Here is a 72,089-nt window from a genome sequence, read left to right as displayed (position 1 = left end):
ATTTCTTCCTTGTTTTTCTGTCCTTCCCTCTTCCTCCTCTCGACTTTCATCTCCGTTGAGGAGGTTAATGCATACCCCCCCGCCCCCATCCTTTCCACAGCCTCACTTTTGCCTATTTAGTCCATGTTAAATTGATGGATTAAGTTATCCCTGGCTCAAAATCAATCGCGGCTTGCTTTCCCTTATTCTTTTGCGCCGGACCACAATGCCAGAGGAAGGGAGAGAGAATGCGCTGAGACGCTGATAAGGTTCAGTCCCATTATATGTCATCTTAAACAAAGAAGCAAAGCAGCCTGTGGAGACTCCCTATCAGCTATTAAACAGAGACGTAGCATGCAGCCTGAGATTGATGATTAGCATTTTCTCCTGGTAGAGTAAAGATGCTGGTCTGGACCAGCGATAACAAGAAAAAGTAAAAAGAAATGCTTCCCACCCCACCCCCTTTTTCTTTGATATTTTTTCCCTCTGCATTCTTCACCTCAGAAATACCCATATCCAAAAGCTATAATTCCTTATAGTTATTATGTATTTCTTTTTTTTTTGTCTTCTTTTCCCCACTTCTAACCCTACTCCCCTGTTTTCTCATCTCTGGCTTCACAGTCAAATACATTCAGAGGCTTTGTCTGGCATCCCTGTGTAATCTGTTAAGAGTGGACAACATGGAATCCCTCATGTCACAGTCAGAGTCTTGGAAGTCTTATAAGTCAAAACGGCACAAAATGAAAGCAGGTTAAACTGAGATTCAAGTAGGAGCCTGATAGGAGCAAGCCGGGGGTCATTGTTTTCGTTGCCGTGACACCAGTGTCAACCATTGTGGTGAAACAATTTTAACATCATGTAAGGGCTTGATTGTAGATGTGCTGAGGGGATGCATTTGCTTAACAAGCCCCCTGATGCCAAGCACTGCTGGATACCACCACATAGGACAGTTGTAGATTATTTCTCTCTTGCAAGCATTATTTTTTTAACACTGTAATAACCCAACCGAAAAAGAAAAAAAAATCAAGGAAATAAATCATTTTCCATTGCTTATTGCCTTGGGTGAATATTCCATACAATCAATGTATTTAAAATATGTTTTCAAATGGACTCTCCCATTTGGTTGAACAGGTTGGTAAAGGTTTTAATTATTTTATTTAGGAAATTTGTCAAATGAGTTATTTTCTTTATTTATTAATTTACTTAGTTGGGTTTAGGCATCCTTAAGGAAACCCAATCTTTGGAGAAATATCAAAACAATCAGTTGATGCTGTCCCTTCATCTGAAATAAATGATAATACCCACATTTAAACTTTTTAAAGATTCATTTTTGTTCCTTGATTCAAGAATTTGACCTGACATTTCTTTCCTAAATATTTAATGTATTGCATTTTCTGCTAACTAAATGACATAATAACTTGAAAATCTTAGTTGGACGATTGTGTTCCTGAAAAAAGAAAAACAGATTTCCTTTGAATAAGCAAAAACATCTGCCGATGGGGTTGGAAAAATTATGCTACAAAAGTTTCTTAGAAAATAAAATAATCTATAAACTCTAGATCTTGTTTGAATCAAATGTAAAAGAAAAAAGGAGAGGAAGGTTTTGACAAAGGCACATTGCAAACACTTGAAATCAAAAAGGTCAAAAGACCCTTGTTTCAAGAAAAAAAACACGTTTTTTTCTGTCTTGCCTGAAAAAATAATCTTGAAAAAGGTTCTTCAATAGCAAAAACATGTTTAATTTTTTCCTTAAAATAAGAATTCTTGGTGGGACAAACTTTCTCACCACATTGGCAGATTGTATTCCACATTTAAAGATGTTTTTTTTTCTTTTTCTTTTGTTAACTGTAAGAGCGTTTGCCTCATTTTTATAGGGAGCCTGTTGTTGCAGTTCAGCCCTCCTTCTCATAGGCCAATATTTAGATGGACACACTCTTGGTACAGATTCAGACAAATATGCAAAAAAGAGGGGGAAAAAAGCACTCTCAACCACACACACAAAAACGCACAAGGAGCATGCACACATATTCAGGCAGGTGTTAGGTTCACAGATGAGGGTATGATTCCCCCAAAGGTCCTGCCAACAACTCAAGAACATCACTAGAGCTCCTCCTTTTGCTCACAGCTAGTACTGCAACATCAGGAGAACTAGATATTTACTGAGTAACATGATTTACTTTGTAGAATCTACATATGTGTGTGTTAGTGTGTGTTTTACACTTTTTTAAATGTGTATGTTTTGTTTAGTCCATTCATTTAAGGAGAGTTGTAAGAAAGAAAAGAAAAAAAGCAACTGCAATGCATGAAACTGGCTTTCCTTAAAGCAGAGACTTTCACTTTCACAAAGAAAAATGATTGAAAGTGACAAAAGAAATCCAAACCCTGATGTTGTGATGTCCTTGTTGAACCAATGTTCCCTTTTTTGCTGAATGTAGGAAAGAATGCGGAGAGACACTCAGAGAAAACTCCAGATAAAAACAGAAGCAGGCAGACACAGCAATTACATTTATTAAATACATAATTAAAAATGAATATTTTTCAAATGAAAATGTTCTCATCTTTAACATTTTTGGAGATGGTTCTACTGCTGATATGGATGTGTTCATCTGACACGCTACGCGTTAGCATGTTCACAACACCTGTAGCTCCCAACCTTGTTTGCAAGACGTAAAAAACCAGACCGATACCAATAAAATCAACATTACTGTGACAACGCTAACTTCAAACCTTCTTAGTACCACATGGAAAAAACAATAAAAATAGTCTTACACCGCTGCACTTTAGCCACTTTGGAAGCGTTACCGTGATCACATTACCTGTAACTCCTAACTTTGTTTGCATAACATAAAAAAACAGACTGATACCACTCAAACAAACATCACTGTGATTTCGCTGACTTTAAAAAAAAACCTGTATGACACCACTACATGTTTGCTGTTATTTTTCAAAAAGAGGAGGGACTTTGAAAATTGATAAGAAAACTTTCAGTGGGATCTATTGTGTTGTATAAAATGACAGAGGATGACATCTGGAAGGAATAACAGGACACAATGTCAGGCCCTGCCTCCAAAAAAATCAGTTATGAAAAAACTTTACAAACTGGAAAGGTAGTATGGCTGAATACACATAATGCAAAGAATGAAAAACAAAAGCTTTACTTGTTGCAACTTTACATTTTTTGAAGCATCGCAGACCCTCATATCCCTGTGTCTTCAATCCGCCAGGGTTTTCTGTCAACTATCACTCCACTCTGATGATGGCAAAACAAGGTAATGCTTATTTTGAGTGTCTCTGTGTGCAACGTCATTTAAAGGTTTATCTATTTTAACTTCCTGTTCGACACCAGCTGGATTCCAAAGCCATGACTTCCCTCCCAGCACCCAAATGTATGTTTCTTTTATCTAATATTAGCTCAAAATTCAGCCTGTTTCTTAAACCTTTTTTCAATTTACTTAAAAACCCACTCCGATAATCTTTTAACCTTTTTTTAAAAGTGTTCCCACTGGTCTTGTAATTATAAGTATGCGGATTTTAGCCAATATTAAAAAAAGTCTGTCATTTTATGGGACATAGTTTCTCCAAAGCAGCAGAAGTTCATTAGAAATCCGCTTATGACTGGTGGGCAAGACCATAAGCGTGGAGTTAGCCTGCCCCCATTTCCCTTCATCCCTTTGTTTACACTTTCGCCCACTAGATTACAGCCACTAACACCCCCAACCTTACATTAGCAGTGCCGCAGAAATGGCGAGTAGATGCATAAGATGCATGAAAGGATGGAGAGATAGAATGAGATGCATAAGTAGATGCATAAGAATGGAGCGAACCAGGGAGCTTGTGGCTTGCTGTTGTAGGACCAAAGCTACGTCTACAAGTTTTTTCCAACTGCACGATTTTCCTCTGCTCCTAATTTACAGCGATTTGAATAAAGAACTACTCAGAAATGTGATTTAATTATCTTTATATACATCCTCAATCATCAGGAAAATGCTACAAGAACATGTAAAAACACCACTTTAATCCCAGTGCGTCTTTAAGATAGTTCTTTTTATCCTTTCCTTTCCAAAAGTTATCTATAAAGCAAAAAAGTTTTTTTTTTTACTATAATTTAATTTATAATTGAATATCATAATAAAGCAGATTTTTGAGGATCAAAGACTCCTGACTCTTCAGAGAGCACCCACTCATCAGCACCACTTAACAATCCTTGACAAAGAAAACCCACACACATGTCCATTTAATCCCTGTTTCCCTTTTTTGTTTTTGCCTGTGTAATATTACAGCTTTACAGGTGTCCCGCCAGCAAAACCACACTGAAAGACAGGCATGCCAGAGGACAGCCAAGCACTTGTGTTCACCACAAAGATCTTCCTTGTCTTACAACTGGCTGTCCTGCCCGACATGTGGCTTTGGTTTCAAAAGCCACTTTTCTTGCAGGAGCCCCCCCAACCCCACCCCATCACCACCACCACCTCATCATCGCTGCAAAGAACAGAGAGGACGATCGAAGGTGCTTTCCGAGATGAGCAGCAAAAAGTGGCTTCCGTTTCAAAGAGCCGTGGATGTACGGGCTCATGGGTTCCTGTGTTCGCTGGGAGATAGTTCGGCACCTGGACGGGGCAGACAGGAAGAGAGAACAAGAGACGACAGAAGGGAGATGACAAAGGCAAAAAAAAAAAAAAAAAATTGAGGAGAAGCTGCTTAGATGCCATGCCAGACATTGGACTCACGGCTCTCTCCGATTTCATATGTCCGTTCTGTGAAAATACGATTTCAAACGTTTCCAATCTCTGTGCTTTCCCACCCTTCATCCTGCAGCCATCATCAGCATGTCATGAAGTCTGCAGATAAGTGCTTTCGCAGAATCAATAGCACAAAGGCGACTGTTGTGAATTAGTCTGCAGAATTTTGTGAAAAAAACCTTTGAAGTTTTGTACGGTTTCCACCTTCCAAAAAAAAATCTCTATGTTTTCATCTCACAATGACACGTGTACTTGGAGCTCGGACAGGGGCAAAACAAAGGGCCTTCTGGTGACTGACATGTCCGAAGAGCCTCCTGTCAATCTCAAGCACAATCCATTTCCTGAAGCCAAAATGTTCTTTCTGTGTGTTCAAAATGGTTTAAAACACAGCGGCCATTCCCTGACACGGACGTGAAGGCTGGTAAAACATTTCTGTGGCGTGAAAGCCAACAACGGCGCGTCTGCCACGCCGGCTCAGATGTTTGACCTGAGGGGAGGCTCTGATATGATTCGGCTGTGGAAGCCTGGACCTTCTCCCTCATCACTTTTGCACTTTCTGCTTTCAAATGATTCCTGTTATTATTATTTTCATTCAAATACTGGTACGTTTCTGGCTTTTACTTCTGCTTGCCAGATTTTCAGAAGAACACATCATAACATGGACGCAGTGACCAAATGCTTTGCATTGTTTCAACTTGGAGATCTGCATCCATAATTCTCACAATCGTGTACTTTTCTCTAAATCAGGATTTTACAAAACAGCAAACTCATTTACATAAAATCATGCTGTAACGCTACGTTGAAACCAAGCATGTGATGCGCGTTCTTCAGCGTAAATGTGTGTTGCATGCTTAGCATGTTCACATAAGACGAGCAGGGAGGGGCTTCTTCTTTTTCTACTGTTTACTAGAGTATGTCAGCCACCTACAGTTAGAAGAGACTTGATGCAAAATGTCAAAGTGGTGCAAATCTAGCGAGTCTTGCTCCAGGCGTTTTCTTTCTCAGCTGTATTCCGATATATGAAAAAACTTGGTGACATAAAATTTTGGCTGGGCACAAACTGCGATTAATTATTTCTACTTCACTAACAATTTTCAAACGGTTGGAATTAAAGGGGACGGCACCAAAACTTCACTACCAAATTGGTAGTTGGTAAATGTTCAACCTGGTTTAACTTACAACACGTTCAAAGACCGAAAACGGTTGTAGAAATTTGTGTAGCAAAGCGTGAGCTTGGAAGTTTCAAGAAAAAAGCCTGAAACACACATTTATGCGCGTTTATATGGACTTTTCAATACAAGATTTTTTTATCATAATTCAAAGTAGTATGCAATTCTCAATTGACAATTCAATTTGCAATTTGATCATGTAATTTAAAAATGCAATTTGCAATTAACAATTCAATACGCAATTCAGGCTTGGAATAGGAAAATACGTTTTGCAGTTTAGAATTCAATAATAAAATTTACAATTCAATGAGACAATTAAAAAAAAGTTATTACATAAAAGCAAAACCAATTGCATTTTAAATTGTCATTTTTTTTTTTGTCATATTTCTATTAACAATGCATTTTGCAATTTACAATTTACCGGAAATATACAATTTGATCATTCATTTTGAAAAGGCATTCTGCAATTTAAAATGTAAAATTCTATATTAAAAAATGAAATTTCAACACATGGTTTTCTTTAAATTAATTTAAAATTAACTTAAAATCGATTGCATTGTAAAATGCCATGCTTTTTTGTGTCAAAATTCAAATGAAATTGCAAATCAGCCCCTTCCTGAGTGTAATGCATGTCTATTTGCAAAACAACGTTATATATGAGTCAAAATACTCAATTAATACAGATTTCTAAATTGCGAAATGTATTGTTATATTCTAAGCTTGAATTGCATATTGAATTGTCAATTGCAAAATCCTTTTTTTTACATTGCATATTGAATTGTCAATTGAGAGTTGCATATTACTTTAAATTGTGACTCAAAAAAACGTTTACTTTTAATTGAAAGTGGTCGCTTGAACACGCATTGCTTAGGACGGTGTGAACATAGTTTAATAGTAGCACATACACCTGTATGCAATGACAACAACCATCTCACAATCTTTTTTATATTTTGCTTCAGCCCTCAATTGTCTTGCAACTCACCTGTGAGTTTGCCAATCACATCGGCTGTTGACAGTGACACAGTAAGGAAAGTGACACCCCCATTAGCCTTGGTGTCCTTCAAAATTTAACGTCAAAGTTTGAAAAAGTTGCTGCTTTAAAATTCTAGGTTTAAAACAAACAGAAAAGTTATGATAGATAATTGTGTTACCGCTTGGAATAAATCCTTGAAGTTTTGAAGTTAAGGGAGCTTCACCTGACTTTTTTTAGAGAATTCATTTGACCTTTGCTTTGTTTGTGGATTATACTTTTTTCTTTTGTCTCTACATGCTTGATCTTCTGCTATAAAGCATAAAAACTTTTGGATCTCAATATTTGTGATTGTATAATATGACAAAATTTACCACTCTGAATTGACTTATTTGGACAGTTTGTGGGGTCTTATGAAATTTTTGTGCCAAATATTAAAAAAATAGTTGTAAAAAAAAGAAGCTGAGGTTGTCAAGCATTGCCATGAAAAAAACTTTTATGTATAAATTACCATATCTTTTGGAAAACATGTCGTTTTGGATAATAAATTGTAGCAGCAAAAAAATAAAAAAAACATAATAAAGAAGAAAACATCGTTTATAAGTCACACTTTTCTGAGAAGTTTATTATACAAAATACAGGACCAAGAGCAGACATTTCAAGGAAAACCATAATAACGGAAGAGATTACAAATATAGACTAATAATATGTATTCACAATTCACTATCATAACACACTAATGCTTATTTAGCTTGATGGGACATCTGAGAAATCTACTATATTTGCGCAACATATGAGCAAACATTCAGAAAGCTATAGAATTAAAAAACATGCTAACAAATCAAATAAACTCTTTAAATCACTTCAAATGACCAAATCTGGTTAATTCTTTATTGTCTGTATCCCTTTGGAACTATACAACTTAACAACTTGTAAAGCTACATTCACACCGGACTCGGAAACACGCGTTCCAGCCACTTACAATGAAAAGTCCATATAAACATCTGCGTTCAAGCTTCCATGTTCAAAAGTCTCATTTTCACGCATCACTACGCAACTATTTAAGTCCGTTTATAGACTCAACGAAGAAAACGCGCAGTCATTGAACACGCGTTGAAAGTGAATCTATTTGAATTTTGACCTATCAGGGACTCTGATTTATTAGTGACGTTTGGGCATAGCGTGCTTTTCGAAACACGGAAATGCTAACCTTTTTTAAAAATTGATCTGGGAGGAGAAATGAATAATTTTGCGGTTTATGCCCGCAATTATTAACCGCTTCGACATTTCGCACCAAACTTCTTCCAGCTGTGAGTCCGTGTGCTAGTATCGGGTGGCGACAGACCCGTGTGAGCACCACGCTAAAAGTGCCACGTTCAGCGGGTTCTTGAACGTGGCACGCATTTGTAGCTTCTTCTTCTGAAAATACTACAAACACCTGCAGTGCCCTCTAGCAATTGTTACATTTGCATCTGTTTTTACTGTTTTTCTCAGTCGCTTTATAATTCTCAGATCAGAATTGAAGTTTGCAAATACGTGTGTGCATTTCTCAAAACACTTTGTACAAACAGCAAAACACTATGGATTTCTTGCAAAAGCCTGTAACTTGCTCAAAATCTTTAGTTCATCTCTCAAAACTAAGTCTTTATGTCATTGAACATGTCAGTGCCATCAGAATGTCAAGTCCTTGTGTCATTGTCTACGAACAAGACAGTCAAATGACTTAGTCATGTTGTCAATATAACTGTGTACTTTAGAGGGAGGTTCTGATGTAAACTATGGCTAAAGTTTTGTTGACAATTATTGTAAAATGTAAGTTACACCTTTTTTTGTTTGATTGCAAGAGAGTGGACAAGATTCACATTTAAACTTTTATTGTTCATATTGTAATTTGTTGACAGACCATGTCATACCAAGATAGAAAAAACCCACTGCAAACAGTTACACAAAGGGAAAAAAAAGATAGGACAATATTCTGTCCAACAGTACAGGCAGTGCAGTAGGAATTGGTGTGGTCTTCCTACACCTCTTGTCGTTCCTGTGTTAGGCCACAAATTCACATCCATATCACAGCGAATATCCTCTCTTGCAATGCAGCGAAATATGTTTGTCACATTATGACAACTTGGTCAACCATTTTGCAGTTAATGACTTTTACGATGAACTAATGACTAGGTGTTTTGAGGAGTAAGACTATTGTACAGTGAACTAGATAATACATTTTGATCAACATGACATAAACAATTGATAATGTAGCAAAGAGCAGAGAATTGTACATAATCGTTTGCATGGATGTACCAAAGCAATTGCAACTTGTTCAAAGAAGTGAGAAACTGCTTATATGATGTGCATAAGTGACATCATGATGTAAAGATTGAACAAATAGTTTTGGGAATTTCATTCTGATCTGAGAATTGTAGTAAAGCGACTGAGAAAAACTGTAAGAAAATCGCACAGAAGTCGCGCCTGAGACTAAGTTGCACCTCTGGCCAGACTATGCAAAAAATAAATAAGTAAATCACAACTTACATACAGTAATTAGGCAAATTGTAAAGGTGAAAAAAAAACAGCTTAAAACGTCCCCGGACTGGTGTGGGTTGACTGACTATTCTATTTTACAGTAATACTTGTCTAGGATAAGAAAGTTTTCTTGCAAACAGTTGCAAGGCATGGCTCTGGCATTCAGTGTGAGTCAGCACCTTGCACCTATGCATTTTCATACAAGAACAACAACAAAAAAGGAATTTAGTATGTATAAAATGTCCCGGTGGTTATGTATTTCAAAAATGTCATAAAGGATTGATTCAACATCAGCATTACAATTTTAATCAGTGGTGTAGAACCAGGTGTTAAAACGCATGCGGCAGCCCTCCAGGCCATAAGAAATTGGACAAGGCACCAGGAAATTGTCTCTCCCCCAGAAACAAGTGTTTTGTGATTGTTTACCCCATGTCTTTAAATTGCATTTCTTCCTTTTTAATTTAAGCATCTCGGCTATATGGGATTGAGGGAAGGGGCGGAGGGCGGATTGTGTGAAAGAAATGGGGGAACCTTTTCCGTGAGTTTTTTTTCTTCTCATTCTATCTCTCCATCCTTTCAAGTATTAACCCTGTCTGATGTGATTCCTGTCAAATGCAAATGTCACGACCTGATACGGTCAGCCTGCAGGGCACTTTGACTACATGCTTGCTCACATACCATAAAAAATAAAAAAATTAATAGTGTCCGTGCTCGCAAAAGTTATCTACAAGTGTGTGTTTTTGTGCATGTGTATATGTCTGACTGGTTGTCCTTGACATTCTTAAAACTGAAGAAAACGACAAAAAAGAAAAAAACATCAGAAACAGATTGTTATGAGAACAAGGGAAAATCCAGTGTAAGAAAAATGAAGAACTGAATTCTTCAGAGCCGCAGTTCTCCTTCTGTGGAAGGATATAGTGTTGTCAATATGATTTCAAGGAACTTTTTTAAACTGATGCACGTTCAAAGTGAATTAGCAGTACAGCTCAGCATGATGGTATTAGCTTTTATTGCACACTATTACAACAAAGCATGCAATAATATAAATATATATATATACACACAGACAGACAGACAGTTAGTTAGTTAGTTAGTTAGTTAGTTGGTTAGATAGATAGATAGATAGATAGATAGATAGATAGATAGATAGATAGATAGATAGATAGATAGATAGATAGATAGATAGATAGATAGATAGATAGATAGATAGATAGATAGATAGATAGATAGATAGATAGATAGATAGATAGATAGATAGATAGATAGATAGATAGATAGATAGATAGATAGATAGATAGATAGATAGATAGATAGATAGATAGATAGATAGATAGATAGATAGATAGATAGATAGATAGATAGATAGATAGATAGATAGATAGATAGATAGATAGATAGAGTACAGACCAAAGGTTTGGACAAACCTTCTCATTCAAATGGATCAGAAGGTGTGATCAATAAATAATTAAATTGAATGATTAAAACGATCTGTAAACTCAACAAAAATATATATATGCACATGAGTGTGTGCATGTGTGTCTGTAAAGTGTACCATAAAAGCATGGCTGTCTTTAGATTTCAACTGGTTCATATAAATATATACTGAGGACCATGGTACCGTTACCTTTCAAACATGTGTGCGATCAAGAGTGAAAATGTACTATTACACCACTTGACCTGCACAGATGTGGGTTTTACTGCCTTTAGTTGTGTTTTGCGTCTGTCACCACTAGAGGGAGTCATACAATTGTTTTTTTTTTTAAACGTAGCTGGACTCTAACAAAAAAATAAAACCCTTTGATTCGATTTTTATTAGCAATCTTCAAGAAATAATAATTGTATTAATTAATTTCTTGTAGTTTGAATACTAAAATTAAAGTATCTATAGTAGATCATATATATACTCGCACGAATAATGCAGTAGGTTTAGGATTTGAGGTGTTAAAATTCTGTTTCCCAACTTCCGCTTATATAAAATAATTTGAAATGTAAAGTATGGCGACTAAAAGAGGTCACCCTGATACCTGCTACTAAAGCAATATACACTGTAATTTCACTATTGGAGAAATTAAATTATATACAGGTTGTGTCTATTAATTCACCCCCCCCCCCCCCCTTCGTAATTAGCAAACTACACTTTTTATGTTTTATTTTGAGAGGAAACACGGGCAGCAGCTTGTTTATATAATTCATTTTACCTGCACTGCCAGCGTTTAACTGGAATAGCTCTTTACATTTGTTTGCTATTAGTCTTTTCCTTGTTTGTTATTGCCGAGATAGTTTGTGATAGCTTCTAAGAGTAGTTCAGGGTATTTTACGTTGTGGTGGGTTCATTTATTTAACTTTTAAGGCAGTTGTCAAATGATATCCATACATTTAGTAAATAATATTTAAATTATTATATCATTTCGGATCATTTGTTGGAGCGACCCCTTAAAGGGAGCAACCGAAAGACAACGAAGAAGACCCCCGTGTCTCTTGAAGTACAGAATTTCGGACAGCATTGAAGGCAACAAGTTCGTGCTCGGGACAGAAGAAGCGAGTGACTCGTGCGCATGCGTCTCACTATAGGAGAGGAGTCGTGTGGTCCGTTCAGTTAGCATTTACAGCTAGCGCATTGATCTGGTTGGGGAATACCGTGGAGGACGGCGTCCTGCGCACTTCAGGAAGAAAGCTATCGGAGACTTTGGATATCCCCAGCTAATCCTGAGCTAACCATTATCCCCCATGCTGTCCAAGAAGGGAAGATAACGTTAATAGCCCTTCACTGCCACCTCATTTAGCAACCGCCAAAGCTAGATTGAGGAACCAGCGTTTTTCACATCATTAGAGGCTTGCTTTTAAGCACTCTTTTATAGCAAATACTAAGACTACAGCAGACGCATTGACTGACCTTTCTTTAAAAAAAAAGAAGAAAAAAAGCCATGAAGCTTCCGAGTAACAGACATTGTACGATTGAAGGAGATGGAAAGAAAATGGATCAAGCTCCCCCAATCAGAAACCCATTTGTGCACGTCCTGAAATTCACCACCCTTGAAAAAACAAAGGTATGTTTTTGCAGACATTCGTTTCTGTGAATCGGTGTGGTTAAACTATCGGACATTTTCAGTTGCTCTCGGTACATCAGTAGTTAGTGCGACACAGTAGATGGGCGGTCACCACCGTGTAACCAGGCAGTTTTTTCCTGGTTGCATGTTGTCAGTTCTACTATTGTGCAAGCTAGTTAGCCCGTATTACTAGCTGCACTCGTGCGGGTTTATTTCATTTACAAATAGACGCACTTTTAATTTTCTTGCCTGTGTTTTGGAGTCCGAGAAATGGGTGTGGGTGGCAATATGTTTTTTTTTAAACAAATGTAACGCAAAAGCAACTTATGACTCATGAAGCGAAACAGTTATTTGAGCGTGGCCGCCTGGCTGGGAGGGCCTAGCTTGTTGCTATTACTTTTTGCGAGGTTTATTAGCTTTGATTTGAACTTTTTTTGTGATAAATGTTGCTAAACATGTACAGTGGGATTTTAAAACTTGTAAATAATCATTACTGCCAATATCATTGCCCTGTGCCTAACACGTGCTGAAAGGAAATTAAGGGTGGACGGACACTGCTACTTTTATTTAATTTCTCTCAGAACAACAAGCGCGTGCGCTTCGTTTTTAGCTAATAGCTTAAGTATTTTCTCATAGTCGTTTAACTCTGGATAAACAGCCATAATTGCCATAGTTTTGTAGCAACAGGCTAAACGGGCATCCCAGCTCTCCGTCACTGTTGGTGGTAATGAGATTTAAAGCTTTCAGCCTCTTCGGAAAAACCTTATACCAACTGAAAGCTTCAAGCCGCTGGCCCTTTACTACAACATAAACAATAAACACTGGAATACTATTAACTGTTTGTGCATTAGGCCGGGCACTGCTAATCCAGTGTGTAATCTGAGAAAGGATGCAAACACTGTATGTCTGTGTTTAATTCAGATGGACATTTGTATCCTTTGTCACGTTTGAATTTGTATTTTTTTTTTAAATCATATGTTTTTGTCTCATCATATCATGTGATCTAACATATGAAGAAGTAAATGCCTGCACATACAGCAAGGCACAGTTATTACCTCTGTATGCTAACAAGGAAACACAGCTCAAATGAATAGCTAGATTTAACTGTCTGACATGATTAGTCAAATAAAATAGTCTGTTAGAATTGCTTAATCCTTAGAACTCCTGGGCCCTTTTGAACGTTTTTTTTAATAAGTACAATTAGCTTGAATAATTTACCTTTAAAATCCAACTTCAATCATCTGTTGATCTATTTTAAAAGTCTTCCCAGTGGTCTTTTAATTATGATTATGATGTCTTTAGGCAAAATGAGAGAAACCTGTCATTTTCTTGGACATAGTTTCCGCAACGAATCAAGAATTTGTACCAGAATCTCGCCTCTGAGTTGTGGGCGGGACTGGAGGCACAGAGTGACCCTGCCTTAATTTCCCATCATCCCCTCACGCTCTCTCCTGCAAGCTTACAGCCCCTTACATCCCCAACCTAACATTAGAAGTGCAACAAAAATGGTGTGCAATGTCAGAGCTATTCAGCTGTACAGTTTTGAGCCAGATTCCAGCTCAGATGAGGAAAATGATGACTTTAATGGATCTGTTTGTCTGCAAGTGGATGCTCAGAATGGAGCAAAACGCGAAGTTTGTCGGTTGTAGAATTTACGTAAGAACTACAAGCTTCCAACCGCAATTTCTTTTCTTGGTTTTCCCCCTGATTGACAATGATTTGAATAAATAAATACTCAGATGTTTTAATCTTAATTTCCTTTATATATGTCCTCTATAATGGGGAAAAAAACATAAGAGCATCTTATAAACACCCAAAAACAATGTTCATTGGAGTGGGTCTTTAAAGCAGTTTTTTGTGGCAATGGTTCATATCCTTTTTTTTGTACAACCCCAGCTTCTTTTTTTTCCAGATATGATTTTATTATTACACTATAATACCAAAATTAAACAATCTTAACCCTTACAAAAAGCACTATTCTAAGTTGTAAATTTTGCAATTTTTGTTAGCTGCAAAAATCCCATCAATTGAGAACAACTGTTTTTATGTTCTATAAGATCAAAAATGTACAAGTCCCCCAAAGTAGCAAGAAAAAGGTCAAAACGATGCCAAAAAAAAAGCATTACAAAATACCTTGGTGTATTCAGCTGCACCTCCTCTGGCGTCTCCTCTGGTGTTTCTTCTTCAACTTGGCAAGAAGGATCATCTACCTCATCATCCGTTTCAAGATCCAAATAGAAAATAATCTTATTTGTCAAAAGGCTTCAGTAGGTCCGTCACATTTATAGTTGTTGTGTAACTCCACGTTCTGCTGGCACTCGCAGAAGCGCACAAAAAACGTTGAAAAATTACTTGTTGCTCACTTGCTTCCTATAGCTCGAATCCTTGTAAATTTAAATGGCATGGACCTTGTCAATTATGTGTCATGACTTTTATGTTTATTTTGAATCAAACGATTTTAAGCCAGAAACCTTTTTGAAACCTTCATGTTGTATTTTGTATGAAAACGATACTAATGGCAGGTCGGCGCCATTCCTACATCATTGAGCAAACGCTCTGGTGCGTTCAGAGACTTCTAAGGGTCAATATTTTTATTTTGTCTGTTTATGTAAATGATCATTTAAAAAAAAGGCATATTCATGCTATTTAGGAGCTGCTGGTTTTTACATTTGTTTTATTTCATGTTTTTGTTGCAAAGTATATTATTTTGCCATTTAGACTTCAAAGTCACTATTAAGTCAAAAAAACTTTAAATATTCATTTAGTCTAAGTTTTTTAGCTTAGTTATAAAGCCATGTATATGGATTTACCTGGTCTGTAAAGGCATCAGTCAGAAAAGTCTGTAGTTTACTTACTTGTACTCTGGTTTTCAATGTTAATTATTCAGAGGAAGGCCTTGTTGTGGCACAAGAAATGTGATGCCTTGCCATTTCAGGTAAAATCAACATAAAGCTGAGCTCTGCTAATATTATGATTTCCATAATTTAGCTATTGAACTCCTAGGTACTTGCAGGTTATCTACTATTTTAATTTTAATTTTTTTTATTTAACCTTTATTAACCCAGGAATTGTCCCATTGAGATTAAGAATCTCTTTTCAAGGGAGTCCTGGCTAGGGGGAAACAATAAATTACATTTACAATAAAATGTCAACATTTAAAACAATAAATAAATAAAAATGAGAGCTTATGTAAAACTGTACTCTTATCTGGTGTCAGCTGCCAATGTGTGTTTGCTTTCCCTGCAGGATCTGGGCTTTGTAATGTATGTATGTAACAAGAACTAAAAACTTTTCATCGCTTCTGCACTCTGTGAGAAATGGGGACTTAACTTCCTTCATGATAGTGACTCTGACAGTGTGTGTAGTTACACACATAGTGTGTGTCTATGTCGGTGGGGGGAGTGGGGGTGGATGTAAAACAGTTGCCGAGGTTGAAACTATTGCAAGAAGTCAAAAGCAAATCTTTCGGTTTCCTATTTTATTTTTTATTGCAATTTTTGATCGCATTTATTTGCAAGATTTTTCTGATATTAAATCCAATAGTGCCTACAAACAGAAATGATGTATTCTAGTGTATTTGGCTGTAAAATTTGCATTTAAAAGGTAGTTTGGTTGTAAAAAAAGAGAATGATATTGTTTACTTCATTATCCAGACCACAATCAGAACACAACAGGGAATGTCTGAGCAACACGAGGTTGATGGTTATTCTTGTTGTTTTTTTTTTAAACAACTAGAGCCCATATATGTTTTTCTTGTATCAATATAAATGTCACGTTCAGTGAGAAGTGTCCCTGTAGTAAGAGGGTAATAGATATACTGAAAATAAATAAAATAAAATCACAGGCAGAATTTCTTTTACATGGAACCTTGTAGCCTATCCATGTTTTATTTTTCTGGGTTCTTTTTCTCTTTCTTTTTTTTCCGATTGGCAATTTACCATTTATAACAACAATGAAGGCAATCTGTTTCTATTTTATGCTAAATAATATAAATGATAAAAAAAGTTTGATTACTGGTAATCTATTATTAGTAGTCCTCTTTAGAGTTTTGGAAGTGAAGCATCATACTGGAATCTCTTCTTTTTTTTTTAAACAGGAGCTGTGACAGTAAAATTTCTTTTCTTTATAAAAACAATGGTTGTCTAACTATGTTCAACTCCATAAAGTTATTGCTAATAAGTTATTTAGGCTGGCCTAATGATTTAGAACTATTCATATTATTTGTGTTATATTATTTGTACTTTCACGGTATTTACATTTTCTATATTGCGTTTCTTATCCCAAACAAATATCTATCGTTAATGTGATATGGCTAAACTACCCAGAATGCCTAGAGGGGTCAAGAGGAATAGCATTGGTCAGAGGGGGTCGATGGGAAGCTCTGTTTTTTAAGCAACTCTATGGGTTATTTTGAGTGCGTTTGTCAAAACAAATAACTGTGCAATGCAATAGAGCTACTGTCTGTCACTGTTTAATCCTGAATGTTTGAATAAATCGTTTTGTTATCTAAATTTTCCAAAAGCATGACCCTAATTGACTTCATCACTTTATTAATAAAAACTCTGCTAATATTTCACAATAACGTTTGATATCTTTAAATAAAAGACACCACTTCCTTTTTCACAATCATGAGGTTGTGATGATGTTGACTCAAGATCACTTTTCATTGGTTCACAAGCTGCAAACAATCCTGTTAGACATGAATGATGAAGCCTCAGCTGATGCAGAGTAAACATCCGGTCCACCTATAGGTGCTCAACACTTTTAACTCAAGTGAATGGAAGACTTTATATTCACTCCAATGATTAAAGAAAACATTCCAACAATAAAAGTGCCATTCAGTTATCCATTAATATATTTTGTTTCCACACAAATTATTGTTAGTCTGTGTTTCTATCAAAATATTAGAACTGCTGATCAATCTTAAACAATTGTTTAAAAAAGTCATTATTGGTGAATGTATTTTGTTTAGGTTCCAATTTTCATTCAAAATGTTAGTTCAAAGCAAAAGCACTATTGAGTACCTTAAACCTTAAAACAACTACTTCCCCAGACGTTGTGTCCTTTCTCAATTTTGTTCCTCCCTAACCCACCAGAAGTGGACTTGCTGGTGTTTTTAAGTCACAAACAGGAATAGGACATCCTTTTTCAGGATATTTTGGTTGATGGCTAAATTCTGCAGCTGTAGACTACAAAACTGTCACCACCATGTTTGACTCTTGGGTAGGATGTTCTTTTTCTGAAACACTGCTAACCTTGACAGAACCTGGGATGGGACACGCTTTTAAATGTGAAACATTTGTCACGTCAGTCGGGAGAATATTCCTTCAGAAAGGCATGAAGTCACAAACGTTTAGCTGATAAACGTATGGGCTGTAGTTCTTGGGGTGTCGTGGGGACTTGCGTGATCTTTGGGTGAGTTCTTGCTGCACTCTTGATTCATTTTGGTCAGCTGACCACTTCAGGCAGGGTTCGTGGTTGTTCCATATTTTCTGCATCTGTAGATAATGGCTTTCACTGTGAATTACAACCCTTTTCAAACCGGTAGATCTTATCAGACATTAACATCAGTTTCCACATTTCCTTAGCATGCTGCACCATGTCAGTTGTTGGGAATTCTTTTTGTGTCTTTCACGCAATCTGGCTCTTTTGACTGAAGTCATTTGTTGACTAGGGGCAAGTAATGCTGAAGAATATTTCAAAGATACGATAAGCCACTGTTAACATTTTAAATTGGAAAAGACAGATCACTTTTTTCATGGGCTCATGTGGGTTAAGATTTTTTTATGCCTCAATTTACAGCAAAGTTTCGTACAGTGTAAGTATTGTCTAACGTCTAAAACTGTTTATTAACTAGAACATTTAAGTGTGACAAACATCAGCTACACATACCAGCAATGAAGTAACAAGTTGTGGAAAGCTTTATAAAGACTCATCTGATCGTATTTTGATCTGTTTTTAAAGCGTTCCCAGTCGTTTCTTTATTATGATGATGCCGTTTTTAGCCAAAATCTAAAAATCTGTGTTGTTTGTAGATCATAGTTTCTGCAGAGCGCCAGTAGTTTATAAGAAATTTGCTTTTGAGTTGTTGTTGGCACTTAACGGCCACCATTCTCCTCCAGCTGCGGGGCAGGGAGCCTGTGGCCCACCCAGCCTATTTTCCACATCACAAAACCAGTCTTTTTCGAAAGGTATTTTTCTTTCTGCTCCTGATTCACAACGAGTTGAATATGGAAATCCTCAGAAATGCAATTTCAGGTTAATTTTCTTTAGATAGATTGATAGATGGATAAATGACTTTATTAATCCCACAATGGGGAAATTTCATTTATCTGTGGCAGCAAAAACGACATTCAGAAATAATTTATCTAATATGACATCAAAAATGACATTCATATCAAATTATTAAAAAGTATTATTAAAATGATTAATACAATTATGAAAATTATTATCAAAAATGAGATTCGTATTAAATAAATATTAAATAAATAAATAAATAAATACAGCTGCAAAAGTATAAAAAACATGGGGTCAACTGTAAAAAAAACATCTAAAAACATTTTTTTGTTTGTTTGTTTTTCTCACACCAAAGTTCACACCAAAACAAACAACTGTTCAGGAACAAAAACAATTGAAAATTGAAAAACTGCAACAAATAAGTAAATAAATAAATGAGTGAATGAAAAACCCCCCTGGGACCGTGGAGTGTCACTTTAACAGAGTGTTGTACAGTCTGATGGCTGTAAGGGGGGGAATGACCTGCGGTAGCGCTCCTTCTTGCTCTGTGGGTGTAACAGTGTGGTGCTGAAGGAGCTGGTCAGTGCCTCTACAGTTTGGTGCAGGGGGTGGGAGGTGTTATCCATGATGGATGTTAGCTTAGCCAAAATCCTCCTGTCCCCCACCTCCTCGATGGACTCAAGTGTGCAGCCCAGGACAGAGCCGGCTTTCTTAACCAGTTTGTTAAGTCTCCTCATGTCTCTGCCTGTACTGCCACCCGCCCAGCACACAACTCCATAAAGGACCACTGAGGCCACAACAGTGTCGTAAAAGGTCCTCAGCAGCTGTCTGCACACGCCGAATGACCTCAGTCTCCTCAGCAGGTGAAGGCGACTCTGACCCTTCCTGTACACGTCCTCCACCATCAGAAAATGCTACACGTGGTTCCTTACGGCTGTTTGCTAAAGTAAAAAAAAGTTTATTGACATCCTTCAATCTTAATTGACTATATTGTCCCATAACTTCTCTCCTGATAAGATAAACTCGATGCTGCACAGTGGCAGCTGCTATCATGTCAATTATTGACACAAGATAAGAGTTTGTTTTAAAGCGGTCATTAAACCCACAATGGAAAGCACTGGATACTATTCAAAGTGAAACACAAAGTTTGGCAGAGTGCTTGCCAGAAATGTGTATCGTATGGAACATTTATAGACTTTTGTTTTAGGGTTTAGAAAATCTGGCAGGCACTGGTAATGAATAATATGACCTGCTGTCATTCAGAAATGGGTAGAACTAATTGTGTTTGTAGTGTTTTTATTTTTTGTCTTAAAGACTTTAATTATTTAATTGCTCAATTATTATTCTATTGCTGGCTTATACAATCACAGGAAAATTACAATTAATTTTAAAATGTTCTTAGTGCTACATTTAACACTCTTTAATATGAAGAACTCTACAAAAATGGAAAAAAAAGTTTTTTGTCTATTAGAAGGTGGGAAAAAATAGTTGTTTTTTTTGTCCTACTCTATAATGTTTTCTATACAGTCAGTAGAAACTGTATATTTCTATATTTTATATTTAAATATATATTAGAATATTATCCAAGTCAAATTACCATGGTGACTTAGGGCTGGTTTTCACTGCCAAAATACTGAATTAATTCAATTTACAATCAGAATTTTAATTCCATTAACAAGACTTGATTGAATATGCATTAATTTCCTTATAGTTCCACTTAAAACAAATTTACTTTGTGTACTAACAACACTTTTTACACCTGTTTGTTTAAGAACTAAAGAAAGGTGCTAAATCAGAGAAGAAAAAAGGGTTCTCTCTAATGAAAATGGAATAACGTACTTTATAGGAAAATCGATGAATAGCTTTAATAAATATAACATGTTTTTTCTAGATATAGATCAATTCAGTAACAACTGATTTGTCAAATCTATCACAGTGGGTAGGGCTGCACAATATGAGGAAAACTTGCGATATGCGATATTAGAGATTAATATTGCGATAACAATATAATTTGCGGTATATAAAAAAATAGAAAAATGCCAAAAACATCATTCCCATTTCATTAGAAACAATTTAAAATTATACTCCAAATGACCTTCATCGACATAGGTGACAAACATCTAACATAATAGGCCTCCATCTGATTGGTAAACAATGGGAAGGCGTCCATCTGATTGGTCAAAGCATAAAGGGATTTATTTGATTCGTTAAAAGCGTCAAGCTGCCATAATATTGTTTTAACACATTTTGGATTTACGATTAATTGCGATATTCGCCGTCTTTTGCGATATGCCTATTGCAGAGCTGGATATTGCGATAACGATAAATTTGCGGTATATTGTGCAGGCCTAACAGTGGGTCTTAATACAATTGTTTTAGCGCAAACATGAACAGTCATGGAGCTGAACTGTTTCCCAGCTGGAATACGTGCACTTCATTATTCCACGCTGCTGCTGAAAATACAGTATTGGACCATTACACATGAATCAAACGTCTGTGCCAAACACTGAACAATCTAAACACAATGGATGGAGCGCCTTTTATTCCAAATGTGACATTTCAGCACTTCCATTGAAGTTCATCTTTGTATCTGTGACATCGAGAGCTACCGAAATCCTTTCTTTTTTTTTTTTTTTAATGGTTTCCTTGACAATGTGATACAGTCAGCATTCTTTAGATTAGCTTTTGATTTATTAGTGCAGAAATGTTTGGGATTGTAGAATAATATGTGTATTAGTTTAACAAAAAGTGATTGGTCATTGCATTTAAGCTTTTTTTCATTTTTAGGAGCCTATGAAGTGATTGTGGGGAGCTTTTCAGATTCATCAGTGATTAAGTTAAAAGGAAAAAGAAGTTGGAGGAAAAAGAAATCCTCTTTCGCCTCTTGTTACATTTGGAGCAAAAAGTGTTTTCTTCAGCTCACCGTCACTTAAATCACTGTTAGTGATGATGCAACTCATTTCCCTGACCCCCAAACATGCACTTCAAGGTGGTGAAGGATGAACCTGACATTTGGCTATGATCCAAAAATGACATTTTTAACTGTAGAGCATAACAGGTTTCAACAGGTAGCAGGAAGTACAATTTGTTATTGCATTTCTGCAGCACACCAGGTGTGTAAATCTTGTCTGTGGTGACAAACCAGTGTAGTATTATTGTTGTAAAGCATAAATGTCAAACTCGAGGCCTGTTCTATTGGAGCTGGCCCGCATGCGCTACAAATCGCACAATACACTGCCAGTGTGTTTGCTTGTTGAAAGCTTGGAAAAGCACATGAGGATAAACAAATCTTCATGGAAGAGTCGACTTACTGACGAACGCCTTCATTCAGTCCTGAGGATTTCTTCAGCTCAACGGCGAACGCCTCACATTGATGAAGTGTTCTCCGTGATGAGACGTTAAGTATTTCAGACCAGTGAGAATCCAGCAGAACAGTGAACTGGGCTTTAATGCACCCTTCCTTTTAATTGCTGCTACATGAAAGTTAGATTTTTCTTATAAGATTTTGGCTGTACTTAGCCCGTAGAAAAATTAATTCAGACAAACTCTAGCTTTCACAAGGAAATTCAGCTGACGTTTTTTATTTTTTTAAAGTTTTTTTTACTAAATTTTTTAATATACAATGTTCTTTTTTTTAGGTTCAGTTCTTTAAAAGCTTTGCCAGTTTCAGTTTCAAGTATAAACTACTGTCCATCACAAAACTGAGCTTTAAAGACCCACTTCATTGCCAATTTTGTTTTGGGTGTTTTTGTAGACTTTTTCTTATGACAGTTGACATATAAAAAAAATGTAAGATGAAAACTGCATTTGTAAGTATTTGATTATTTTTAAATTCTAGTGAATCAGGAGCAGATGAAAAGAAAAGCAGTTTTTTTTACATACAAACTCGTAGGAAGCCACAAGCTCCCTGCTCCGCTCGATATTGATGCATTCACTTGTAGATGACTAGATCCATGTTTTTTTTGTTTGTTTTCCTCGTCTGAGCTGTCATTCAACTAAAAGCTCTCCAGTTGGACAGCTCCCACTATTGCTCACCATTTTTGTTGCACTGCTATTGGAAGCAGGAGAGAGTGCAAACAAATGAATGTTGGGAGTAAATGTTTTGTTTTGCAGGCTTTGTGCGTTTCAGGTTAAATTCATACTAGAAAGCCATTTGCAAGTTCTCTAACACTGAACATTCAACTTGTACACTTTTTTTACTGAGTTTTGTCCAACTGTGGATCTCAGTTTGACACTCCTGGGGGGTATTCCAGAAAGCAGGTTATGTTAGCTCCCACGGTAAATTGAGGCTAAGGAAGTTGATAACCTCAGCTTTCGGTTCCAGAAATGGAGATATGTTTCAGGCCATGTCAAGTTGCCATGGCAACTCATGCTCTGAACATAACCTGGTCTGGAGCAGGTTTAGTTGAAGGTTAGTTTGTTTCAGTGAGGTGAAGAAGCATGGCAAGTCCATTTGAAGAGGATTTAGTGGATGAAGAAGCTCAGATAATACTTTTTCCACCGTGAGAGGGTGATAAGACCACATATGAATGTTGGAAAAATAAGCTTTTTTACTTTGATCTAACTTAATTATTTGCTTCAGTTAAGATAAATTTTTTTTTTGTTAAGTCAGCTTAAAAATAACACGTCGTTTTCAGACATTTATTTTTACTTTCATTCAAATGAATTCAATTAAATAGGTGTAACTTTGGTGCTGCTGTTAGCTCGGCACCGCAAAGGATTGTGGGGTACCATTCCCTTTGCCTGTCTGGACGGATCTGGGTTTAAGTGTGGGTTTTTGACCAAATGTGTTAAGTTGTTTAGCTGTTTTACTGTGTTTTGCCGAGTTATTTTGTCCTACTATGCTTAAGTCTCTGCACCATGAGTGAGAGGGAGGGAGAAGATGATGAGTTTAAATTGCACCCCTACCATGTGTGATTATTGTGACTTCTTCTTTCTCTTTTGGCTTTTCCCATCAGGGGTCGCCACAGCGAATCATCGTTTTCCACCTCACTCTATCATGGACATCTTCTACCCTAACATTAGCCAACTTCATGTCCTCTGTTAAGACATCCATATATCTCCTCTTTGGCCGTCCTCTTGCCCTCCTGCCAGGCAGCTCCATCTCCAACATCCTTCTACCAATATATCCACTATCCCTCCTCTGAACATGTCCAAACCATCTCAGTCTGGCTTCTCTGACTTTGTCCCTAACACAGGCAACATGAGCCGTCCCTCTGATGTATTCGTTCCTTATCCTGTCTAACCTGGTCACTCCTAAGGAGAACCTCAACATCTTCATCTCCGCTACCTCCATATCAACCTCTTGTCTCTGTCTCACTGCTACCGTCTCTAACCCATAGAGCAGAGCTGGTCTCACCACTGTCTTGTACACCTTTCCTTTGAGTCTTGCTGGCACTCTTCTGTCACACAACACTCCTGACACTTTCCTCCACCCGCTCCAACCTGCCTGCACTCGCCTCTTCACCTCTTTTCCACACTCCCCATCACACTGAACTGTTGACCCCAAGTACTTAAACTCCTGCACCTTCTTCACCTCAGCCCCCTGTAACCTAACGCTTCTACCTTGATCCCTCTCGTTCAGACACATGTTCTGTCTTACTACGACTGACCTTCATGCCTCTTCTTTCCAGAGCAAACCTCCACCTCTCTAGCTGTTCCTCCACCTGCTCTCTACTCTCACTGCAAATTACAATGTCATCTGCAAACATCATTGTCCAGGAATATTCCTGTCTTACCTCGTCTGTCAACCTGTCCATCAGCATAGCAAACAAAAAGGGACTCAAAGCTGATCCTTGGTGTAGTCCCACCTCCACCTTGAACTCCTCTGTCTGACGTACAGCACATCTCACCACCGTCATACTTCTCTCATACATGTCCTGAACTACTCTGACATACTTCTCTGCCACTCCAGACGACCTCATACAGTACCACAGCTCCTCCCTCGGCACCCTGTCATACGCCTTCTCTAAATCTACGAACACACAATGCAGCTCCTTCTGACCATCTCTGTACTTTTCCATCAACATTCTCAAAGCAAAAATGGCATCAGTGGTGCTCTTACGGGGCATGAAACCATACTGCTGCTCACAAATCTCCACCTTCTTCCTAAGCCTGGCTTCCACTACTCTTTCCCACAGCTTCATTGTGTGGCTCATCAACTTTATTCCTCTATAGTTGCTGCAGTTCTGCGTGTCACCCTTGTTCTTAAAGATCGGAACCAGAACGCTTCTCCTCCATTCCTCAGGCATCTTCTCACTCTCTAAAATCCTATTGAACAACCTCGTTAGAAATTCCACTGCTGTCTCTCCTAAGCACTTCCATACCTCCACAGGTACGTCATCAGGACCAACGGCCTTTCCGCTGACTACTTTGAGCGCGACTTAGCGTGATATGACTGCCACTGGCATCGCCAAAAAGAAATTCACATGCGTTGTGTGTCATCTCACTTTTTTCCTATCTTTGCTAAGTTAAGTTTCGGTTTGATGTGACAAGCTGCCATCAAACAGCTGCTGATTGGTCCAGATTCTAACCAATCAAGTGTCTCTGTCTCATATTGACGGTACTCCGAGGCAGACATTGACTTTGGACTTTGTCGGTTCTGTTCATACGGGGTTCTGCCGTTTTCAACCACTCTGGCCCGTTTGTCTCAGAGTAAAACCCAGAAATAGCAGCAAAGCAGCTAAAATAAAACAGAGTTTAGTATTTATTCATGTCTGTGTAGAGACCAACGTGTTTAAAACGTCTGCAGCAAAAAAACAAAAAAACAAAAAAAAAAGTCCGAGCTCCGACTCCATCCAGCCGGAAGCAGTTAAACTTTTTAAGATTTGTATCTGAACTATTGTTTTATTTTAATAAATAATTGTTGAAATATTAAGAGAAAATAGCATTTTTGATGACCAATATTTTTAAACTTTGGACAAACGCTCTTCTAGTTCTAGTTCTAGTGTCTCAAGTTCTAAAACATGAGACACTGGTGAAAATTTACATAAAAGTTAAAAATGCTTCTGATAAATGCATTGAGTCTCCTGTGGTGAGCCATCATTCTTTTGCCTATTACTGCTGTTCATCTGATCCCAAACACGTGTGCAGCATAAAATAATATGTGCTTTAAATTTTTTATTGTTTTGTTTTAACAAACAGACCTTAACCCTTGTGCTATCCTAGGCACTTTAACATTGGGAGATGGGTCATCTAGACCCACTAGACAGTGCTCTGAACTTTTTTTTGTCAATGATTTGTGATCTTCACTGGTGTCCATGGATTACATGAAATATTTCCACCTTTATCCACCTTTGTCATGTTAGGGAGAACACGTCAATGTAAGGGTGGGGTCATCTGAGATAGCACAAGGGGTTAAAGAAAATCACACTTTTCACTAATATTTTGCTCTGCAGGATTCACAGATCAAACAGACCTGTTGATGTAATGTCAGCAGATAAACTTTAGTTTCAGGAGATCCTCAGCCATAAATTCACAAATCTGACTTCATAAAAATGAACGAATGCTAAAAAAAAAAAGTATGAATTATTATGAATTATTTAAAAAATGAAAACGTCTTCATCTAAAAATGAGCGTAAAAAGAGCTGGTTCAGCCTCTGAGCCTCGGCAGCAGACACCATGTTAGATTCATATGGCGATTTGATTGGTTAGAATATGGACCAATCAGCAGCTGTTTGATGGCAGCTTGGTCACGTCAAACCGAAACTTAACTTAGCAAAGATAGGAAAAAAGTGAGATGACACACAACGCATGCAAATTTCTTTTTGGCGATGCCAGTGGCAGTCATATCACGCTAAATTGCGCTCTAAGTAGTCAGCAAAATCAAAGATAAGGCAAAAACGAGATTTGACACAGCGCACGTAAAAAAATGTGTTTTGCAAACGCAAAAAACGTTTTTGAAAGCAAAAAAAAAAAAATTTTGAGCAAAAAAAAATTTTTGAGCAAAAAACGTAGAAAGTTTTGTGTTCAACTTAGAAAGTTTTGTATGACGGAGTTTTAGGGCCACGGTGAGGAAAAAAAATTCTGGCCAACATGACAAGATTAAAGTCGTCATGTCGACTTTAATCTCTTCATGACGAGAAAAAACTCGACACAAAGTTTCGAGAAAAAACTCGTCGTTTCGAGATAAAAGTCGAAATAAAGTTTCGAGATTAAAGTCGTAATGTTGCGCGAGAGCAGTGAAGCTGAGTCTTTCAGGAGTATTCAGTGTTATGGCTTATGTTAGTGAGCCAGTGGCTTTGTACTTCAGAGTTTACGACAGAGTTTTATGGCCACTAAAAACTCGTAAATTTACGGGAAAAAATTCATAGATTAACAAGGAGAAAACCCCGAAGTTGTCTGTTTATCGGAGCCTAGTTTGAAGATGAAATATGTGGAGCCTTTTGTGAAGCTTTATTTCCGGATTATAGGTTTAAAACAGAGATTCTGAGTCTTTTGGCGACTCAAAATCAGATTATTTTCCGTGTAGCAGTTTTTCCGGGGTTCGGTGTCAGTAAAGCGGAGTTTCATATATAAAATAAGGAGCTCAGAGACACGTTTGGGTGTAGTGGACCGCTGCAGCCTTTATTCTCCTTTTCATTCACATAACCTGAAGTTCATCTGTCACATTACGTCATGAATCTGTCATCCGATCACCAATGCGGAAGTAAACAGTGTTACATACGCCCCCTCCTGCAGATGAAGCGACCCGTTTGATCATTAAAAAAACAAAGATGAATGAAAATAGTCTGTTATATTAGCATTACAACGTTGAAAAAAGCAAAAAGTGCTTCTCCTCCTCAGACGGAAGCATCACACAAACATAGAGATCTCGTCTTTGGTGGAGGAAGAAAGGATTCAAGCAAACAGCTGCAGGGACACCCGATGGTTATCGGGCTGCAGAGATCCTGCAAACCAACCATCAATAAATAAAACTTTAATGAATCGTAAATCAATCAAATGAGCCTCCAGACATTTGGAACGTTATCAATTAACATTCAGCTCACCTGTTCAACAAAGTTTAGTCGGTCTGCTCTGCTGCTGCACGGCGTTCACCTGCTGCTCTGCATGCTCACTTCCACGACAATAATCTCGTAAATTTACGAGTTTTTTTCTCTCGCGCGCAACATTGCGACTTTAATCTCGAAACTTTATTTCGACTTTTATCTCGACAAGACGAGTTTTTTCTCGTCATGACGAGATTAAAGTCGACATGACGACTTTAATCTCGCCACGTTGGCCAGAATTTTTTTCCTCACCGTGGCCCTAAAACTCCGTCGTAGTTTTGTGTGCAACATGGTGGCAGAAATATCACTCCATAGAAATTGTCTAAAGTGTGGGATCATTATCACACACTTAATAAAGAAGAGAACAAGGTGCAGTGTCTCTACTGCAAAATAGAACTGGCATACCACGACAGCACATCTTCCATGATTCAGCATCTGCGGTCAGTCATGTTTATTTGCACTCCTTTCGTCCTTTACTGTCTGCATGCGAGATAAACAAACACGTCACGTACGACACCCCGTGGTCACTTCATATGTGTAGCGTTCAGTTTTGAGTGATGAAACAGCAGAACATGTGGCGACTTTTAACAGGATTCAGTCAGAAGTGGAAGATAAAGCTGCTTCACTTACAGCAGCAACAGACAGATGAATAAAATGTGGTGATTTGGCGACAGCGTTGTTGTTAGACGCTAATGCTAATGATGCTATGCTAACGAGCTGTCCCGTCTGTCACCTAAATGTTTGTTTGTAAATTTTTATTTCAAACAATACATGGATAACTATTAAAAAAACAAAAGAAAACAACAAAGGACAATTGTATATAGATTATAAATTAAAATAAATTACATCAATATATAGTTCGAAATGGAGCAGGAAGAAGTTAAAACTTTTTTAATCCTATCCCTAACAATATACCGTAAGTTTATACAGTGTAATTTACATCAGCACCGGTATAACATACCTTTCAGCCTAATCTTATGATATTTTTCTGATTTTCATGGAGACAATAATAGATCGATAATTGTTGCTTTTATTTTTACCCCTATTGAATGCTCACAGAGATACGGAAGTAGTGGCAGAAAGTGGCTTTTGCAGCAAGATGGACGGAGAGCGTACCAGGATCAGGTGGATGAACGTGATCACCGATGCTTTTGTGCTTTTTAAAATAAATAAAACTGATCTCTAAACATCCTCCGTGTCTTCAATGCAATGTAATGAGACACACACAGACAGAAATGTGAAGGTATCTGCTGTAAATCTATGAAGTGAATAACAGCATAAATGATCGGCTAGTTAGCATGTAGCCAACTCTAACGACTGCTAGAGTATGTTAATAAAAGACAAGTCCTAAATATTATTATTCCTATTCGACCCTAAACTACAATATCAGCTGGCTGTCTGTCTACCGGCCAGCCAGCTGCCCGAATGCCGGCATGACAAGCAAAAGAGCTCCGCGGCGGAGCTAGGAGCTATGTCTGGTGAATCGTATGGCAGAGCACCAAGCCTAGGTATCCTAAATCTTATGATATATGAGACAGTAATAAATTGATCATTCTTGTTTTTCTTTTTCCTTTCTTGAACGAATGTGGGTCACAGAGACACGGAAGTTACCGCTGAAAGCGTCTTTTTTGTCAGAGAGCGATATCTTGTTTATGAATGACTCATGACGTGAATAATTATTCCGTTTGAACGAATTCATTATTTTGTTCGCACAAGTTAATCATTTTGAGGGAACGAAATAGTCTTTCGAGGGAACGCAATTTTATCTTGTGGTAACGGAATAGTATTTCGTGCGAACAAGATATTAATTTGTGGGAACAAGATATTAATCTGTGGGAAGGAGAATATATTTTTTTTTTATGTAAGGACATGGGCTCCATATTTTTACATTATTGTTGCCAAAAAACTTAATTTTAGTTTTATCCAGATTAACTTATAATTTATTTTGGTTAGTTTATATATCCTTCTGGTTACTTTGGTCAGGAGTTCCTGGATACTTTTGTGAGAAAACAGAATGTTTGTATAATCAGTAAATGATATAAATTTCATTTCATGAGATGTTTTGACAATATCATTAATGTAAAGATGAAATAAAACTGGCCCAAGTACTGAACCCTGAGGTACAATACACACAATATCTACAACTGTTGCTGTCTCTCTCAAATAGCTTTTCACCCATTCTAAAGCTGGTCCGCTCACTCCAAATTTATCAGTTTTATCAATTGGAATATCCTGATTTATTGTATCAAATGCTTTTTTTTTAATCTACGAAAACTCCTACATAATTTCTTCCATGACATTAGTTATTTTACCCGTTAGTTAGTATTCATCTGCTCACTCTAAAGCCATACTGGCTGTCTGCAAGTATATTATATTTATCACTGAATTTCCAAGTCTCGTTTTAGAACGTTTTTTTTGGGATCTTAGAAAACTGAGGGAGTAAGGAGACAGGCCTGTCATTTGTGAACTGATGTTTATCTCCAGATTTGTACAATGGGATTTATTTTATTTTTTTTGCAGTTTTCCTTTTCAGAGGAAATGTACCATTCTGGAATGATAAATTCCTGATATGAGCCATGCGTTTTGAAATGTCTTCAATTACCTTCTTGACTAACATATCAGTATCGTAGATTTGTTGTTCTTTCACTGCTTAGGGACTTCAATGACCTCTTTTTCCCCCCACTTCTTCATGAAACATAGTATTGATGTCACTTTCTATGAATTGAAGACCTTTGCTTATTGTTGGAATATCCTTAGCTAGACTTGGTTCAATATTATCATAGAAGTTGGTGCTATATCTTTCTGATTTTTATGAGTGTTTTCCCTATCCAGAAAATTAAATTCCGGCCCTTGTGGGGAGGTATTTCCGTTATTTAAAACTGTCAAAAAGCAGTAACGTGCACAGACCTTGCAAAACAGGAAATACCACTAACCTGTCTATCACCTGAAGCAGAACCAAGCAATGTCAGACTGAAATACACGATGATTCTCCAGCAATATTAGGGCGTCAGGGGCTCAGGCGGTTGAGCAGGTCGGCGGTGCGATCCCCGCTTCCCCCAGCCAACTGTCATCGTGTCTTTGGGAAAGACACTTCACACTCCGGCCTCCAGTGCGGCTCCACTGTTGTGTGAATGTGTATGAATGATTCAGGTGATGGTTAGAGGGGCCATAGGCGCAAACGGCAGCCACGCCTCTGTTAGTCTGCCCCAGGGCAGCTGGAGCTACATCAGTAGCCACATCACCAAGTACGAATGAGGAGGGAATGAATAATGGACGTACATTGTAAGCGCTTTTGAGCGTCTGGAAAAGTGCAGATAAATCCAATCCATTATTCTTACTATTAAAAACGACAAATGTTAGATCTGCACAGCAGAATCTAAACTGCAAGAAGAAATTCTGAGAATTTGGTTTTAGTTCCTAGCTCATTCACAGGTTGTTGACAAAATTGTCAGTTTTACGTTTGTTCTGTAAAACTTGAAAACAGTAGAATTTATTTATGAATTAATGTTTTGTTTTTAAATGGAACTGATCAAGCATTTTAGCGGTCTGCTTTATTTATGTTCTCTTTTAAAGCTTAAAAGCTTTTGCTTTCATTTTCAGCTTAGTTTGTAATAAAAATGCCTTTTCTTATCTGAAATGAAACAATTGCATCATGTTCCTTCAGTGCATCTGTTATGTTTAAAGTATGATAAACACATATTTGCATCTGAACAACCTTCTGATGATTACACATTTCTCTTATGAACCTCAGTGTTCAAATTTGACAAGTTATTTGGATTATATTGTAATATGTATTCCATTACACCATAGCGAAAATTTCTACTGAGTGAATATAGTAATTATAACTTTGTGTTTTTCTCATTCCTTTTTCTCAGATCGCTCTGATGACAGTCACACTATTCCCAATCCGCCTTTTCATGGCTGCGTTCATGATGTTACTGGCTTGGCCTTTTGCCTTTCTCGCCACAATAGGTCGCTCAGAGACCACTGTTGAGCCACAGTGCCTCTGGAGAAGGTGAGTGCTGTGGTGAACGTCTGTGCATCTTAAGGATTTTTTTGTTATTTTTTTTTACTGGGGAAAAAAAAGCATAGCATTTCTTGACATGTGAGAGCAAGTCAGCAAATGTTTCCAACTTCAGATATGAATAAAGCTTTGTACGATCACATTACAATCAAACTCCTTTCACCACCAGTTAATAACAAATGTTGATTTATTAAATATTATTTGTCTTTGAAAACCTTGTTTGTAATCCTGCAACTAACAGAAAACTCTTGAACTGAAAGCATCAAATACTTCAGTATTTATACTTACACTTTATTATAATACTAGAAAAGCTCAAATCTAAATATTTGACATGTAGTCATTAAAACAAAGGGCAGGGAGAGTCTGTATGAATGATGTTTGAAACATTGTTTTTTTGTTTTAGTTTTACTGCTTCATTTTTTATAGTTTGTCCTGTATTTTAAATCTTACCATTTAATATGAATTGTACTATCCTTTTTCCTTTAAAAAAGAAAATTTGCATTTTTGTAAACTAGAAATGCTTTTCACCACAGACTACTTTAACCAGTTTTTTATTTTATTTCCTAAATGTAATTATTTATTTATTTTAAAGAAACCACAATGTAAATTAGAAATGTTCCTCAATCTTCCACAACTTTCTTTTCAGACTGGTGGACGTCATTCTGAAACTCATCATGCGGGCCATGTGGTTTGCAGGAGGTTTCCATTGGATGACCATCAAAGGGCAAAGGGCATTGCCTACAGAAGCACCCATCCTTACCCTGGCGCCCCATTCATCCTATTTTGATGCCATCCCAGTCACAATGACGATGTCCTCTATCGTCATGAAGGCAGAAAGCAAGGACATACCTCTCTGGGGCAGTAAGTAGAAAACCACAACTGATTTGTTTTCTAGTTTCTTTGCTTTTTTTCATATACTGACGTAGCTGTGATTAAAAATGAAACCTTTTGGACAAGGATTGCCCAAAGAAGAGAGTAGGTGCTGTTTTTGCCAAGACACTTCACTTTGTTTAAGAACCTCCTTGTAGTCAAACAAACGTAGTTACTGAATCAGAAAGTAAAAGAACTTACTAGATGAGGAGAAGCTTTTTTTCTGTGCAAAAGTTCTTAAGCCTTTAAAAAAAGATTTGTTTTTCTGTTTCGTTCAGTTCTTTTTTTGACTGTCGGTTCTTTTGTGCAACTAAAAATTTAAGTATTTATCACGTTTGTCTCTGTAATAGTCACCATTCATCTGAAATTCAAAGAAAAGGTTTTCCACCATTTCTCATGCAAGCAGATCTTCGCAGGAGATCAGACGTGCTCTCATGATTTATGGCACTCAACCTCTTGTGCAAGGGCTTGCTTGATTACTGTAATGCACTTCCTATAGAGCTACCAGACTGCACACTCAAACCTCTGCAAAGGATTCAGCTGCACGCCTCATTTTTGTCTAACCAAAAAGAACTCAAGTCTTTGCACCGACTTCCAGTATGTGCCCACATCACATTCAAAGCCCTGATGTTTGTTTATCAATGTATTGATGTTTGTCTATCGAGTTCGAATATCGAATATTCCCCCACACTAGGCTTTGCAAATTAAAGAGTTTTAGTCCCATTAGTTGTCAAACACCTTGGTGTGTGAAGTTTGTTCTCCACATGTGATCCATCTTCTGGCGGACTGATGAGCTCCAGACACAGGCGCACATAAGAACCATTGGTATGGTTTAACCCTTTGATCCAACCCCCTAATGCCGAGTGTCAAGCAGGGAGACTTTGGGTTGACTCGGTTGACCTTCCAGTCTCAGGGCAGACACTCTAACACAAGGCCACTGAGTTGTGGGTGAGTGATGTCTGGTAGTCGTTGCACGACATCCCAAAAGAGCACAATCTAAACTTCTCAACTCTTTCATCCCACAGCGGTGAAATGGCCTATCTCGGCACACACAGCCTCCTCATTTGCAATCTTCATAAAAACGGAATTATTTTGCAATTTCCTCGGCACATAAAAAAAAGAAGCTCTTTGTGTCTTGGCTAAGACGCTTTTCTTACAGCACTTTTTTACAACATGTGACCCATACCTGTTGTTTTGTCACTTTTGTTCTTCATTTGGAAAAACGCATCTGGAAAATAACCACATCTAAATCCAATATTTGATTCATTAAAACCACGTTCCTTTTGAAATTAAAGCTCTGCACAGCTACTTCAAGATCTATTGTATGTGAACGGTAACTAGACCTTTAAAACATGAAAATGTCCCACAAGATGGTAATTCAGGACCCAGCCTAGGAGCCATGGCGACTACTTATAAGAAAGGTCATGTTACCACCATGGAAACAGATTTTGCTCTCTTTATTCAAATGTGTTTGCATCTGAAGTTCAGACTGAAACAGATGCCACTCATCTCTATTTAGCCATTTTTCTGCAGACTCACATCAGACTTGTTTTTTCTGCTAAATACAGTTTTATTTTATTTAAATGTTAAAAGCTCTTTTTTCAGTTTTTTCACTGACTTTTTTCTGTGAAAAGAAACTTTCCAAATACTTTTATTTTTTGTTGACTTTTCTAGCTTGTGGGTTTCAATTTGGTGATCAACACCAGCCGCTAAAGGTGTGTCAAGAATCAGTAAGAAGTGTTTGAGTATCCAGTAGTTTTCCTAAATAAAACTTCCTTCAGAATGAGATTGTAAATAAAAAGGGGAAAAAATGAAGTTTTATTTATTTATTTTTCTCTCCTGGGGTTTGGGTACCACTGGTCTACAGAGTGCAACTTCATTATCTGTTCACTTTTGACCATTATTCTAAGCATTGGCTCATTTTATTATTACCATGTAACCAGGAAGGCAAAAATCAACAGTAAAGATGTTTATTTTCTAACTTTTACCTAAAAGGGGGATAAAAATGGGCTTTTAAATTGCACATAGTTTTTGTCTCTGTACACTTAAACGTCCCTTTGCAAAGGGCAGATAGGCCCAGCCTGGGTGCAGACAGTACACACGAGTCTGTCAACATATCCTATTAACTAGCTCGCACGTGCAATCACTCCTGCAGTTGCAAGTGAGGCCACTGGCTTATGTCTCTGCCAGCAGGATGCACAAGAAAGATCTATGAGTGTTATTTTAGTCTGCCTTTCTCCTCCTGCCTTTGTGCTGGGTCAGCAGTTTGCCACATTATTACCCTTCAGGCTGAGTGAAACGTGGCAAAGTTCAAACAGCAACACTTGTTCATACTGCAGAATGTACCCACATTGTTTCTGAAAGCCACTAATGCATGTCTGCAAAGATTGTGCTTTTCTAAAATAGGACCAGGCTTTACACATTCCCCCTGTCTGCTGCCTCTGGAACCGGCCGTCCTCTGAGCGGTTGTGGTCCGCCAGCATCGGACTCGTACAAAGATCCTTTGCATGCCGAGCATGTGGAGTCTGTAATAAGCATTAGACATGATCAGCTGGCCTCACGTGTACAGGGTGTCTTTTGTCTGCACTTCACTTCAACAACAACCCGGATCTTTTTGTTGGATCTGTAGTCCACGGATGAGCTCAAATTGCGTCCTCTTGAAACTGAATCCTGTAATTTTCCCAATATGTTAATGACTCCAGGCGTGCAGATAGGCAAAGTTGTACATGCATGTTAATGTATTTTTAAAAAAATATTCAAGAAGTGTGGTTTGTGTCGATATTGACTTTATATACTCAGACTGAAAAGTTTTAAGAAATAAACATTTTTAAATATGAATAAACTTAAAGACCTTATTTTTTTCCCAATATTACCTTTTTTTATTTTTTATAATTTACATGAAAGCTCACAAAGCTTCCTATCTTTTCCCTCTGTGTCCAGCTCTGATTAAATACATCCGGCCGGTGTTCGTGTCTCGATCGGACCAGAACTCGAGAAAGAAAACCGTGGAGGAGATCAAACGCAGAGCTCACTCTCGAGGAGAATGGCCTCAAGTAAGCACATTGTTTTCATGTTTTATGCGAGAACACCTGAGAATTAAACCGGAATGCACAGGAACCTGCTTTAGTTTTGTTCAGTAAATGCTGATATGCTGGTCCTTTCAAAGTCTTTCTTTTAGTTCCCCTTAGATACTATGTTACTAATTCAGCAGTTTCCAAATAAAATAACGTAAAATAATATCAAATTTCAGTCCATAACATGATGGATTTCTCAAATGTTTTAATTTTTTAACTTTTACCCACAGATCATGATTTTTCCAGAGGGGACCTGTACTAACAGATCCTGCCTCATAACCTTTAAGCCAGGTATTTTCACTGCTTTGTTTGTTCATTACATGTATCGGCTGTCTTACCGTTTCATTGCTTCGTTTTACCAACCAGTTAATAGTTTGTGCGTTTTAGCTTTTTGGCCTCTCTTGTCCTTTAGTCAGTCAGGTTTAAGCATGCAGACTGTCGCCTCTTTTTCCTGTTTTCACTCTCCAGTTGAGTGTCCAGCTGGATTCCACTGTGCTGTTAGGATTTCCTGGATTTCTGTCCTGTTAGGATTTCTTTCTTTCACACCTGATCCCTCTCCTAATCACAAAAGGCAAAAGCAACAGAAAGATTTAACGTAAATGGAGTATGACGGCGTACTGCGACGGTTCTTTTCACACAGCGCTAAAAAAATGCAGATACGGGAAAACGATGTAGTTTAAAGGAAAAAAAACGACAAATCTTGACTATTTTAGTGCTTAAAAAAAATGTACTCAAAGGTTTAAAGAAAACCTGAGGAAATGCCAAGCAACATTATAATGAAAAGGTTATTATGAAGCATCTTGTAAAATATTTGTTTCCATATTGTTGCTCATATCTTATCTTTGGAGATGACAAAAATTGATTGCAATTTTTTTTTTCTCTAGGAGCCTTCATTCCTGCTGTTCCAGTGCAACCAGTTGTAATCCGTTACCCCAACAAACTAGTAAGATTAGTAGCTGATATATTAGCAATCAAAGTGCTTTAAACTACTAATATTGTAAAAATGTACATATATATTTTAGTGCTTTAAAATGATTTTTTTTAAGTTGACAAAAGAATGACCAAAAGTCTACTTTTCTTTTTTGTTTCCATTTTACGACTTGATCGCAAAACTGATCAGTCAACACTCATCACCTCATTACACCCAAAGTGTCAGATCATTTAGAGTTTATTTCAGAGCTGCACTGTTTTGTCTTTCTAACCTTTGACATATTTGCTAAACAGAGATTCTGATGATGAAAAGGTTCTGTTCTTTACTGATGATCAGTTGTTTTACCTGAGAGTCTTCCAGTTGAAAGGCAGAGAAAGTTGCAGCTGATTCAGCTAAAAAGCCCAAATCCTTTAAACATACAACCCTGTTTTTGAGGGAAAAGACTTCTTACTTCAGCTGCATTTCATTCAGGACTGTTTCACCAGAAGAAAACGAGCATCTTTAGAGTGATAAACATAAAAAAAAAATTATTCTTCATTATTTTATTTTTCTTTTCAGGACTCAATTACATGGACGTGGCAAGGACCAGGGGCGTAAGTACACACACAACGTATTTAACACACCCCGTGTTTGTGGAATCAAAGTATTAAAAAAAAAATGTGAACAAGCTTTGATCTTTTAAGCACATTCGCCTTTTTATGTCTGCAAGCTAAATGCTTCACAATTTCATAGCCTCTTAAAAGAAACAGCATTATCTCATTGATTACCCAACACTTTGTTTCAAAGTCATTTACCACAAACTTTGATTACCTACATTAGTCTCTGCCAAACAGTGACTTTGAGGAACAAATAGGGCTGCGGTTTAAACAAAGGCCAAAGATTGTTGCTTAATTTAAAAGATGAAATAAATGTTATAAATCCAAAATGTAAACTGAAACCTTCTGCTGAACTTAAAAAAAACTTCCACAATTTTTTTTTTCATTTTTTTCATCCCATTTAAAAAATATATTTTTCTGTCTTTTTAAATAAAGGTTTGCAATCTTGTGGCTGACACTCTGCCAGTTACACAACGAGTTTGTGATTGAAGTGAGTATGCAAGTATTTTCCCGTTTGAGGAACTGTTATCCTAAAACGGTTTTAAAACTGCTGTTGGGAAAAAATGTCCAGCAGGTGTGAGGTGGAGAACACTCATGCCCCGCCTCTTGCTCCCTCTTCCAGTTCCTCCCCATATACACTCCCTCAGAGGAGGAGAAAAAGAACCCCGCTCTCTTCGCTGTCAATGTCAGACGAGTCATGGCGCAGTAAGTCCAGAGTGTTGATGGAGTTTGGAGATTTATTACAAGTATTGATGTTTGATTCATTAGGATCTAACGTTATTATCCACGGTCAGCAGATATACAGCAAATGTTTTCAAAAATATGAAGAAAATGCTCTATTTTATCCACAAATTTATCCACAAAAAATTAAATAAATAAGCTTAGATTCCCACTGCAAAGCAGGTGAATTCTAGCAAGGGTTTGTCACTGTTTCTATTGTCTTAGTTTTTATTTGTTTTGCACAGGTTAGTTTGTAGTTTTACAGTTGTGGTCAACTCAGATCCAAAACTGAAGAAAAAAACACGCACTCCTGATGTTTTGGTGTTTTTTTAGACATTTTATTTCTTTCAGATTTCAAAAAGGGCTCGTTTTTTTTCTCTGGTCCGTTACCTCCATTATCTTTAGCTTAAATCATTGGAACTTAAGGCCTGCTTTGTATCGATTTGCTCACTCGAATCTCCCCCTATGTTTCCTTTAGAGCCCTCGGGGTTCCCATCACCGATTATTCATTTGAGGACTGCCAGCTGGCCATGGCAGAGGGGCAGCTGAAACTGCCGGTGGAAACCTGTCTGCTGGAGTTCGCACGACTTGTCAGAAGACTGGGGTGAGTCGCTCAAACCTTTGTAAAGCAGTGGACCATCAAGGTAAATAAAATGTTCAGTAGAGATGCCTTGCTGGAGTTTTGTAGAACCAGTATGGGTGGAAGTTTCAATGTTTTCTAGGAAGGATCTTTGCTCAGGTGTATCCGAGCGGTTGGTTTATTTAGTGTGGGTGTTTGAGCTGGTGTGAGCTGACATGTAAAAACAAGCAGCTGTTTTACACTATTCAGCTACCTGTTGGCCAATGGAAGATATGCAATTCAATAAGAAAATCATGAAAAGTTTGCAAATGTATTCCCCAAAACGCTGCAAAACGTGATCACCTTTAAATTTAGAAAAGTGTTTTTACAGATATGATTAAGCAGGGTTGAGATGTCTTAGTTTAGACGTCAAACTATGCAGTAAGCAGTTTTCTGCCCCGTCACAGGCTTAAGCCCGCCAACAGTGAGAAGGTCCTGCAGGACTACGGGAACAGAGCCAGGAAGCTGGAGGGACAGAAGCTGGACCTCCAGGGTTTTGCTCACTTCCTCGATGTTCCAGTGTCCGACATGCTTCGAGATATGTTTGCTCTTTTTGATGAGGTAAAAGCTGCTGCAGCCTTTTCTCAATCCTCACTTTTGTTACATCCACGCACATATAAACATGCAGCAACTGTACTTAGGGCAGAATGTGTTTTATTTAAAGACCCACTCTGGTGAAAATTGTGTTCTTTACCATTTTCTTGTAGTTTTTTTCTCATTTAGCTTCCTGACTACCAAAGGAAAAAAATGTTATCCAGTCAAAAATAGTTTAAATCTATAAAAACTACAATTCCCAGAGTCCCACCATGTCACGTTTGGTATCATTAGAAAGCCCCAAATGTCCTCGGTATATCCTAATAGGAGTTCATTCAGGGGTGTGCAGTGGCTGGGAGATATCCAGGTTTAGAAATGTCTTCACGTTTGCATTGCTGGTATCCATGCTGTATGTAAAGACAATTCACTTTTTCTTTATTCAAATGGTTTTGAATCAGGCGCAGACGGTAAAATGCTGTTTGGGGGGGAAAAAAGTGCATTTGTGATGAAAACAGAATGAATTAATTTTTTTATTTTGGCTAAAAATGGCACAATTATAATGAAGACCACTGGGAACACTTGTAAAATAGATTAACATCAGAGTGGGATTTCAATGTGTCTGTTCATAAAATGGACAGCCTGTTTTTTTGTTTTTTTTGTTTTGTTATTTACGATTGTTGTCCATTTTTATAGTTGTTTCATTTATTTAGATTAGAAATTTGAATTTGCATTGAAGTGAGTGTGATTTGAATCAGGAATGGAGTCTGATCATCATAATCTGAATAATCGTTTATTATTGATGCTTAAATAATTCCCTAAAAATGTTTTTTTTTTTGTTTTTGTATTAGTAGGCTTAGTCTCTTGATTTTAAAAAGTGGGGATGCTTTCCGTTATCTCTTCAACAGGATGAAGATAACAGCATGGACATTAGAGAATATGTGATCGCCTTATCTGTAGTTTGCAGACCCACCAAAACTCTGGAAACGATGAAATTGGCCTTCAAGGTAGGTTTCGTTCCAGCCTTTGTTCTTTCAAATAAACAATTCAGCATGACTTTGACTCAATAACATAAATTGAGCTACAGCTAGCAAGACTTTTTAGTAAAATGAGACATTTGAATGTACAACTTCTACTCCGGGGAAAGCATTTTGTGTTATACAGCAAAATATCAATGCAGAATAAAGAAGGTCAGATAGTGTTGTTGCATAGTATGTTTTTGCTCTGCAGATGTTTGAGGCAGAGGAGGACAGTGCCATCACAGAGGCAGAACTGGCAGTCATGCTAAAGACGGCTTTAGGAGTGACTCATCTGGATGTGTCACATCTCTTCACTGCCATCGATATTGCTGACACGGGGAAGATGACTTTTGGTAAGAGATTTGAAAAGATTCCACCGCTCTTTCTTTACGAGGAGCAAAAAAATTAATTTGTTGCCTTGGAAGCGTTGAAGTTGGTGTTTAGATTTTCAATGGTCTTTGGCTCCCCCTTGTGGTTCTTTCCAGACAAGTTCAGATGCTTTGTGGAGGAGAACCCAGACTTTTCGGAGGACTATTTATATGCAGACAATGCAGACCTTCAGAGTCGACAAAAACAACCCAGCCCGTCCACCCTGGACGTACACGCCACTGCCACCAGCAAAACCGCCAACGGCATCTGTCCCGACTTCAGCCCCAGAGACCACGACGGCACGAAAGACGCACTCCTGAAGAAACACAACTAAGAGGTTTAGACATGTAGGAGCGAACGCGCCCCTCTCCCGGTGAGAGGAGGCTTTTCTGAGGGAGCACAAATCAATCACATTAGTATTTTTGCTTAAAAGCAAAGGAAACATACTTTTAATGGATCACAGCTACAAAAAAGAGAAAAGGTTTACCGTTTTGTGGCTGTTAAATCTTTCCGATTTTCAGTTTATCTCCCCCTCTTATAAGAAGAGACATTAGAATGTCAATCGATAAATTATTATTATTATTAATTTTTTATTTTAATTTTTAGATTTATACTTGAAGGGCCGACCCTTTTTAGGATCCACTGGCGTTTTTTGTTTGGTTTCCTCGTCACATATTAGAAACTGTGCATGTTTTCTCACACAAGGGAAGCAACGATGGAACAATCTTTGTTCTGTACGCGGGACGAAACTTTAAAAGGAAACTCCTTTGACTCTCTTTTTAAACTTTCGTCTGTTTTTCCTCTTCTTTCGTGGTAGCTGCCTTTTCAATCGGAGGGTGCAGAGTGACTCTGCTTATTGTCTAAAGGGTTGAGGACCTGGGGGTACCAGTGACGGTTCTGATGCGTGTCGCTTCAGTCATAACTTTGAGGTTAACTCAGGTCTCTGCGAGTTCAACTGAGACTGACATGAGCCGGTGTGTGTGTGTGTGTCTGTGTGTATGCGTCTGTGTGTGTGTGTGTGTGTGGGATGGGTTTGTATTTGAACAGTAATTTTTGATTTAGCTCAGGGTATAAAGACAAAATGTAAATATTTACTCCTATAATAATATGATGTCATTATTTGCATGTAAACCCCTTTTTTCTTTTGTTTTTTACAAGCCCCCGTGTGCATCTCTGTCATTCGCTTTGTTTGGTATTACTGTTGTTTCAAGTCAATTTTTCTTTTTCTTAAACTGCAGTTAAACAAAGTGGACCAAAAATACATGGGGTCATTCAGTTTTTTTTCCTACATTTAAAGGCGTCCTTTTGTATGTTCGCCATGTAAAGAAGGGTACCGTGTGCACACTGAAAGCACATTCATTAAGAACTGCAAAACATTCTTTCAGCGTTCCTCCTCGCCTGTCCACACAGGCATTTTTATCCTGGAATTTTTGAGCATTCCTGGTCATGTTTAGGAGTTCTGCTTTACTCAGAATCATGTCTAGAATCCACAGAAGAAAGTTCTGAAAAGCTACGTTCACACCGGGCGCCCTAAAAGCGTGTTCTTGAACTCCCGTTTAGCCCACGGCGTTCACACTGAACAAGTAAAGAGGGGCTGCTGCTTCTTTTTTCTACGATTTATGAGCGCATGTCCGCCACCTACAGTTCGCAGAGGCTCGTTGTGGAATGTAGTAGTGGTGCAAGTCTCGCAAATCTTGCTCCAGGCTTTTTCTTTCACTGCTCTGTTCTGATCCATGAAAGACTTGGTGTCATAGAAATTCAGACAAACCACAATTATTGATTTCTCCTCCATGATCAATTTCAAACGATTGGCACGTCCCTGAATACAAATAGACGCCATTCATACATCTCTAACAAATCCCAGCCCCCGATTGGTCAAAGTTTGACCTATTTTAACCTTAAACGCACATTCAATGGCTGCATTTTTTTCTTCTATATCGAGTCCAAAAACGGTCTTAAAATTATGCAAGGGTTAACGGCCGACGAAGTGTGCGTTATTACTTTTTAACACACGCCGTGGAAGCCTGAACCGTCTGCGTCGGACAGTTCAGGCTCCCACGGCGTGTGTTTAAAAAGTAATAACGCACACTTCGTCGGCCGTTAACCCTTACTTAAGCTTGACCAAAATGCTCTTGACCAAAACGCTTTCATTGGAGGTGGGGGCTTGAACAAATGCGGCCAAAGGCGGTGTGAACGCAGCTTAACAGATGCTGGTTATGAATGTAAATGGAAAGTAAAACACCGTCATGTTTTTGTTTGAGATGATAGAAATGACGGGTTTTATCATAGCTGCCGCTGTTTAAAAAAAAAAAAAAAAAAAAAAGGTTGGCCAATTTTTTTAAAGTAAGGTGAAGGGTTAAAATCATTCAATGAAGAATTGAAACTAGACAGGACCATTCTTCTCAGTTGGGATACATTTTGATATCATAGAATGCATTTTCCCATTCCTAACATGTTTTTTTATTTATAAAGTCTGACTTGTTTATATGAAATTAGGAAATGTGGTTGTTTTTTGACCTTCTTTGTCCCTTTTTTGTTCCAGTTTTTAACATCTTACAGGGCTTTTACAGCATTGCGGTTTCTAAAGGACGTGTTAGTTGAGGGCTTCCCCTCCCCCGAGCAGACGTAGTGCCAACTGTCCCAATCTGAATCGAAGTGTATCTCGGTACATGCGACAAATTCCAAACGTAGTTCTCAGCGATTGTTCATACTCTTTGTATTCTCACTTTTTATTCGAGAGAAGTAACCCTTTTCAAAAGTGATTCTTTTGTATTTGGAATATTCCAGGACACTTAGAATAGATTATCTTTTTATTTGATATATTTATATAAAAGCATGATTTTTTTTTTTTTGTTTCCACTGCCATGACAAAGATCTGCGATCTTCTCTGCTTTGCAGATTCTATCGATGGAGCCTCGTCTTTTCCCTTTATTTTATTTTTTTATTTCTTTTTTGTATTGATGCCCTTCGTGCTGTATTTGTCCAGTGTAAATGTTACCGTTTGTAATCTTACTATGGCTGATTTGACTGCTTATAAGCGAAATGCAGATTTCATATGGAAACCAATAGCCTTGACAGCATCTATTCATTTTTATTACGATAAAAGAGAATGTACAGACAATCTTGTCACGATCAGAAGCTCCTCAGCGCTCTGATGTCCAGTGAACCTCTTCCTAAGAATTCATAGTTTTCAAAAGTTTGCTTTTGACCTCTTTTAAGCTCGTTTGTCGTTCAGCGTGAGGCGTGCAGGTTGAACTAAGTAAAGCGCGAGTGTGGCGGTGCGTCCGAGCCTGAGGTGAAGTTCCACCACATGACGGCGTCGGGCACACGGACGAGCACTCCAGACTGCACGCACACGCGCAGACTAACACGGACATGGTACATGACAATCTTTTTAGTATTGCTCCCTTTTTACGTTTTCCGGTTGAAATTGTATGGATGGAATTGTGCTCGCACTTTAGGTTTGTTTTTTTTTATTTGAAGAATTTAATACGTTTGTAGGTTACAGTATTGTAACAATTGCTTTTCTTATGATGAAACGTGTTTGTGGAGACATGAAGAAAATTAGAAATATTTTCCGTTTTTTTTTATTGATTCCTTGGGTTCAAAGAAAACCCCACCAGGATGTTTGTGTTAGTTTTTTGATTTTTTTTCACTCTGGAATGTTTGATAAAGAAAAGGAAAGCTAGCATCATTGCTGTTAGCCTAAAGACGTTTGCACCCTAGTGTGTGTGATCGTACAATCGTACAATCCACTGCAAAGACTAAAGCTTGAAACATTTAGAATGGAAAGCATATTGTCGTAAAACAAAAATAAAGTATTACACTGTAAAACAAAAGTTACCCAAAAATGAGCAACAATACCGCTAGAAATCTTTTTTTTTAACCGTTCTGAACTATTTGGGGGTTGAGGGGATTTTGTCTATAAAAATGCATTGCTTTTCACTTTGAATCTCCTATTTTCCAGATTGGTATGCATCTGAGAATATTTAAAACCTGCAAGCAAAACGTGTATTTATGCTATTGCTGCCTGTTTATCAGAGTTTGTTCAGTGGAAAGCCTAAGACGAAAGAAATATTGTCTTTCCGATGGCTTGATGTATGTGAACCAAGACCTTATTTTTCTGTATACGTCTCCTCTTTTCTATATTGAACAGGCTTTATTTTATTAATGCATTTTGAGGGTGAAGAGTCATGATGGCAAGCTACTCTGACTTTGTTTAGGACTGCTATGATGTTTAGTAACTTGTTGATGTGACTCTGGGATGAAATTAAAGAAACATTAACTCAACACTTGTCTGTTTCAGTTTCACTGTGGGAATTGGCTTGCGTGTTTTCAGTTGCAAGATAGTTTGATAAAACTGGTGTCGCCTGTTAGGTTAGAACCAAGAGGATGTCCATGAGGACCGGCTCCAAGACACCAACGTAGACTTGAAAAAACAGAGTTTACTTGGACATTATAATGGTCAAAATAACAGTTCTTGCTAATTCAATTCTTTTTTTCACAAAGTTATTTGAAATTATAAACTGGCCAATCGGATGCCCCAATAAAAGGAGAATCTGTCAAAACATTTGTCCGATTCTCCTGAGTTTACGTTCAGCTTATTCTGAATGGTGAAAGTGGTTGCCATAGAAACTGATTAAGACCACACTGACTGAATTGACTTCATTGCATAAGGAAGTAAGTCATTTTTTCACTCGGACCAGTTCTCAGAGATGCAGTAACTGGCTGAATTTGGATTTGCCAGATGACTACTGTTTTTTTTGTTGTTTTTTTTCCAGCTATTTTAAAAATTATAGCATTTGGTCTTAAAGTTTCTGTAAAAATGCTCAGAATTTTTGGCCCTAAATTTAGTGCTTAAGCCAAGGACAGACCAATTTTAGTCTTCCTCCTTAATAATTTGAAAATATAACTTGGAGCCAATTCACCACATAACTGATCATTCAATTTCACAAAGTAATGTCCATTCTGTCAAATGATAGAAATATGTTAGCAATGTGAATTCAACACCTTTATTCCTCGCATATCCGTGAAATTTAAAATAATTTGGGGTAAAATTTTAAAACCATTTTATTTAACATTTTTGAAGTGATACTAAAATGGGTGTGGCCTTTTCTTTTACAAGAGACCACTTGTCAGCTTTAAAACTTAACAGCTATGTTCCAGTAACTAGGTGTTTTTGTTTTGCTTGTATTTGCCCATTTTTGGTGAGGTTGATGATTTTATATCCAGCCTCGAACGAAACTCTGTACAAATACCAAACCAAAGACAAAAGAGACACGTTTTGGTCATATTCAATACAGTTAATGCATAGAAAACGCCTGAAACGAGGATAAAACAGATGTTGCTCTCTGATTGGTGCTGAAGGTTGGAGATGATTTGATCAGGTAGCTGTCAAGGGTTTGTGGTTTCTATTGCCATTTTTTTTGCGATATAGATGTCGCCATGTTGGAGCCAAACAACGTTGGTAAACAGGGGCTATGTCCGAATTCCTTCACTTCTCACTACGAAGTGCACTATATAGCGCGTTCGCCATTTTGCAGTGCTGTCCAAATCTACAATTTCAAAATCCTGTGCCCTAGACATTTCCCAGAAGTCTCTGTGAAAAACCAGTGTACTTCGATGCTCACTGGATTGGCAAATACATACCACAATGCATTGCATTTGAACAATTTTTGCAAATAAATTTGTATATAATTGTATTTTTTTTAAGTAAACAATCATCGTTTTCATCATCAGAACTGAGTGGATTCATAAATGGTCGTCGCAAAACGCTCATATCACTAAGTTTTTCTCTTCATGAATTCGGTGACGTCGTATTCGCCATTTAAAAAAAAAAAAATAGAAAAAAGGTGTAAGCACAGTGTCCGAATTGCTTTTAAAATCCAGGTCACGAAATAGTCCCGGACTATATAGTATTTTAGTTGCTTGGTATTAGGGTGGAAATTCGGAAACAGCCAGTAATTGGGTCGAGAAAGTCTGAGCCACCGTTTCTATGGCAACCAGTCCCACCAATCAGAAGTGAGCTTGTTGGAGGTCAACTACAACTAAAAGCTGTCAAGCGTGTTTGACGTCAGACCACATACGTTTCTTGAGGCATCTGTTTGGTCTGTTTATGACTTGAATAACCTGCAAAAAAAAAATGAAAGTCCAGTGGTCTTACTCTTGCACAGTCAACATCTCTCATTATTGGTTTTAAAACTAAGTACTGACATAATGGCCAAATTGAAGTTTGTCTACCAGTGCTATCAATAAGAGAATTCATTGACTTTTAAAGAGGAAAAGGGATTTGAATTAAATTCATGTTTTCTAAAGAATGTCTTGTCAGCCTGGTGTATGCTGCCTCTACGATACTGATCATAAAGGTCAATACCACCACCCTCTCACCAATATTTTAGCAGACAGAGCTCCTAAGACGTTTTTTTGAATCTCTTTTCTTTCCCTTACCCTTTTTCACCTACCTCCGCCCTTCCACCCCTTCCATCTTCAACCCCCCCCCCCCCCCTACCTATCATTACCCATCTTCTCTTCGGGTCTCAGCTGTTGCTTTTATGAAAACAAGACACTCGATTATGTCCGCCGCACCATTTGTCGAAGCTCCATACAAAACCTCATAATTCCAGCACGGCTTACATCGACCCAACAATTTCTGACATGAGGCCTGAGGCTTGAGGGATGATTGCACTTTAAAGGTGCATCGGTGACATTGTGGAGGCTGCAGATTCACGGATTAGTGGTCAATTGATCACAATGACTGGCTTCTATACAAGAGTCTGTCTGGACACAAAAGTGATCATAAATCTTTCTCTGGTGAGTGGGCTAAACATGTTATTTGATGGCGTGATCCAGTTTTTTGGCTGAGATGAGAAACCATCAGGTGTCAGGAATTATTGGATTACTCTGATTTTTATGTTTATTGTTTTTAGCATTTTTATTCGTATGTTTATTGTTCCTTTTATGTATGAATTAATGTGCATTTTTATAGTCTTGTTATTTGGACCTTAAGTCTGTAATACATGTGTTCTATTCTGTTCTGTTGTATTGTTATCGAGAAACATTTTTAAACCAATAATTTGCAAGTTTTTATTTCTTTTCTTATATCAAACTACAAAAATTTATGTACAAAAGTTGCTATTTTTGTTTTTGAAAAACTAAATTGTCAGACAATGGTTTTGAGTAACTTTTGTCCATAAATTATTAATGTCTATAACCAGATTTAACTCTTCTTCTTTAAACAATTGATTAACATTACTGATAAATCTTAACAGGATATCTGTAGCAACAATTTGCCATAATCGATCATAAAGTTTGTCTTAAAATTTAATACAATTCCCAGAAGAATAAATAATCCCTGATAATGATTAATTTTAATTGCTAAATATATTTTTTAAATTTGCTATGGGGCAAATATTAAAAGAAATGTTCAAATAAATGTCCTAACCAGCTAAAAAAAAATGCAGTTCTGGGTAAAAGAGGAGGGGTGCCGTGAGGAAGGAGGGAGGGAGGAGAGTGACGGTGATGGGGAGTGTTGATTATCCCTCATATTTCAAGAGAGGTCCCAGCGACACATCTCCATAAAGTACCTTGGGGTACTCTGGTCGTTGTGCGTCTGTCTCTGGATCCCCAAAGGGGTGGGAGGGTTTTATTCAGATCATAACAGATTGACTGCTCTTGATTTTTCTTTTTCCTTCTGTCAATTTTGCTCATCTTTTTGTCTCATCCCCTGAAAAATCCTGACTCTTTTTTTGTTTAGTTTTTTATAATATTTTCTTTTTTTTTATGCTGAGAGTATTTGCTTTTGTTTTAGTTCAAAACTGAACTTAATTTCAGCCCTGCAGAGAAAAACAACCTGCAACAGTTTGCAGCGCATTGAAAAACATAATTAGCTCTGGAATTAATTTGCCATAACCAGCGTCTGGTGGAGCATTGACCAACCACGTTTTCCTCCAGGTAAGTTTGGTCACTTTTCATATTTTACTTCAATTATAAGAATACTTTTAAGTTTTCTAAATATTTTTTTATTTGTTATTTTTGTGTTATGTACGGAAGAAAATGTGTCATACTGAATAAGTGAGTTTTAAATAAAATAAATTCTTTGTGAGGAAATTTTAAATAATTAAGTATCATAAAAATGTTACTAATCATTTAAAAATATTCAACATTTTGTGTTTTATTTTCATATTTTCAAAACAAAGTTTATTTTTTATTTTTTGTAGTATTAAAGTTTTCTTTAAAACCATCAGGCTTTAGAAAGCCTGGTTTAAACAAGGCCTTAAGCTGTTATGGATCTATCGTTTTTTGCTATGGGTGTGGGATGAAAAGGTTGCAAAGATGACAGTGAAAATCGGTGCAAAATGGCGATCAACAAGTGTGCAACAAACGTGACTGATGACCAGCTGAAGATGCTCTTCCATCACGCTCACTTACTCTGCGTGGGTCTCATCGCCTCTTGTTGTTTTTCTCCATTCTCTGCTTGTTCGTTCTATATTTTATCAAGCAACTTTAAAACTATAACTAAATTACACCCTGCCATTTATGCATATTGAAAAAAAAAATTCTTGTTTGTGTGTGTTTTCAACCAGAATTGCTGCTCTAAAGTCGGTCTTATTCACTATAATTGCAACTGTTTGTGCAACAGTTTGTTACATATATTTGTAGCTCTGACCCCATTTCACATAAAGGGAATACCTAATTTCTCTTCATATCCTTTCTGATGTGCTTTCATGAGCTGTCAGCTTCATTTACCTTTCCTTCCTCCTCATAACCAGGCGTTTCACAAACACAGTTTTTGCAGCACCCTTCAAAGGAAATCCCTGCTGAAGAGATGTCCTCAGTCATAGTCCCCGAAAAACCTTCGTCCAACACCATGGGTCCCAAAGAGGTCAGTGCAGAAAAGAGACGCATGACAGAGTCATTGCAACCAACACTTTTTGAATAATGGTGCAACTTTTTTTGTTTCACTGAGCTGTTTTATTAAAAATGTTTGTCAGAAACTGCTAACACCGCTAAAACAGCCCTCCAAGAAATAGATACAAATTTGTAAAATTTTAAATTGGGGGGAAAAAAAACCTGACAATTGGATAAGAAAAAAGGTCTTACCAAGATTTCTTATTTTAGAAAAGATTTCTAGGCAATAAGATTTTTTTTTTCTTACAAAACAGAATAAATAAATTTGTCCTTAAACAAGAATCTTAAGATTCAGTTTTTCACATGAATTTAGGATTTTTTTCCAAAATATTTCTTCCAGTTTTTCTGGTTTCCCCATCCTTAACTTGCAAAGCGGTCACATACTTTGGCCTTTAAGGAATGTTTAAAGCCTCAATTTCAAGCCACATTGAATGAGGTAAGATGTTCTCCTGTTCCGTCAGGTGGAGCTGATCCTTGTCAAAGAGCAGAACGGGGTTCAGTTTACTTCGACCACCTTAGTGACTCCAGCTGCACCGCAAACGAGCCGCAGTGGCGAGGAGGAGAGGGAGACCTGGGGGAAGAAAATCGACTTCCTCTTGTCTGTGATTGGATTTGCCGTGGACCTCGCAAACGTCTGGAGATTTCCTTACCTCTGCTACAAGAACGGAGGAGGTGAGAATGAGGGGGAAAAGGCTTGTCCACTAAACTCTGTGAATAAAGCTAGATATACATAAAAAAAAGAGTCAACTACTCCAAACATGCCCAGAATTTAGTCTGTTGTTGCAATAGAAAAATCTTATCTGCAATATGTAGACATCACATGGTATTTTAGATCTTTGTATACGCACGTTTGTAGCCCTTCCCAGTAAACAAAATGGGGAACCGTCACAGCTGTTCTGCATAGATTAGCTTTAACAATCAGTATCAGTAATTATGGCTGTTTAACATAGAGCTCTCATTGGGTTAAGAGCCGTAAATGACACTGCAAGCATGGTCAAAGCTGGCAGGCAGTGAGTGACGAAAGATTTACACATTTCTCTTTTTATGAGTACATAGAAACACTGTGAGGCTGTATAGTCAATTCCTAAGTGCAACTTTAATTTCAGATGAATTATATATAAATACTTGTACCCACTTGATAGATTAACAGTCGATAGATTGTTAGATGAACAGTTTTAACCTAAACCTTGTTATGTTTTTCTCTTCTTGTCATGTCAGGAAGCTCTTTAGAAAAATAAAGTGATGTAAACCGAAACATAAAAGGAATTTTTTTGACTAAGTGAAATCCAATTTAGTGTTTCATTTTGGAACCTTGCCGTGTGTGTGTGCGTGCACATTTTCAGGTGCTTTCCTGGTGCCGTACCTGTTCTTCATGCTGATAGCAGGAATGCCTCTCTTCTACATGGAGCTGGCTCTAGGACAGTACAACAGAGAGGGGGCTGCAGGGGTCTGGAAGATATGTCCCATATTTAAAGGTCGGTGTTTTCACACAAATGTGTACAAAATCAAATGTTTCTATTCTGTTTCTTGATGAGGGTGATGACAGTTGCACTCCTTCAGCTATGGGAAAATCAAATTTAAGACAGATTTTAGATATATTTTAAGATAAAAGATGTACACAAAAAATATACTCCGTATTAGCCCAGTGTGGGTCCTTGGGCAAGGCTGTTCACGCAACTGCCAAACTATGTAGCCACAAAGGGGCCCAAGTCTGGGTACCCTGTGCCAGTCCCAAGCCTGGATAAAAGTACAGGGTTGTGTCAGGAAGGGCGTAAAAATCTCTGCAAAACCACCTACGCACTTTGCGGAACCAACCTCAGGCTTCCATGGTGTCATTTCTGATAGTTAATTGTCCCTTACTTATACCATGGTCCTGGATTCTGATTGGCTGTTGGGCGTGTATTAAAAAGTGATAATCCAGAGTGTGAATGCATGCCTGAAAAAGAAGTTCCGGTCACGTAGCTTAAATGTTATACATCAGTGCGCAGGCTTCTTTAAAACAAACTTTAGCTTCATCATCTCAACAAAAACAAGCGGTAAGAGGTGAACTTTTCTCTCTGAACTGATGCTTTATTTAACCATCAGGATGATCAGCATAGATATCCCTCTCCTGTGCAGCTGCCGTTGTGGTCGGTGCCGTGACATTGGCATTTGTTTTAGCAACTATTACAAATAAATGACTCATAAACACATTAGTAATGCTTGTTCATATAAATATGAATCTTATTATAAGGTGTTACCATAAGATTTAATTACTTATTTAAGGTTTTTAGCTCAAACCTTTTGTTTTTTTTTGTTTGAATTTTTCTTATTCAATTAAATCCTCTAATCAGTCTGTTAGTTCAAATGAATAAACGTGATCTCTCGGCTTATGTTTGGATTCCATTTGTTTTTTTGTTTGTTTTTTTGCGTTTTTCCTGGTCGGCTGTCGGTTGTCTGACAGTGGAGGCCAGCCCTTGACGTCTGCATGTCTTTCCTGTCTGCCCACATGGCTGCCTGTTCACGTGCGAGTCTCTTTTGTCCCCCTGTCTCCGTGGTGAGCAGCGACAGCCACTACTTATCCCCCTCAGAACATCAGGTTTTGCTGGCACTCAGATGGAAAACAGATGAAAATTGGGCTTTTAGACTCCCGTCCTGATTGTCCAGTTGAGCTGCGTTCTCTCAACACATTATTAAGCAAAGAGCAGTTCAGGAGAAATGCCATTCAAATATGCCCAAATGAAGAAGAAACATGTTAGGAACAGAAGATCGCAGCTAGTAAAAAAAAAATTTGGCAAAGCTTGTTTTAACAATTTATGCTTTTATACCCTTAATAAGTCCTCCTTTTGGATGTATTATAAAATATTTTGTGCTACTTCCTTCAAATTTTTCCTTCAAGGTTACAAAGAAAACAGCTCAAATTCGTTTTAGCACATTGCTTTGAACTAGAGACTCAACGAAACCCTTTTGTTGAGTCACAGCTGGAAGTTATGTCTGCGACTTGTGTGAAACCATGCCCTTGTGGTTGTGAATGTTGCCCACACGTGTTGCTCCATGTCTTCCTGCCAGTCTGCCTCCTTGGTGTGAACATGTGCCGTCTGCCAGAGACCACGCTGAGTACGTTGACGTTTTAATCACACGCTTCACTCTCCTGCCTCCCAGCAGGGGGAGAACAGTAATTATTCCAACGCACGGACACATGCCCATATTGACAGTAATTATTCTGATCAACAAGCTGATTTCCTCTCAGGATCAATGCATCTGAAGAAAAGGACGGAGAAGCGGATGTGGAGAGATAGCATGGCTGCATGTGGTGCTAATAAGAGGAATCGCTTTGCGGACAAATGTCACAACTGCATCACAAAGCTATCAATAAGGCACAGGGATGGTCCGGCTTCTTTGCAAAGGTTAAACTAAAATTCAACCTCAGAAGAGCAGACACTGTTCCAGATTTATATAAAGGGTAGATAAGGTGATAATTAAGGCATGAAACCTCAGTTTTCAAAGTTAAGTCTCTTTTTCTGTGCGACCTAAAGATGCCAACTGAAAGATGATGCTGTCAGTGGGAGATTACTCATTTATCAGTGACTTATAGGGATCTCAATGAATAAAAAGTAAATCCCAGTTCAGTAAATTAAAGGACTAGTTCTCAATGCATATAAGGAAAAAAGACACACCAGAAAATGGACTAATTGGTGTTCCCTATTTTTTTCTTATTTTTGAGTTAGACATCTGTTATATTGTAACAAATGTTCTATTAACTATATCATTGAGGTGAAATCGGATTTTGCTGTATTTCCGGGATTGACGTTTACAGAAAATGATTAAAATAAAAGGCCTTATTTCAATTTTCCAGGTTTTTTCTGCATTTCCTTGGTGAAATGTGTAATTGCGGCTGCTGTGCTGTTTACAAGGAGTTTGATAATAGTATGTAAATATAAGAAAATAACAGAACTAACAAACTGCTTGCGGTGCACAACTGTGGCTGTTTTAATAAAATCTTTAGGGCATCATTGTAGGCAACCTGTAGCTTCCTCATGCTGGATGCCCTATAATTGGTCCACAAGTGGGCAGTATACAGTGGTTTGCAGTAAGTTTTGAATAGAAGGATTTTAAGTTTAAAAGCAGGAAAATTCAATGTAACATCATCCCTTGTACGACAAATCAACACATCACGTTGACTGGAATTGTATAAAATATCATTCTTAAAACCAAATTCAGAAGAGACATTTAAAAGTTGTTGCAATCCGGAGCTGCTGGTGCTAAAAACAACTAAATCATCTGCATACATAAGTTGAGTTAATTCAAAACCACCAACCATGTGACCGGTATAACAGGCATTCAGATCCTTCAACAGGACATCTACATACAAGTTAAAAATGAAGTTGGGATAAAATACCTCCTTGTCTTACCCCATTGGCTAAACCAAACGGAGAAGAGACACCTGATCCCCACCTAAACATCATGTTCTGATGGGCATTCCAGGGGGCTAGTAGTCTTATAATATACCACGTTACACCACGATTTTTCATTTTCATAAAATGTTTGGTGGGATTTTCCCTACAATGCTAGATGTGTCAATAAAATGGTCAAATGTATGCATGACATTAGTCACTTTCTAAAATCTCACCAAATTATGTTCTTTTAGCATGTCACTGCTCACAATCCTTCTGGGAACTCTCATGACAATTAAGTTAGTGTTGCTCACAGCAGCAGTCATCTTAGAGATGGTTAGTTACAAATTATATGGAGTCCTATTCCTTATGGAAATAAAGTCTAGAGACCAATGCGATACAGAAAGAAGCTGACCAACCATCAAAATCCTTAAATTAAAAAAAAAACTTCTGAATCAATATACTACAGTCTTTATACTTTTGGTACTACTGCCTCAACGATCTGACTTTCTCTGTAAAAAAAAAAATAGTAAAAAAAAAACGAAAGAAAAAAAATCAGGAGAAGAAACAAAAAATGATCAATCGTGGTGTTTCTCAATCCTGGTTCTTGTAGAACACTGTCTTGCATATTTTTAAACCTACCCTGCTCAAAGACACTTGATTATGTTTACTGCCAGAATGACGCTTCAGCAGAGCTATGGTAAGCTGAAACCAACATGGGAAACATGCAGAACAGAGTTCTAGGGTTGGGAAATACTGAGCTAATGAATCCCACATGAAAAGTTCCTTCCAATTGTATACTTGTCAAGGAGACACTGTTACTGTTCTGACTTGGTTCAAGCATTTAGAAAGAAGTTGTTGACAGATTCTATAGTAAGTTAAAATACATTAAATCAGTATTTCTACTTTTCTACCTAAATCACATTGAGTTTTATAGATGCTGGCTCACAATTCCATAGAAAGGTCCCCAATCATTAATAGCAGAGGTCCCCAACCTAACCGGTACAGGCTCATGGGTCACTTGGTACAAGACTCTTGAACCAAGTGACCCATGAACCTTAGATTATTCTCCTTTTGTTCATTTCTTATTAATTAATGTTATTTTTCAAGGAGCTCAATATCAAGAGGCCCCACAAGACGAGACATGTTAACTACGCCAAACTAACTGGGAAAGAATGCTGCATAGACCTCAAATATGAAATTCAAAGTAATTTTGATAAAAATGCCTTTAGGTGTTTTTCTGTTCTATTTGAAGAAGTTAAAAGTATGGCATTGCAACAAAAGTTCATTTGCATTTAACGTTATACGGGTTCAAAGACTGCAAGCTGATTGGTTGACCATCATAAATATTCACCTCACCAAATCAGGCTTTCTGTGCAAAAAATCTGGAACCCCTGTGATAAAAATAGATGGATGAGTCTGCTTGAATATATGAGGCCAATGCAGACTGACTTAACTGTGGATTCCTATGTATTGTCATTAAGTCCCACTCCAATGAAAATGGTGGTTTTGGTGTTTTAAACATGTTCTTGTGGTATGTTTCTCACAATGGAGGACATGTATAAGGAAAATTAAGCTTAAAACTGGGTTTCTGAGCATTTCTTTATTCAAATCATTGTGAACCATGAGCAGACAAAAAATGTTGTTTGAAAAACTTGTAGTTGTAACTTAGAAGAAGCTACTATCAGAAGGCTGCAAGCACCCTCCTCCGCTTTATTCAAATCGTTTGACACCCAAGTAGATAGTGTAGATGTATTGTAGACAAATAAATCCATGTCCTTGTTTTCCTTGACTGAACTTTAAACCTTACTGCTGGAAGGCTCCAATAGTGCTCACAATTTATTTTTTTTGCACTGCTAAAATTAGGTTGGGTTTGTGAAGGGTTGTAAGCTAGTGGGAGAGTTTTCATGTGTTTTTTAGTTTTTTTTGTCCATTTTTTCTATGTATTTTTTTTTTAAAGCGCTGGACATCTCATTTGCTGCCACTTGCAACTTGTTTGCTGGTTGAAGAGCTGTTGGCAAGTTTCTTTAGTTTTATGTCAACTTCTGCGTTCCCTTTTTCAATTTTGACTGAATATGTTTATTTTTATTTCTACTAAAGATTCACCGATTAATGTTCACTTTGGAATTTTGAGTTATTAACTTAGCAACAACAAGCTTTTTTTTTTTTTTTTTCAAAGTTAAGCAAAACTTTTGCATCTGGCAGTTAACACGTTCTTATCGCATAAGCATAAGTACACAGAGGCTCTCTTGTGGCACTACCTGAATCAAAAGTTACTGATAGATCTTTGTATACAGTACATAATCATGTGTTAGTCTTAAATGCTTTCTACATTATTTGTCTTTTTATAATACATTAATACAAAAATATATGTTCTCCTGGCAGGTGTGGGCTTTACAGTCATCCTAATTTCCCTTTATGTTGGCTTCTACTATAACGTCATCATCTCCTGGGCCCTCTTCTACCTGTTTTCATCGTTCACCTGGGAGCTACCCTGGGTCCACTGCAACAACACCTGGAACAGTCCAAACTGCTCCGATTGGGCTGACAACAACACAGTCAGTGACATTTACACTGCCACACCGGCTCAGGAGTACTTTGAGTAAGTTTTCATAGCTCTAAGATGCTTTGATCAGCGTTTGTAGCCATGCAGTAGTTTAGTGCTGAGTTGTATGGGAGGTCTGTTTCTATTCCTGCAAGTCTACAAACAACAAGATGTGGTGCCAGTCGTCATATCTACCTAAGCTATGCTGAGTCAGTCCAATAACCTGTCCTTTCCTTACAATGATCCCATCACTTTTAATTGATGTCGCTTCTCTCTTTATAAAGCTGAGCAGGTGTCTCCATTTCAAGCAAGAGGGGGGAAAGCGCCTAATTCTGACAGTAGAAGGCATTTCGTCCAGAATAGCTGAAGTAGCCGTCTGCTATTTACACGAAGCCACCTGCACATCACCACAGCAGATGAAGCCTTTGGATCATGTGTTTAGCGCGCTCTGCAATTATCAAAAACACGACATGAAATATGGCATTAAACAGTCTTCTATATCATCGATGTAAGACTGTTTATAAATAAAAGATTTAAAATTAACTGTTGAATAAACCGATTCTCTGCATCAGTTACAAAGAAAACAGCTCAAAAAACAACAAAAATCGAAAAGCTGATATAGATTGGAAGTTAGTTTTGTCTAATTTGCTGTTTTCTTGTGGAGACTCTTGCTTAGTAGTTATTCTCATATCCTTGAAAAAGTGGATATAGGTCCCAAATCAAAAAAATACATTCCATTATATGTGTTTACAGCTTCCCTCCTGTCCTTGTTATTAAAATATTACTGTGTGGTGGACTCTGTTACCATTTTTATTAGTATTTAAAGAGTCTAATTCTGGACTACATAGAACTGAAAGTGGATCTCGATGCAAATTAATCTTACAACAAAATAGCCATAATGGGGACCAATGCAACATAATAAACCAAAAGAAGTTGAAATGGTAATAAATGTGTTGTTGTTGTCATTTACCTTTGATTACAAAAAGATATCTGAAGAAACACAGAAGTCTTCCATATGCATTTTGCTGATTTAACACTGCCCTCAGCAATGCACATTCAAGCGAGACAGACCTGGCTGCTGACATCATTGACCAGAAGCAAAAATGAAACATATTACCTTGACCGTAACCCCAACTCTATACTTAACCCAAAAATGTTCAGAATTGTAGAAAAAACTTTTAATAAAGCTTAAGAAAGGGAAAAACTGTAACTGTTGGGGTTGCCAGTTAACATTACATTTTTCCAGCGATATGGGGAGGCCTCCAGTTCAGGTCGAGGGCTTCCGGTTCTGGGCATCTGCAGCCAGCGGCCACTTGGAATAAAATAAGCAATATGTAAACAAGCAAATATGTGCATTTCAGGCTTCCGCGTTTAAAGCTCTCGCGTTAATGTGTAGCTATGCAGATTTTCAAGACTCAGTCACCCAGCTATTTAACGTGGATTGAAAGTTAAACCAGGCTGAGCTTTGACCAATCAGGGACACAGATTTTGTAGTGACGAATGGGTGGCGTCCCCTTAATTCATGACAGTACCAACCGTTTGAAAATTGATGGTGGAGGAGAATTGAATGATTTGTGCCCGTCAAAATTATATGATACCAAGTCTGTCATGTTAGTGAAATCTGACTGGCTTCGACATTTCGCACCAAGCCATTTCCATTCACGGGTGACAGACATGCACTAGTAAACAGTAGAAAAAGTGGAAGAATCCTCTCTCTGCTCGTCCAGTGTGAACACCGTGGGCTTAAATGCGCATTCAAGAACCCGTGCCCGGTGTTTTTGTAGCTTACAGACCAATGTTGGATGACAATGAGTGCACTATGGTTATGTTCTACTAGACAGCACTTGAATTCCCTTTGGCAGCAGGATTTGCAAACAATTACATCAATTAGTTTGGTTAATATTAATTTCATGACCTTTTTTTTGTTTTTTAAATTAGCTCCATCAACATCGCTTATATATGCAGGAGAGTTCATATTTTGATATATATTCTCTAAATTCATTCTTTCTTAATGATGATTTGAACTGAACAGAAGGAAAAAATGGTTCTATTCACTAGTGGCTTATAGCAGGTCAGCTCTTCGTGACTGTGGGAGGGCTAGAAACTAAATTTAAGATATGGGCTTGCTGGTGTCTCAGGTGTGACCATGACATTTAACTGAATGTTCTCTTTCCTAGACGCGGGGTCCTTCATATTCAGGACAGTAATGGTATTGATGACCTGGGCCGTCCCCGCTGGCAGTTGACTGCGTGTTTGGCTGTAGTGATTGTCTTACTTTACTTTTGTCTCTGGAAGGGAGTCAAAACCTCCGGAAAGGTATGGCCCATTTACCGTCTTTGATGGCGTCAAAATCCAAAAGTCGAACACTATCTGAGTGTGTGTTTGCTGTCCTACCTCTCTGTAAATGCGAACATTGTGTTTCTGTGTTTAGTGTTGTCTGTATCTTATCTGACTCTTTCAGGTTGTGTGGATCACAGCCACCATGCCCTATCTGGTCCTGACTGTTCTGCTGCTGCGTGGAGTCACCCTGCCCGGAGCCATCGATGGCATTAAAGCCTACCTTTCCGTAGACTTCCTGAGACTCTGCGATGCCAAGGTGCGTGCCAACAGAGGAAAGTGGAGGGCAGTGAAGGTGCACAGGAAGCAGGGGATGAAGCTTGAGGAAGAAAGTGGTTTCTGAAAGTCACTTTAAAGGAATGCTTTGACATTTTAAGCATTTTTTGTACTATTATCTTGCTAACAACAGTATTGCAATATCGCCTTGAAATGGTAAACAATGACAGATGCATTTGCAATGCTAACACGCATACTTTGCATTAATAACCCACAGGTGCTGCAGTGGCTGAAGTATTTTTGAAAATGTCAGTCTTTATTGGAAGCAGTTGGAAAAAGGGTTGCTATTGGCCTTGGCAAAAAAAAAGAACAAAAAAAACACAACAAAAAGAATTGTGAAAATGCAACTATAGCCTTAAGTTGTATTATGCAGCTGATACAACTGTTGTGGCGTGTGTTAAACATCTGAGAGGTGCTTGTCCCTGCTTGCAGTGTGTTTTGAGCGATGAAGGACACACATTTGATGCAACAAACCAAGTTCAAAGACGCAGAGAAAATTGGTCACCTTGTTTTCTTTAACTGTGAAACCTACTATGCAATATTAATCCTAATAGTAGGTGTTTAGGTGCTTGACATGCAAACGTGCAGGACCAAGAAATCCAGTTCTGGAGAATGATGGAGAAAGCAAGATGGACACCGAGAGCGGCATTGGGGCAATTGGAGAATTAGATTAGATAGATGCACGGAACAGTAATTTGCAAAATTGCTCCCCGTATTCACAGGCGTCTTTCATCTACTGCCGTTGAAAGAGTTTCCTGCAATTATCTCTAATAATGGCTTTTTTTCGTCCCCAGTTCCTTTTGTTTGCCGCTTCACACAAGTGTGCTTGTTGTGTCGCTCCCCAGGTCTGGATTGAGGCAGCAACGCAGATCTGTTTCTCCCTGGGAGTGGGGTTTGGTGTGCTAATTGCCTTTTCCAGCTACAACAAATTCAGTAACAACTGTTACAGGTAAATCCGTGGAGTGGCTCGCAGGTGAGGAGATGCAGGTGTAGAAAGCGCAAGGGGGAAGGCTCTTGCAGTGCAAGCATGCAAACACACGCGCCTAAATATCAGAAACCTTTGAAGCTCCTCGAAACCCCCCAATGTTTTTGACGCCTTGCTGCGCGGGACAAAGCCGTTTCACCAACTGACACACACTTAAAAAATTGTCAGTTTCTCCACAGGAGTTTTTAATCTCCTGTGTTTTTTTTATTTTTTTTCTTCCACAAACTGACCCAGTCAACCTTGAAAACTCATGTATAGAGTAAAATTAGAAAATAAAAAATTAGCTTCTTTTTGAGTTGCAGACTTTATGGTTAATTTTTTTTTTGTTTTTTTTAGCCAGACATGCACAGGCCAACAAATTGACAATATTTCATTTCATTTAAGAAATCCTATAAAATAATCCATAAAAACAATCAATCATGGCTATTATACCTTACAGGCACAATCCAATAAACGTGTTTAAAGAAAACCACATTAAATATAGTCATGATAAGCCTAAATATATATATGTATGTATTATTTTACAGTTTTGTAATAGAATAGTTTCTCTTTTTTACCTTATGTCATTGTTGCAGAGATGCCATCATAACCAGCTCCATCAACTCTTTAACCAGTTTCTTCTCTGGCTTTGTGGTCTTCTCCTTTCTTGGGTATATGTCCCACAAGCACAACGTGGCTCTTGATAAAGTTGCTCGGGATGGTATGAAATTACGGAGCTCAACCTTCACACACCTGTTTTCTGTGCCATGATAATACATTTTTAATGGATATGTAAATCAGGCTGTTTTATTTCTGACTGGTATTCTGACTGATAAACTATTGGATTTGTGGATGTTTCTTTTTCTCACATGAGTTTTTGCTCCTCAGGTGCCGGCTTGGTCTTTGTCATTTATCCAGAAGCTATTGCAACATTACCTGGCTCGTCAGTGTGGGCAGTTATTTTTTTCATTATGCTGCTGACTTTAGGCATTGACAGTGCTGTGAGTATGAGGCATTCAAATCTGAGATCCTTGTCAGTGCTTATCGTAATCCTGATAGACTCTTATGCAACACCCTAAGAGTTTCTGAGACTTTAAGGTGTGTGTCTGTGGTGGTTCTGTTGCAGATGGGTGGGATGGAGTCAGTGATCACAGGGCTAATTGATGAATTCAAATTCCTTCACAAGCACAGGGAGCTGTTTACTCTCTTTATTGTTGTTTCTACCTTTCTGATATCCCTCTTCTGCGTCACAAGTGTAAGTCTGGAAGCAATTCTTTTTCATAATAGTATATATTTTTGAACTCTTTTAGCCTTGAGACTTGCAGTTATGTTTCCATCCAACTCTTTTTAAAGTATGGAAGGATAATGATAGTATGCCAACATTATTCATTTGTTCATTTGGTTTTCCTTTTTAATCAGAGCATCATAATATAGATTTCTACAAACCTTTTTTCTACTCTGAATTTCAGGGAGGCATGTATGTTTTTACTCTGCTGGACCACTTTGCCGCAGGAACATCGATTCTCTTTGGAGTGCTTATTGAAGCCATCGGCATCGCTTGGTTCTACGGTGAGAAAGAAAGGCAATAGAAAAACAACTGATTCATTTGTTTTCATGGCCAGCAATAAGGATGTTCTATTATGGACATAATAGGAAATTTGGGGGTGAAGGTGTTCTGTGCTTCAGTTCAGTCTGGTGCTATTAGATCAAAGTGTGCTGCAGCTAGAAGGTCTATTTCTTCCAATAGTTTGGGCTTCTTCATTCTTTGCCCCAAAACTCCGTGAGGTTAATGTTTCGGTGCTATTGATGTGGTCCTGATAAAGGGAACAAATGTAACAAATTTTGACTTCTACCACTCCGACATCTGTGCTCACTCAGCAGTGGTGAGGCTACAACAAAAAGAAAATTGCGACGAAGGATCAGGCAGTCCAGTACGAGCTACTAGCCGAATAATATCAACTGTGACGGATTTTGCGAAGTGATAAAAAATTTAAAAGGCAGGAGGGAAGAGTTTTTACAGATTAATGGCACCTCAACATTCTAAAACATGGGAGAAAAAGTATTACCCTTAACTTATAAACACTTACAGGGTATAAAAAAAATCAAAGTAAAGGTCTTTGAGAACAACTGACCGGAACTTTAATCAGGAGTTTTCTTTTTTTTTTTTTTTTTTTTTTTTTTTAAGAAATGTATGTTCTCGTGTCATCTGAGCTTGACGGTAGAGAGGTGGATAAGGGCCCAAATACTAAGAAGGCCGTAGGCGAAGGAGTCGGCATATTGCCCCACTTTGGTGGGTCCTGACCTTGGCAAGGCAGATAAATCAAACCCAGGTCCTGGAGGGAGTGTCTGTAGGCCTTTTATTTCAATCTTCATAACTACCGGTAAATACCCTTTGACCCCATGACTGCTGTGGTCTTTCACTCTGCTAAAGCTCATTTAGCTGTGTTGAATACTTGGTCGTCAGTAAAGATATATTCCCCTGCAATGACAGATGCCGTTGATTCAGGTAACCACAAAAACGAAAAAAAAAGATACTTGGATGGGAAAAAGCTTGATGGTATAGACTTTCAACTTTGTAATGATCCAATTTTATTTTTCATATTTTCATCCTAAAATATTCAGCTTTTGGAAAAATGCACCAAAATATGGATATATTCTTTTTTAATATTTGCATAAGACAATATTTGCTTTAACTGAGTGCCTAAGTTTATATTTTATTTCTGCTTGAGGTGTTGATCGTTTTAGCGACGACATCAAGGAGATGATTGGGCATCGACCAGGCAGGTACTGGAGGCTTTGCTGGAAGTTTGTCAGCCCATGCTTCCTTCTGGTGAGTCATACTATCCACAAACAAGGGAAGACAATAAAGAAAAACATAAGTGGATAGGGTAGAAATGTGAATGTTGTGTTAATATATTTAATTCATATTTTCCATCATGACAGTGGCAATTTGTCAGTAGTGCATTTCCCACAAAGTCTATGGAAGTTAGAAAGTCACTACTGTGAAAGTGATTTTCAATTTAAGTATGAATGTAGTTCTGAACATGATTCCACAGTTTGCTTTTGTCTTATTACCTGTAAATGGGTAATGCCCGCAAATTCACCAGTAATATTTAGCAAATTTTGTCCATTTTCCACACAAACTCAAAGCTACTAATTACCTGACATCGGTACAAAAATAAATAGTAATTTGTAATAATTGTGACCTTTTACACACCCCGTATTTTCAACAGGTAAAAAACGTTTACTTATTTTCATAGAGAAAATGATAAAAAAGATCCCCTAGGTTGATTCTTGTTTTTATTTTTCCCATTTTGAATTAGTGTGGGTCACAGAGACACAGAAGTAGCGGCAGAATGAGGCTTTTGCGGCAGCACAGAATGCGTACCGTGATGTGAATGAACCTAGACATGGAGACGGGATTACCAATGCTTTTGTAGAGCTTTTTAAAATAAATAAATCCGATCTCTAAACATCCTCTGTGTCTTCCATGCAATGCAGTGAGATAAACACAGACAGAAACGTGAAGGTTTTGGCTGTAAATCCAAGTATTGCTCACATCCGTGTTTAAGAATGACTTATCACGTGAATTATTATTTTGTGGGAACAAATTCATTATTTTTTTACCCATGTCAGGTCGCAGGCTCAACTTGTGGCTCTTTTATCTCTCATTAGCTGCATTTCCATTGACTATGAAATAAAATTGCCTAAGGAAAACACAACAATTTCGGAAAACCTTTTGTTCTTGAAGGGAGTGGGTTTTTTTAGGCATATTGAAATTGACACATTTTGCAAAACTGCAATGGAAACATGAATTGGTAAATGGCGTACACTTGTATAGCGCTTTTCTACCTAAAAGGCCCAAGGCGCTTTACAGTCACAGACCCATTCACCCAGTCACACACACATTCACACACTCTGCTGCCGAACACTGGCGCCAACCTCTCACCAGAGGCAGGGTGGGGTTCAGTGTCTTGCCCAAGGACACTTCAACACATGGGTGTGCAAGTCTGGAAGCGAACCTGCAATTTTACGATCATAGGTCGACCGCCCTACCGCTGCACTACGGCCGGCCCACAATTAAATGAAATGAGTCTTGTGACCAACAACCGGATGGCAATGCGCTTCTTGGTAGAAACTGCACAGCGGGCGCCACATAGGTCACAGAGCTCATCAAAAGTTGAGCTTGTCATGAGGAATTGTTGGATCCACAGCTCATCTGTAACATCACCAACCACATTTTCCCCAACTCGCTTCATCTGTAGCCGTCTCCAAGTGTACTTGCCACTGCAGATGATCCCAACATCTCCTTTGGTAGATGATGAGCGCTAGTAGTGTGGCAGGAAATTGAATCTGCTGTAAATCAAAGTATTGTTCACATCCGTCGCCATGTTTTTGAATGACATATGGTGTGAGTTGGTTTATTCGCACTCATGATTTAATTGAAACGGTGTAATTGCTAAATTGTGTTTTTTTCGACATTTCTAGTGGCTCTTTGGCTTTGCGGGAAATGCAAACAATTAGAAAAAATAATTGGTTTATGGATACAGTTTGCCATTCATGCTTTGATTTTTAAAATGTCAGATAAAAATTATGGTGAAATGTTTGGTCTACTGTCAGAGATGTTTATTGTGAGAATAAGCTTAAAGCACACATGTTTTCATGACATTTTTTCTCTAGTTTATGGTTGTTGTGAGCTTTGCCACGTTCAACCCTCCAAACTACGGCTCCTACATGTTCCCGCCGTGGGCTAACATGCTGGGGTGGTGTCTGGCAATGTCCTCCATGACTATGGTTCCTCTCTATGCCATTTACAAACTCTGCACACTGCCTGGAAAGTTTTGCCACGTAAGTTTGAAAGATGTATTCCTAAAAACATGAAGGTAAAGTGGGCTATTGAGCTTTCTTCATTGGTCGGTTTTTGCTCAAAGAGGGGCTTTAACTGCCTTTTCTTTAACAGAGGTTAGCTTATGCCATCACCCCTGAAACAGAGCATCATCTAGTGGACAACGGGGAAGTTCGGCAGTTCACTGTAAGTGTTCCCTTGTTCCTCGTATCACAATACACTCTAAATATCACATCACTGCAAGGGATTATTTGAAGAATGTTGTTCCCCTGTTGAAGAGCCACTCCGATGAAAATAGTTTTGGGTGTCCTTAACATGTTCTTGTAATATTTTTTTCATGTTGGAGGATATATTTAAAGAAAATAAGGCTTCAAATTTCATTTCTAATATCATCTTTATTCAAATTGTTGTCAATCAGAAGCACCCGGTTGAAAAAAGCTTGTAGGTGTGACATCAAAGCTACTACACCAAGCTCCGTCCTCCGCTTCATTTTGATGCATCCTTTTGTAGATCCATGCACGTCTTTGTTTTCCTCGTCTTAGCTGATATCTGGCTCAAAACTGTACGCCTGGATTGCTCCAATATTGCTGGATTTCACCGGTAATGTTAGGCTAGGGATGTAAGGGGCTGTAAGCTAAAGGGAGAGAGTCTAAACAAATGGATGACGGTATGTGGCGGCAGGCTTACTCCACGCCAACAGTCCCAACCACAGCTCAGTAGAGAGATCTGGCTGTAGACAAAGATGGCGCCTCACTTTATCGACCAGAAGCGGAAAGTATACAACTTACCTGAATCCTAACCCTAACCCTAAAGTGTTCAGAATTTTAGAAAAACTTTTATTCAAACTGAAAACAGGAAAAACTGTTACTGTTAGGGTGGCCACTTAAAATGAAGTTTTTTAAAATGATCTGGTTCTGGTTGAGGGCTTCCGGTTATGGACGTTGATGTCTGCAGCCATGTCCTCTTGCATCTCAGAGGCGGATTTCTAATGTACTCCTGCTGCTCTCATCGACAGTAGACCGTAGAAATTGTTTCGTATGGAATGAAGCTAATTCGGTTGCCTTTTTTCAGTGATATGGGCGCCGTCATTTGAAGCCAGGCAACACTGTTTGGTCCAAGTGGGTCTGACACATGTTTCTAGGGCAACTACTGTCGCCAATTATGAGTCCGCTTGTTCGAAGTCCACAACCTTTCCACTGAAAGCGGCTCGGGAGAATCTGTCAATCAAACGTTCGAGGCGAGGGACAGTACAGTGGGCAGCACATGCTCTTACTGAGGCATCTGATTCGTCAGTTTATTACATTATGATAATTAAAAACCACAGGCAACATTTTGAAAATAAATCAAAACATGATCGGAGTGGATCTTTAACCATTTTGCTTCCAACATTTGCAAGGTTGCATTTTTTTCATATCTTGGTCATGTCACTTGTTTGTCTTACAGCTGCGTCACTGGTTGGTCGTCTGAAAGCTGCAAAGAACAGAACAGAGCGAGTGACAGGAGGAGACAGACTGATGAAAGGGATGCGGGGTGGATGGATGCATACACAACAAAGGTCTGGCGAGCTAAGAAGAGGAAAGCCATTTATATTGATTACGGTGATGTCCACAGGCCGAGACACTTAGAAGTGCCAATGAATTAAAAAAAAAAGAGGAAACCCCCGTCACGGTTATAGCCGTGTCCTCTCTTTTCAAGATGTGTCAAACTCTGCATTCTCCACCCTATTTCTCCACAAGCTGGTGAAAGGAAGTCAGTCAAACAGTTTATGTGGTGTTCATGTGCTACATGCATAAATGCAAATGTTTCCAAATGCATACGATGCTAGTTTTAGCCTGCTAGATAGATATCCGTGAAATGTCTCCAAAACTTTCTGACACAAAAATGTAGTTTGTGTCAAGTGCATAATTGCACAGAATCAAACAACACAATCATTGATGTAAAGGGGCTACAAAAAAGTTGCTGTTTTTTTTTTATTTTGCTACAAAGATTTTAAACATTTTTAAGAAAAAGTTTTAATTTTTTCCCCCAATATGTATTAGCATTTGTAAGTCATAAGTGATTAATATAAACGGTTGTTTACCTACTTTCTAAGACTGTTATAAGGAAATGATATTTTCCGTATGTTTAAAGATTATATAATAGGTATAGGTCAAAAGTGACTGTTAGGCCACATTTTGCTTAAAAACTGTAATTTGTTGATGGATTTTTATTTCTTAGTTCTCTTATCTGAAATAATTTTGTCAATATAAAATACTAGAGGCATGTTATGAACTTTTCACTGACCTAGCTCAACAAAGATCCACCAGATCTGCAAAACATTGCTCTCTAAGTAAAAACATTCCTCTTTGAGTTATGTTATTGCAGAATTGCTGCCATTTTTCCATCCTCCTGTTTGTTTTACATGATGAACTGCAACCTGAAAGACTCCTTCTCAACAATGTTGGCACTAAAACAGTTGTTAGTATCAGCTTCGCTTTGTAATAATAACCCTTTCAACCCCCTTTTAAGACCTCATCCAGACAACAGAATAGTTTGACTTTTCACATGCAGCCATTCTCCTGCTACGTAATAGGTGTGACGGTTAAGCACACTTGGGAAAAACCTGCAAATACAAATATAGAATTTGTTTTTAAGAGCAGTGCTTTTATTGGCTAAGAGGAAAACCATGTGCAACAAAGCTAAAGCCACGTTTTTTAATGGTCCGGCCACAAGAAGTAATGCAAGAAATTCGGAACTGTTTTGCGAAGGATATATAGTTTCTAACAAGAAGTTAAGACATTGGATTAAGATCTGGCCACAACAAAACAGCATCACAGTAATAGAAAGCGCACATAGACAGGTCAGAATTGAAACAAAAATAACAAACACAAATGCGCAAGAGAATTTGTGCAAATTGGAGAATCCAAGCCGTAAAATAAATCCCCAGTGCTGACCTGAATATAGATTTTTACTGTTGAACCCAAACAATCTGAAAATGTAGAAAGGAATTGATCCTTCCAAAAACTGCAACAAAGGGTGTCAGTAGGTGGTAAAAAGACAGCCCACAGAAACAAAAACATTCTCTCAATGTCAAACTGAGCATCTCTTGTTGTCGGTGGTGTACGAGCATACATGTCAATCTGTTCTAATAATACCTTTGTTCCATTTATTTCATTCGAACCACCAAAGAACATAGAAATTTAAATATTGCTTCCTCGCATTGAAACATGTCAGTGCAAACTCCAGTCATTAAAGTATCTCTATACATTTTTTGGTATTGGGTTTATGTTTTAATTTTCCTTCTAGGGTTTACACCAACCTGTCCTCTGTGTTTAAAGACTGTTTAAAAAGCTGCTTTTTATCAAACTGCAAACTAATGTAGTCAATTAAGATTATTTGCATAAATATGTATGTGAAACTAAATGTAATGTAACCAATGAATTGTGTTGTACTGTACTGTAAGGTATTACATTGCAAGAGAAACAAATACTCTATATACATATTTTAGCCTTAAGAAGCTTCTTGAAAACAATTTCCAGACATCTATATGACTCCCACACCTGCCAGCTCTTCTCTTGTTACACACTGAAGGGTTCATTGCGTTCCAAGTTGTATGCCTGTGTTGCTGTGTTGTGTTTCGTGGTGTTTCTGACTGTATGACTTTGTTTTGTAATGTCAAACAAAGTATCAAAAATAAAACAGAGACACTTAAAAATGACTGTTTAAAAAAAACTGTCCGTTTATTTGACGGTTTCATGGCAGTCCTGGACTGTGGCAACCAGATTGTTTTTGCAATTCTTCTTTCTTACTGCCCCTTTGAGCAAAAATGTCGCCCCCAGCACAGCCTCAAAAACTCACCGAAATTTGATAAACTGCAATTTTCTTTGGATTTTTTGTTTCAGTGCATAAGTCTTTACCTTAGCAGGCTTTTTAGTTAAATGTAATCATTTTTTTTGGGTCATCCCTCTAGCCATTTACGGCCTCTTCGGTCATATTTTGGCTATTCTTTTTTAAAATAAAAAAGAGATTATCTCTCTCCAGACATATCCACTTAATATTCTTAATAGGTTTCACATCGTATCCGTGAGGACTAATATTAACTAACTGGGTGAGTCAGCATTAAATGGAATCAGTGTTCAATTTAGTGTCAAGACTGTCAACTGCACTGCCAATCAGGGGTAAAACACAGAACTGTATCAGTGTTTAGACGTATAAACATGAGGGTTAATTAAAAAAATTCCCTGATCAGATTATGCTTGCCCCCAAAACAATCTGCAAGTATATTAGGATTTTGAGCATGTTTGTTCCCGTCTTTTATGATTTATTAAAATTTGTAGTCACAGAAAAAAAGATAAACCTTTTATATAGAAAAATAATTTGATGATATCATAGTAAAAGGATTTAATACATCAAAATAAATCAAAGTGTGTGTCTGGTGACATGACCTTGCCTCCATTCGCAGACACTAATAATCCTCAACGGCGCGTGTTTGCATTGCGGATTTTCCAAATGCTGTCAGGCTTGTGCAATTGGAAGGCAATTTTGGCCATCCAAGGCTACAGTTTAAAAGGTGCCATTATCACATCCAATAAAAAACAGCAATTATGTATAATTTCATGTCTTGCCACTGTTGTTGAGACGAAAAATACACTGACAAGAGAGGTAGAAGGAAATGTTTTCTTTTGTTCTTCAGGTGCTGTGTTTGATTTTGTTTCTCTCTCGACATTGTGTCAACGAGGATGCACACAAATCGCCATTTAACTGGACGCTGCTTGCTTCCGTGCAAACAAGAAAATAGGATGAAGATAAATCATTTTATTGTATCCTGCATATAGGATCACTCTCTATATTTAAATTTAGGGGTTGCTAAAGGTCTTAGAGTTGGATGGATTTAGTAGTTCTGTAATGTTGAAATTTAAATGATGCATTGTAGAAAAATTATCATGTTATTTGGTAAACACTTCCCTCTAGTGGGAAATTATTTGTATTACATGTGACCACATTCAAAGCTCTCAGTTGAAGTCTAACCATCCATTCTGAGTAGCTTTTGGGGTCATGGTGTTGCTGGAGCCTATCCCAGATACTGTTTGGCGAAAGGTCAAGGTCATGGACAAGTCACCAGTCTGTAGGGCCACACACACATGCACACCTAACAGCAACTTAGAATCATCAATCAAGCTATAAAAATGTTTTTGGACTGTGAGAGGAAACTTATCAAAAAAATAATAAAACACCTCCACAAAGGGGGGGGGGCATGCAAACTCCACACAGAAAGCTATTTCATAAAGTTTTGACTAAAGGCCATTGTCCGCAGTGTTGAGATATGACTTTATTTTGTCACCAATGACCTCCCCCCATATTGTGGACCATCTGCACGCTAAACTAGATGCGCCGGCGTCACGGCTGCAAGGACCTCAGTCAACTTCGAAATGTGTGTGTAATTCTGTTCTTGTATGTCTGCTCTTGGAACCTACATTTCCCCACTGTGGAATGAATAAAGTTGTCATTTAGTCATTTGATATGCTGCAGACATACCGGTATATAAGAACCTACAGACCTTTAAAGTCACAGATCTTAGTAGGTGTGAATAAGAAGCATTCATAAATATTATTAGTTTTTCTGAGACACAAACTGCAGCATTTTCCATGACAGCGTAACTCATTATAATGCTGGTACATCTGTCTGAGATCCTGCCCATGTGACCCTCCCCCGCCCTAACTTCCACTAATGACAAGTAACCTTTCATTAACTTTTGACTAAAGGATGGTCTTTCTTTTAAAGTCCCACTGAGAAATCACTATTAAGGCTGCACAACTGCTTTATTAGATCAAACAAATGAATGTACCTCTATACCTTATATGTGGATGACAGGAATGCATTTCAAGATGAGCGTCTTAACATTCATTTAATCACAGCTGCTGGTTCATACAAGATATTCTTGCAGACATTTCTGAACATTTGCAAACATAGTTGGTGTAAATGGTGATTAATATGTTTTACCTCGATCAAAACGTTCTGTCACCAAATCTTCTTCCAAGATTATGGTCTAACATTTTATCCTTTCGTCCTTTCCTTGCATTACTTACCTGCAGCACGGACGTCATCCACCCTTCTCTTTCAGACGAAAACTTAAAAAAGTTTTCGTTTGCTTCATTTTTTGATTTAATATGTAAATGGATCATACATGGATTATTATGGGACATTGTTGTTTGGACGATAATATCCAGTTTTGCTTCATGTCAAATAACTTTCAGTTCCAATGATGGACAAACGTCATCATCCAGTCAGCGATTTCTGTCAGCACCTGCCTTTTCTGGTTTCTGTAAAAATAAAATATGATTTTGATAATTGAAAAGAAATATTCAAAAACGAAACACAATGAGAAACCAGAAAGGCAGGTACTGAAGGACATTGCAGATTGGATGAAGACGTTTGTCCATCATTTGAACTGAAAGTTATGATCCTTAGAGCGATACTGGACATCATCATCCAATCAGCGATGACCCTTAATACCTACCTTTTCTGGTTTCTCATTGTGTTTTGCTTTTAATCATTCCATTTTGTTTTCTGGAAAGTAATTTTTGTTTCCTTAAATGTTTCTTATTTTTAATATTTCATTTTGTTTTCTGAAATGTCTTTTCATTATTGTTTTTTACTTTTTGGTATCTGTTGTGTTTATTTTTTTTTTAACATTTCAGGCTAAACTTTATTTATATTAATTATGTTTGTATTATTATGTTTCTTTTTTTGGTTGTTCAGAGAACAGAAGAAGAGAGTGGGAAAGTGAGTTGGTTAGAGACGGGGGATAAGGGTACAAAAGACAGGAAAGGAGTAAAATGGAAGGAAGTTAAAGGATGATTAAATAGGTGGGGGGCGCATAATCATAAAATAGTAAATGGCGTATACTTGTATATAGTAGAGTACTTTTCTACCTTCCTGGAAGGCCCAAGGCACTTTTCAGTCACAGTCTCATTCACCCATTCACTCTGCTGTTCAACACTAGTGCCAACCTATAGCCACTAGAGGCAATGTGGGGTTCAGTGTCTTGCCCAAATGCACAACATGGGCGGACAAGGTTGGAAACGACCTTGAGATCTTCTGATCAGAGGTTGATTGGCCGACTGCTGCACCACGGCAGCCCCAAAATCAAAAGCAACAAGTTGATGGAGGTTGGTCAAAAGTGTGTCTACACACAATCAAATGTTACAAACATACCTGTTAGCTCCAAAATACTTACAAACATGTCAAAATGTACACAATACAACAACAGCTAACACACACATCCTTATGCATAGAAACACACGCATGTAAAGCATTGAATTCTTTCACGCATGATATTTGTGCAAAGGTGAGCGGACACCTGTGCTTAGGTGACTGCTTATGTTTTATGGGGTGGATGATGAAATGTTAAAAGAGGGAGAAAGCCTGATTACCTATGTCGGTTAGATTTGTCATTTAACC

At 37.9% G+C, this 72,089-nt stretch overlaps 2 protein-coding genes across 2 annotated transcripts; both read left to right on the top strand.

Moving 5' to 3' along the window:
* The first annotated feature begins 11,930 nt into the window (after positions 1 to 11,930).
* Positions 11,931 to 44,691, top strand: lpcat1 (lysophosphatidylcholine acyltransferase 1). Its single transcript, XM_004077761.4, has 14 exons — positions 11,931 to 12,424; positions 31,524 to 31,663; positions 32,319 to 32,533; positions 35,483 to 35,595; positions 35,847 to 35,907; positions 36,501 to 36,559; positions 37,106 to 37,140; positions 37,579 to 37,633; positions 37,766 to 37,848; positions 38,342 to 38,467; positions 38,890 to 39,043; positions 39,922 to 40,020; positions 40,244 to 40,385; positions 40,518 to 44,691. Exons 1-14 carry the CDS (start codon positions 12,302 to 12,304, stop codon positions 40,733 to 40,735), a joined length of 1,623 nt encoding a protein of 540 aa, XP_004077809.1. The 5' UTR covers positions 11,931 to 12,301; the 3' UTR covers positions 40,736 to 44,691.
* A 3,283-nt stretch (positions 44,692 to 47,974) lies between these two features.
* On the top strand, positions 47,975 to 68,347 carry slc6a3 (solute carrier family 6 member 3). The gene is made up of 16 exons (XM_020710025.1): positions 47,975 to 48,351; positions 49,170 to 49,282; positions 49,770 to 49,980; positions 50,652 to 50,783; positions 56,067 to 56,283; positions 58,404 to 58,542; positions 58,688 to 58,822; positions 59,685 to 59,788; positions 60,400 to 60,524; positions 60,692 to 60,804; positions 60,930 to 61,058; positions 61,273 to 61,372; positions 62,533 to 62,633; positions 64,484 to 64,651; positions 64,764 to 64,835; positions 66,093 to 68,347. Exons 2-16 carry the CDS (start codon positions 49,226 to 49,228, stop codon positions 66,114 to 66,116), a joined length of 1,827 nt encoding a protein of 608 aa, XP_020565684.1. The 5' UTR covers positions 47,975 to 48,351; positions 49,170 to 49,225; the 3' UTR covers positions 66,117 to 68,347.
* The last annotated feature ends 3,742 nt before the right edge of the window (positions 68,348 to 72,089 follow it).

Source organism: Oryzias latipes, chromosome 16, assembly GCF_002234675.1.
Source record: "Oryzias latipes chromosome 16, ASM223467v1".
NCBI lineage: Eukaryota > Metazoa > Chordata > Actinopteri > Beloniformes > Adrianichthyidae > Oryzias > Oryzias latipes.
Note: the sequence above shows the minus strand (reverse complement) of the source record. Positions and strands in the feature narration are given on the sequence as shown.

What these genes read in the sequence shown, in the direction of transcription:
- slc6a3 (XM_020710025.1), top strand. Translation starts at nt 49,226, where the DNA reads ATGTCCTCAGTCATAGTCCCCGAAAAACCTTCGTCCAACACCATGGGT. An exon ending in ACACCATGGGTCCCAAAGAG is followed by an intron (nt 49,283 to 49,769) that starts GTCAGTGCAGAA and finishes CTGTTCCGTCAG; the next exon opens with GTGGAGCTGATCCTTGTCAA. An exon ending in CTTTAGGCATTGACAGTGCT is followed by an intron (nt 60,805 to 60,929) that starts GTGAGTATGAGG and finishes GTTCTGTTGCAG; the next exon opens with ATGGGTGGGATGGAGTCAGT.
- lpcat1 (XM_004077761.4), top strand. Translation starts at nt 12,302, where the DNA reads ATGAAGCTTCCGAGTAACAGACATTGTACGATTGAAGGAGATGGAAAG. An exon ending in CCTCATAACCTTTAAGCCAG is followed by an intron (nt 35,908 to 36,500) that starts GTATTTTCACTG and finishes TTTTTTCTCTAG; the next exon opens with GAGCCTTCATTCCTGCTGTT. An exon ending in TCCGTTACCCCAACAAACTA is followed by an intron (nt 36,560 to 37,105) that starts GTAAGATTAGTA and finishes TTTTCTTTTCAG; the next exon opens with GACTCAATTACATGGACGTG.